Genomic DNA, 71,642 nt, shown 5'->3' with positions numbered 1-71,642 from the left:
ATCAGGCCTTTTGCAAAACATGTTTTGAATGAAGGCTGATTCACTGACAGATAGTGGCCTCTTGTTTTCTTAGAAGCAAATGATAATAAAACAAATCACCAGGGGTGTTGATCTGGTGAGCCAAAAAGGGAACTGTTGAATTTCAACAGGGACATTTTTAGAGTGCCTCTGAGCCTCGGGGAAGCAAGTCTCCAGTTGGTACAAATAATCAGAGCTTCATTTTTCAGCTGGGTTTCGTAGGTGGCTTTACAGAAGCTGGAGGTTGCCCCCAGGGCGATCTAGATGCCTAGTCAGGTTGGTTCACAAACTGTGTAAATGGAGAAAACCTTTAGCTGTGTGGGAGGGAAGCATCACTTCCCTTCATGACTGAATGGCTCACCCTCCTTTTTTTATTCTCAAACCCTAGAGCATCCTTGTGGCATCCTCATTATTATGTGCCTGGAACTTAATCGTGTGTGTATTTTAACTTCCTTGAATGTGATCGGCTTTCTGGACTTGCAAGACTCGTCCCTGTCAAAGCAGAAAGGCTTTCTGTGCCCTGTTAGGGCTAGCAGAGCCCCCTGCATTGGGCCATTTCATTCTCCTCAAATTCATCATTTTATGTTAAGCTTTGCTGGGGTGAATTCCTTGGACAGATTTTGTTTTTCACCTCTGAGCAGTAACAAAACTGGCACACTACCAGGAAGGGCAGTGGCCGGAGTGGGTAGGAAGGAAAGAGTCATATAGGAAATAGTTGTATATGAGGCTTTTGAGTATGAGGAAGCAGAAATGAAGAATCAAGTTTATAACATTTGTGATAAATGCAGAAGTTCAGCTTTAAGTTGTGTGACCAGCAGGACTAGGCCAGTGATCATCCCCCTGTACTCAGCACTGCTGAGGCTGCATCTTCATTACTGTGTTCACTTTTGGGCCCCTCACAGCAAGGAGGACGCTGAGGTGCTGGGCACAAGAGAAAATGCCTGCCAGGGGAGGTTTAGACTGGACATTAGGAACAATTTCTTCCCTGAAAGGGTTGTCAGGCCCTGGAACAGGCCGCCCAGGAAGTGATGGAGTCCTTATCCCTGGGCAGATTTAAAAGCCATGTGGTGCTGAGGGACATGGTTCAGTGTTGACTGTGCGGTGCTGGGTTAATAATGGTTGGACTTGATGATCTTAAACCTCTTTCAACTCCTCTGATTCTGCAAGCAGTGTCTGCATGGGAAATTGTTCTAATTATGTTTACAGGCTTTTATCACCATTTCAATGTGCTTTTATTGCTTTCCCCAAATGTATTAATCTCTACAGGTGAACCTAAACTGGAAAATTAGATGTGAGTAACTCTGAATGCTGGCAAAAATTCAGGCTGCCAGTCCCAACCCAGTATTCATATCCACCTCTGGTGAATGCTGGAGACTGACAGAATCACCTGGACATTGGAACTTTGGTGGAAAATCAGCTGACTGACCAGGAGCTGTGGAGTTGTCATGGGATGGAGATAGAGACACCAGTAATTCTTGCACCACTTAAGTGCTCAGAAGGACCTAGTGATGGAAATAACAAAATGTCCTGACTTCCCAAACATCTAGTGCTCATAACTGTCCACTGGACAGCTATGGGAGCAAGTTACTGACATTTTAACTTTCCTTTGTTTCTATGGCATCTCTGTAGCACAGATGAGGACCAGAGGAAAGCTTTGTTAGTGTGTGATTACCAGTGAAGCCAAGAACTGATTGTTTTAAATGCAATTCTGAAAACATAAAGCAAAATTAGTAGGAACCTTTGAGTTTTTCTTTAGGAGAGAGTTATACAAGCAAATTGCACTTGTTAAGCAGCTTTCTAGCACTCCCTCTGATCAGGTTGATACTTTATGTATTCTTAATTAGAAGCTGCTGGAGTGCTTGAGAATAGTTCTCTGTCCTTGCAAGGTGAGAATGACTAGTAGCTTGGTAATCTTTAGTTTTTAAATTGTGATGTTCTAGATAGTGCCTTCTGAGGTCTGTGAGAGGTCATCATGCAACTGGAGTTAGAAACAGAGCACTACATAAACAAGGCAGAAATGTGCCTTAAGAAGTGGAAGTTATTGTACAGGACACCTACTTGGTTTTGGTCATATGGCATTACACCCTTGCAGAGCCTCTTTTCTAGAGGCTGTCTTTATAGATGTTTTCAGCTGTGGATGTGTGTTTTGTACTCACCTGTGCATACATTCTGGATGCCCTTGAGAAATAAGAAGACTGTGCCTACCCTATCCTGACTGAACTGCTCTTGGTGTTCCCTGTGAAAGACATAACCTTTATACAGACAGCTTGACAGTTGTCTTGGCAGCCTTCTGAGCACATTCTTTTTTGGTGCATAGCTTTCCTACGTGGCATGGAGTAATTTGGGTGCCTTTTTCCAGAGTACTTGTTCTGCTCTTGTGCTTTGTTTGCTTGTTACAATTCAGATAATTCATCCCTGGCTTTAGGCCTTGGCACAGAGGCCTTCATCCCCCTACTTGAAAAGGTGTGTCATGAGGTGCACTGTGATGCTTTGCTATAGAGAAGTGATCTTTGATGATATCAAAGAATTCTTTGTGGTGTTGCTTTGTAAGATCTGTGCTGTTTGTACTGCTATTGACAGGAATATCTGGAATGAAGAAGCACATGAGCTCTTGGGTGCCTCAGATCTGACAGAGAAGCAGCAAACTCCAAGGTTGAAAGCAGGCTGATGTATTAAGCTTGAACCAGTTCCAAAAGTGCAGTCTAGTTGCTTTCTGAATTCTGAGGCCCTGTTGATCTTTCCTTCCTTGGTTCTCAGAAGGACACTCTGAGTTCCATTTCTTCTGTGAAGTCTCATTCTGCATCACACACTTTGATAGAGAATTTTCTGTCACCTTAGCAAGGCTGTTTTGTTTGGTGTCCCATTCCTTCCCATCCTCTCCCACAGCCTGTGGCATTTGGCCAGTCAGGCAACATCAATAATTAATATTGAGTAACAACTAATCACTGCAGTTATTTCATAATCTGTTTGCACAGTCTGGTCACTGAGCAATGACAAATAGGAGAAGTATCTTGGACTGTTGATGCTTAATTTATGGGCAGCAATGAAGTGACTGCTTATCAATTGAGAAGGGTGAGAAAGGCAGTTTCAAGAGATGGGCTTAATCTTCCTAGCTAGTGGCTGATACTATATTCTGGTAGTTATTTGTAGTATACTGTGGAAATACCCATTTACCACCTTCTTACTGTGGGGTTTACTTTATTTGCAATGTAAACACATGCATATTTCATATTTTTTTTTTAACCAGTTACAGATCCTTAGAACTACTTTCTGCTGCTATTTAGGGCTTTGGGGGCAGACTCCCCGAAACTGTTCTGTTTTGTTTTTCAGAAAATAGCCAGAAGTGGCAAAATTTGCCAAATCTTTCCTTTTCCTTGAAAGCACAGATGTCTGAGGGCACGCTGCTTTTGCAAGGATTTTGCAACCTTTGTTTTTGACTCCTCTGGAATGTGACACATTGTTATCGCAGTTGCCTAAGGCGGCTTTGGTTGCAGGTTTATCATATACTCCAGGCTCAGGAACTATTTCCTGGGGACCATGCTGCATTCTTGATTTGCATGGCGTCTCGTGGCCAGCCAGCACCATTCAATTCCTGTCCTCTTGGCATCCTGTCTTAGAAAATGACCTTCTATTCTCCCTCAGTATCTCCGAGTTGCTATTGAAAAGTGCCTGCTGTTCAGGAAGACCCACAGGGGTGTCTGGCGAGAGAAAACAGCACTTAAGTCTAGGAAGTTTCAGTGAAGCATGTACACACACACACACACACAAACACAGTCATCTCAGGAAAAGCAGAGATGTTTGTGTTCCTGTCTTTGAAATGATGAAGAATACAGAAAAATTCCAAGTATGTACAGTATGAAACAGGTGCAGCAGAGCCTAGCGTCACACACAGGGCACGGCGTTAAACTCCAGCTTCCACAACACAGGCTGAGGCTGCATTTTGCAAACTCATCATTTCTTTCCAGCATACAGTTGGGCAGATGCCAGGGGTTAGGGGTTTTTTTTTTTGTGTGTGTGCCTTTTTATTTTTAAGAATTCAGTTTTGAGAGAAAAGAAAAGAAGTAATCCCTTTTTAGGAACTGCTTTTCGAACCATCTTGGAGTTGTAATACTGGAGACATGAAGATATTTGTAGGCTTGGCAGGGTCCCTACAGAAACATTTGTAATCCAATACACAATTATCTTAACTGAGCACACAAAGCTGTTGAGATTTTTAGGAGCAGGTGCTCACTGTCTCCCCTCCAACAGGAGCAGGGAGGTCATTCTGCCCCTGTACACTGCACTGGTTAGGCCACACCTTGAGTCCTGTGTCCAGTTCTGGGCCCCTCAGTTTAGGAAAGATGTTGACTTGCTGGAACGAGTCCAGAGAAGGGCAACAAAGCTGGGGAGGGGTTTGGAACACAAGCCCTATGAGGAGAGACTGAGGGAGCTGGGGTTGCTTAGCCTGGAGAAGAGGAGGCTCAGGGGTGACCTTATTGCTCTCTACAGCTACCTGAAGGGAGGTTGTAGATAGGCAGAGGATGGTCTCTTCTCCCAGGCAACCAGCACCAGAACAAGAGGACGCAGTCCCAGGCTGCACCAGGAGAGGTTTAGGCTGGAGGCTAGGAAGAAGTTTTACACAGAGAGAGTGATTGCCCATTGGAATGGGCTGCCCAGGGAGGTGGTGGAGTCACCATCATTGGAGGTGTTCAGGAGGAGACTTGATAGGGTTCTTGGTGCCATGATTTAGTTGATTAGGTGGTTTGGATAATAGGTTGGACGCGATGATCTTGAAGGTCTCTTCCAGCCTGGTTTATTCTGTTCTCTGCACAGTGGAATGACCCTCTAAAAGTGACATTTTACTGATAGGAGAAACTCTTCTTTGCATAACCAGCTCAGAGAAACTGTCAATTGTAATTTTTGATTTCTTTTTTTTAATCCATGAGAATTTTCATAATGGCACAGCAAAATATTTCATTGCAAACTTCAAGTGTTCCTCGTGGATCAAATGAGTCAATAAGTTCAATTCTGTAGCAGCTCCTTGCGAAGCTTAACAGTTTCCAGTTTAGCAAGGTTGGTAAATGCATATTCATTTGTACATATGATGTTGTCAATGAGTTGAAGGAGGGGTACCTTAAATTCTTTGCTGATATGCATTTACCTTGTGCAGTCTACTCACAATGATGTTTTCAAGAAACACTCTGGCAACATTTTAGGCAAGCATTGCTTGTATGGAAACCCACTCTGTAGGGAGCAGATGCATACATTTCAGTATCTGAAGGGGACCTACAGGAAGGCTGGGGAAGGACTGTTTTGAAGGGCTTGTAGCAATAAGATGAAGGTCAATGGTTTTAAACTAGGGCAGGGTAGACTTAAATTAGACATGAGGAGGAAGTGCTTTACAATGAGAGTGGTGAAATACAGGTTGCCCAGGGATGTGGTTGAGGCCCCATCCCTGGAGACACTGAAGAGCAGACTTCTCATGGTCCTTGGCAGCCTGGTCTAGTTGGAGGTGTCCCTGCTGACTACAGCGGGGGTGGACAAAGATGACCTTTGAGGGTCCCTTCCGACCCAATGCAATCTGTGAATGTGTATGGTGATCTTTAGTATACTTAAACATGAGTGTGCACATGAATTCTCTGCAGCATATAGATCTATGATGACTTTAGAAATAAAAAAGATAGAATGCTTTTTAGGGGGTATAGGCTGGCTAATGTAAAGCATAAGCTTCAGATCACAGATTTGTCAAGGGTCTCTTAGGGAAAAAGCAGGTGGCCAGCAGCAGCCAGCAAGTGGAGGGAGGGGATTCTGCCTCTCCACTCTCTCTCTCTTACCAGAAGTGCTATATCCATCTTTGGAGTCCTCAGCATGTGGATATGAACCTGTTTCAGCAGATCCAGAGAAGGCCACAAAAATGATCTGAGGGCTAGAACACCTCTGCTATGAGAGCAGGCTGAGAGAGTTGGGGTTGTTCAGCCAGGAGAAGAGAAGGCTACAGGGAGGCCTTATTGCAGCCTTTCAGTACTTACAGGGGGCCTGTGAGAAAAATGGGGACAGTAGTGGCCTGTCACAGCAGGCCCTACTGAAAAGAAGTAATGGATTTAAACTAAAAGGGGGGGGGGGGGGGGGGGGGGGGGGGGGGGGGGGGGGGGGGGGGGGGGGGGGGGGGGGGGGGGGGAAAGGAAGAAATATTTGACAGTGAGAGTGGTGAAGCTCTGGCCCAGGTTGCCCAGAGAAGTGTTAGATGCCAAGTGTTAATAGCGACGTCGCTTTTTGATCCTTCGATGCTGGCTCCTCCTATCATTGTGACGCAGAATTTGCCAAGCACTGGATTGTTCACTCCTAGCAGGGAATGTGAGCTGGGTTTACACCATTGCTGTCTACAACTACCTGAAAGGAGGTTGTTGACAGGTGGGGCTTGGTCTCCTCTCTCAGGCAACCAGCACCAGAACAAGAGGACACAGTCTCAAGCTGCGCTGGGGGAAGTTTAGGCTCGAGGTGAGAAGAAAGTTCTTCACAGAGTAACTGGCCAGTGGAATGTGCTGCCCAGGGAGGTGGTGGAGTCACCATCCCTGGAAGTGTTCAAAAAAGGATTGGACGTGGCACTTGAAGTCATAGTTCAGTTGTCAGGAGGTGTTAGGTATTAGGTAATAGGTTGGACTTGATGATCCCTCAGGTCTTTTCCAACCTGGGTGATTCTATGATCCCTGGAAACACTCCAGGTCAGGTTGTTTGGGGCCTGCTCTAGTCAAAGATGTCTCTACTCACTGTGAGAGGGTTGGACTAGATTACCTTCAAAGAATCCTTCCAACCCAAAACATTCTGCAACTCTATGCCATGTCTGCATCCTTTTGCAAAAGTGCATCTTCCCCCCCGGTATGGTTGAGCTTGTTCGAAGAGCGTGGCACTGCAGCTAACAGTGTGTCTTGTTCAAAGGAAAATAACTAAAAATCAACCCTTTTTAAAAGTGTGTTTTATATGTTTGAAAGCCCAGTGAAGGACCAGTGCCCAAGGAAACCTCGGCTCACCTCCCAGGCATTTTTCCCTTGCGACTGGGTTTCAAAAATAGCTCTTGTTGTTAAGGCTAATCTCAAGACAATAACAAAGTGATGATGATGATGATAAAAAACAATCCTCCACCTCCCTCAGAGACTGGGTAAAAGTTCATACCCTGGTCTGTCTTTGAAATGTAGCCTTTCCCCAGCTAAGCTTTTAAGGCAATTTGAATCTTATTAGTCACTAAAAAAAAAGTCATTTGACTGCAGGAGTTTTTTCCTTTATCATTTTAATACAAGAAATTATCCAAACTATAAATTTTGCTCTCTTCAGATATTTATCTCCAGCACTGACAAAGCTGATACCAAGAGCCTGAGGCTTATGTCCCCAGGTATGTGCTTTTTCAGTCTTCACAGTATCACCAAGGTTGGAAGAGACCTCAAAGTTCATCAAGTCCAACCTGTCACCACAGACCTCATGACTAGACCATGGCACCAAGTGCCACATCCAATTCCCTCTTGAACACCTCCAGGGATGGTGACTCCACCACCTCCCTGGACAGCACATTCCAATGGCGAATGACTCTCTCAGTGAAGTTCTCCTCACCTCGAGCCTAAACTTCCCCTGGTGCAGCTTGAGACTGTGTCCTCTTGTTCTGGTGCTGGTTTCTTGAGAGAAGAGACCAACTCCCTCCTGGCTAGTCAGCGTGTTTTAGGACTGAATGCAGCCTTGATGGTGGTGGGCAGGTATTGGGGTGGGAGAAGACCTTAAAAATGTGAAATCTTTCCCTGATTTCATCCTTGGAGGCCATCCTGTTGCTGCTGCATGTCAAGCTGAAGCCAGAGAAGCCTCTTCACCTTTCTCAAGAGCTCCATTCTTGACATTATTCCTAGGTTACTGAAAGCCAGGGACGTAGTAAGGCTCTGGTCTAACATGGTTATATGCTCCTGTGCAGATTTTTATGTTAATCCTTTGATACTTTGTTTAACCATGTAGGTTTGCATTGATTATACACTAAGCTCTTCAGGTAGGAATGCTTGTATCTAATTGCAGTGGGGGTTTAGTTGATTAGGTGGTGTTGGATGATAGGTTGGACGCAATGATCTTGAGGGTCTCTTCCAACCTGGTTTGTTCCATTCTATTCTATTACCACATTATTACATCATAATGTTTGCTCTGACAAGTCCTCAGAACTCACTCTCGAAACAAAGCTGTTGTGCTTTCTTCTTATTAGAAACAAAACAATGGCAATGTCAGTAATGCCTTTTCCCTCTCGGGAAATGTTTAATGGATGTGGTTTGAAGTTTGTTGTTGCTTTTCTAATCTCTCATGACATTTTTATGTGTGTGCCTGCTGAATAGAAGGCTGTAAACAAAACAACCCCCAAAAAACCCCAAGCAAAACAACCCTACATAAAATGTTGCTGAAAACCTTTGGATAACAATTTTGTATCTTAAAAAAAAATTTTCCTTATGATTGGAAAATGAAGCAAAATGGAATTAATTGTTTCCAAAAGCTGCCCCTTTTTTTGTCTTCTCCCCCTCCCTCCCCCCAGCTAAAAACTTTTCAGCAGGCAGCACAGAACTATTTAGAATGCTGCTTGCAAATTGCTTTTTGATTTAGGTGCTATGAGGAGTCGGAGTTGCTAATCTGGTAGTGCTAATAGTTTTTTTTCCCCATTTGCTTATAAAATACTGCTGAATTAATCTGCTAATCTGAACTTCAACAAGATGCTCATTCTGGGAGGTTTGTGGCTAACTGGGATAGAAAGCCTAGTTGAAATTGATCACCTGGGTTACACTGGGAGACTGCTGATGGCTATTTAAAAAAACAAAGAGGAAAAACAAGGACTTGCCCAACTGGACTAATACAGGCTCTGTGTACAATGTATTTTCATTCCTGACTGGTTAGATGATGTTTCCTTGCTGGAGCAATTATACATTCATCTCCCCAGGGGCCTATGTCCTCATGTAAGTGTTAACACACATTCCTCTCTAAAAGTTTCGAAGCATGTCCAGTTAGGTCATGGTAATTAGAGATAGAAAAGACCCTTTGGATCACTGTGTCTTTTCCTTGCCAATGCAATTCTGGTCTTTTAAGAGGTGTATTTACAATTGATTTAACAAAGCTTTGGAAAAGGAACTCAAGATGAGGTAAATGCTCTTTGCTAGGGAGATCGTTCCACATCCAGTAGACTCTTAAGTCCTTTTTTTCCCCCTGATGTTTTCTTGTATCTTCCTTCACAATTATTTCTTTTCATCTGATGGCCACCTGAGAATCCCCAGTGATAATTCAGTTTGGAGCTTATCTGTCATCAGCAACTTCCTAATTCATCAAGTTGTGCTTTTGCTCACCTCCTGAGTAGACATTCAGTTCAGAGCTCAGCACATGATGTGGACTTCCTTAGTTTTTTATTACCCTGTTGTTGAGCCACTTTCTTTCCTGGGAACTCTGAAGCTCTCCTTTGGCTTAAAGTCAAGTTTGCTGCACGTGAACAAAGAGCATGTCAGAGTCAGACCTGCAAGTAAAGAGTTTGGGTTGGGAAGAAATGGTTTTTTTTTTCTGAGTTCTGCTGCTACTTGTTGTTCATAATACTGTCTCAGTTAAACTATAACTACTGGTCAACACTGCCTCTCCAAACACATCTTGCAACCAGATTTATAGGAAGGCAATAGAAGTTGCCATCTGTATTTCCTGGAGTTAACCAGTGTAAGTCAGATATGGGCATTTGCATTCTCACCACGTGCCAGTCTCTTTGCAGAGAGAGGTTTTCTGTTTTCTTGCCTTCTCTTCTGGGTACCAGATGATGGGAAAGCTTGGTGTTCTGTCATCTTTCAATAAACACCCTTGTATTTTAAAAAAGGAAAAAGAAAATTAAGACACCATTGTCCTCAAAAGCATAAGGAGGAGGTTGCTTTCTAGTTGTAAGTGGTGGTTAAGAAGTGGGCCCATGCCAACCTTATGAGGTTCAACAAGACCAAGTGCAAGGCCCTGCATCTGGGTTGGGGCAATCCCAGGCACCAGTATAGGCTGGGCAGTAATTGGCTTGAGAGCAGCCCTGAAGAAAAGGACTTGGGAGTGCTGGTGGATGAGAAGCTCAACAAGAGCTGCCGGTGTACACTTGCAGCCCAGAAAGCCAATCATATCCTGGGGTGCATCAAGAGAAGTGTGGCCAGCAGGTCAAGAGAAGTGAGATTGTTCCCCTCTCATGAGACCCCACCTCAAGTACTGTGTCCAGTTCTGGAGCCCCTATTACAAGAAGGATCTGGAGGTGCTGGAAGGTGCCCAGAGAAGGGCCACAAGGATGAGCAGAGGGCTGGAGCACCTCTCCCATGAGGACAGACTGAAAGAGTTGGGGCTGTTCAGACTGGAGAGAAGGCTCTGAGGAGACCTAATTGTAGCTTTCCAGTATCATAAGGGGGCCTATAAGGAAGCTGGGGAGGGACTTTTTAGGATGTCAGGTAGTGATAGGACTAGGGGGAATGGATCCAAGCCATAGGAGGGCAGATTTAGATTAGACATTAGGAGGTAGTTCTTCACTATGAGGGTGGTGAGACACTGGAACAGGTTGCCCAGGGAGGTGGTAGAAGCCCCATTCAAGGAGGTTTTTAAAGCCAGGCTGGATGTGGCTCTGGGCAACCTGATCTAGTGTGAGGTGCCCCTGCCCATGGCAGGGGAATTTGAACTAAATGATCCTTGGGGTCCCTTCCAGCCCTGACAATTCTGTGAATATATAAACAAAATTAATTGGGAGATTTGCTTTGTAAAACCCCCATGTTCATAGCTGCCTCTGCTTTAGCAGAAGATTGGACTGGATGATCTCCTTATAAAATATTGCTGAATTACACTGTTAATCTGAATTCCTTCCAACCTGATTCTCAACCAGTGATCCTATGAAGCTATTTGAGGTGACAGTGGATAATCTAGATAAATTGCTTGAGGAAATGTCAGTAGAAAATTATGCAGTAGCAGTTCATTGTCTGCTGCTCTCTTGCATAGCTGTGCTTTTACAAAGAGCCACAGGATTTTGGAAATAGCAGATTTCTGATAATTCTCAGAATTTATCTCCATGTTTTCTTTGCTGTTTTCTGATATCAGATGCTGTAAGAGACAATAGTTTGGTCTCTGGCAAGCTAAACCACCTGCCAAGCCCTGCTTTAAAGCCAAACTGTTGCTTTTACAGAGAGAAGATAAAAGGTCCAAAGGAAAAAAACCCTACCACACAGAACCACAGGAACCTTCAAACAGCACACAGACAGCAGGGTGCCTCCTAAGCATCCCTGCCTTACACAGTCCCCTTTGTGACAGCAGCAATTATACTGCATCAGGCACTGTTGCTACTCATGTGCCTGTTGTCACTTATAAAAAGACGACTCTTAGTTATATTGCCTCCCTGTGAGACATTATGAAGTTGCTTGGCTTTTTGAGCAAGAAAGCCCGTTTCCTAAAACATGTACCACTCAAAAGAAATAAAACCCACACAGCCAAGCGACTTGATGCCTCTAAGTGGCACAGGATATTCATGGTGTAAGTGGCATCTCACTTTCTGTTGCAGGCAAGGGCTGTCTCTGTTGCCATTGCCAGAGTACTATGTATGACACACAGGAGATTGTAAGAGAAGAAAGCAAGGGCGCAAGGCAGAGAATAGAAAGTAAGCCTATGTCACTAGTTCTAATGTTAAAATATTTTGGTATCCATTACATAGAATCACAAAGATCCCTTCCAGTCTTTCACTCTGGAGATCATTTATTCCAAACTCCCTGCTAAAGCAGGTTTAGGCTGGATATTAGGAAGAAGTTCTTCACAGAGAGAGTGATTGGCCATTGGAATGGGATGCCCAGGGAGGTGGTGGAGTCGCCATCACTGGGGCGCTTGGGGCCATGGTTTAGTTGATTAGATAGTGTTGGATGATAGGTTGGACTTGATGATCTCAAAGGTCTTTTCCAACCTGGTCCATTCCATTCCATTCCATTCCATTCCATTCCATTCCATTCCATTCCATTCCATTCCATTCCATTCCCTCCCCTCCCCTCTCTTTAACTGCGGAGCCTAGAAGTGGTCACAACGCTCCATCTGTGACCTCACTAGCACAAAGCAGAGGAGAACCCCTCCTTGACCAAACTCTTCTTAATGCATCCCAGGATACCACTGGCCATCTTGGCCATGGGGGCACATTGCTGGCTCACGGTGAACTTGTCCACCAGCACTCCAAGGTCCTTCTCTGTGGAGCTACTTTCTAGCATGTCAACCTCTAAGCTGTACTAGTGCAATTGTGCAGAGTTCCAATTCCTGTCCCTACACCACTGTGGGTGTTTTTAAGAACTTCTTAAAGCTTTTAATACAAAATGCTCTTTTAGGGTCAACAAACATTTTCAGCAAAGGTGGGGGGGAAATGATTGAAAAGCTGACTCAAAGGCTGTGAAGTAACACTGTGCATTCTAGATGCCTCTTTGTCCTCTTTTTTGGTCTCACCTCTTACTCACAGAACTTGGGAACGCCAAGAGAGGTTTAGCAAAAGGATTTGGTTTGCAGGAACTTCCAGGTTTCTCTCAATTATACTTCTTGTCAATGCCCATTGAGAAACAGAAGCCTGAAATGGGAGTATCTGCTGTTCTGGCCTTTCTCAGGAGCTCTCTGTTGTGCAAGCCTCACGTTCAGTAACTTCTTGCATCCGTCAGATTTAATTACGAGCATGTTCAGAGCACTGCAATGAAATAGCTAGCAGAAAGTCTCCAGTGCAAAACTAATCTATGCTACTCATACTTCACTGTGATATGAATTTGACACGGTGACAGACAAATTGTATTAGAGATCGTGCTTGGCGAGTAGGACTCCTTCCTTTCCAGTAGCAGCACCAGTTTTAACAAAGTGCAAACTCTTCTGTGCTCTAAAAGCAATACAAAAGGTTGCCCAGGACAGGCAAGCTAGATGTTTCAGTGTAGTTGTTTGGGTTTCCTGGAGCCAAACCCCCAAGAGAACAGATTTAGGTTGCCCCCCTCTCCCCTTCCCCCTGTGGGGAAAAGTTAGGCCGAAGACAAAGGAGTGGACAACAAAAGACAAGACATGCACTGACTTGGAAGTTAAAAAAGTAATTTTAACAAGAAATAAAAGATATTTAAGGGAAAGGAAGGTTACAGAGAAATGTAAGGAAAGGGGATAGATACAGATATATACAGAACCAGATCACAGATGGCAATGGATTCTCCAGAGACAGGCCTGGCCATGTGGAGTAGGCCTGGACAGCGTGATCAGCAGCAGCAGGGAGGCAAAGGTAAGAGAGAGTGAAGAAAGAAATTGCTCCCCCTTGTACAGAATGGGAGTGGAATAAACATGACCTGAGGACCCCTGTCCACCTTGGGTCCACCTCCCACCCATCTGGGAAGTCTGGTTTCTGTCCACCCCTCTGCAGGCCTTAAACTACATCACTCAAAAGAAATTTGGTTGGTGTTTTCCACTGTAACTTGGTTCTGAATGTACTTTGTGTCTCCTGTCAGCTGCCCGGTTTAGATACCGTTATTGGTATGAAAGTTGGGGAGGGAATTAAGAGTAGGTATAATAAGAGGAGTATCTGCATTGAGTTGTTTTATTAAGAATAAATATTTTTCTTTTCAGTTCTGAACAGTTACCTTCCAGACACAAGTCACCATATGGTTTGATACCTACTCCTCTACTATGATATTGTGCTTATTTGTATTTGAGGAGGGAAAAAAGTCTTCATTAGGGGTGAGTAGTCACAGGAAGACTTGCCTGAAATAACAGCCAGTCAATATTTTGCCCTGGAGAGATTTAAAAGGTGTGTAGATGGTGTGCTGAGGGACATGGTTGAGTGGCAATCTGGCAGTGGTGGGTAAATGGTTGGACGTAATGATGTTAAAGGTCTTTTCCAACCAGAACAACTCTGATTCCAAATCTTCTTTGGCGCTTAAATTCACCAATGGGGATAATTCACCCACTGCTAGCATACCATCCCATGAAACATGCTTTAGGTGTTAAATGGGATGGTATGTTAGCAATTGGTAAATTCCTGCTGCCCCTTGCTTTCCCACAGGAAAATGCTCCTATATGAATCCCAGCTCGAGCATGCTTTGCATTACAAGTCCAGGTCTCAGACATTTTCAGTCTGTCTGGGAGGAAATTATGCTCTGCTGATTGCTCCTCAAAGCGCATAAGGCAATACACAAGATACAGTGTATGGGTTTTGTCAGTTTGTTATTGAAGTTCAGTACAATGGCTTCATTTTTATTTCTTCAGCTACTGTTTTTTCCTGCTTTGTTGAAACTTCCTATCAGTTAAAGTAGGTGTGCAAATGGACTGAATCCAAGGCACAAGACTGCATCTGGAGTTTGCTAAAGCACTGTAAGTGCTGCAGCCTGGGAGATGTTTCTCTGTCTGGCTCTGACCCCGAGACAAGGAGGGAGGAGGGACTGGAGGACTAGCCCAAGTTAGAAAAGAGCATAAGCACATTTTTTCACTTGTAGCGTGCCACACAGTGCTCTGATTGCCTGATAGCAACTGCATGGGAAAATTCCACCTTATCAATGTGTTAAAAATGCCTTTCTCACCAGAGAATAGGAGACAGCACTCAGAGGCACAGGCAGGGAACGTAGGAGGACTTTCTGAGTGAACTGGGAAACTCCAAACCCCTGTGATGAAGCAAAACAAACCAGAAACTCCTAAGAGGCACCACAGCCTCTGGAAGGAAGTGCATTTTTCTGTCAGCTTAATGACCAGATCAGCCTCATTTCCCTCGGGACTGGTTTGCTTGGTGGTTGTTGTGTGTTTTCCCAGCTGGTGACAACAGCGCACTCATGGAATGACGTCCTGCACTGCTTCCTTTCCTTCAGCTCTTGGAGGGAGCTTGCACTGTGTGGACTCAAGTGGTCATACATATCCCCATGTGCTTATTTCTCTAGTTGTTTAGATGAGGGCTTCCCTGAGGAGAAAGTCACTGCAGCTGTATGTTCAGTGGAACATAGTTTTACAGTGAGTACACAGACACATCACTAGGGGGTGCAGCTGAACGGCGCTGGCGTCGTCACTACACATCACTGTATGAGCATTGGGTCATTTTTTTTCTCCCTTATAAGGGATGGTCATATGTAAAGCAAGCATAACTGAGTCTTTCCCACAGTCTGGCCTCGCTGGCCACTTGAGGTTTGGGGGTTTTGGTTTCTTTCCCCTTCGCCCAGTGTTTCTCTGCTATTCTAACACTGCAGATCGTTTATCAGATAGCCAGTAATGGCCTAACAGAGGCCCATTTTAGCAGACATTTGCCACATTTTGTTAGCAACAAATATGCTGTGGATAGTAAATAGGTTATAACTGGTTAGCATTACACAGAAATACCAGCTCCAGTAGTGGCCAGACTGTACTTTAACATAAGGTTTATTAAAAACTAGCTGGGTGTCAGGTAATGACAGGGCTAGGGGGAATGGAACAAAACTAGAAATGGGTACATTCAGATTGGATGTTGGGAAGAAGTTCTTCACCATGAGGGTGGTGAGACACTGGCACAGGTTGCCCAGGGAGGTGGTAAAAGCCTTATCCCTGGAGATTTTTAAGGCCAGGCTGGATGTGGCTCTAAGCTGCATGATCTAGTGTGAGGTGTCCCTGCGCATGGCAGGGGGGTTAGAACTAGATGATCCTTGAGGTCCCTTCCAACCCTAACAATTCTATGATTCTTTCTGAAATAGTTGGGCTAATTTTTCTCAGCTGGCCTTGGGTTGGGTTATTTTTTCCCTACACCTTTGATTTGACACTTTAGGTCATAGTTCAGCTTTAAATTTGTGTCAGTGTTAGAGCTGTCGCTTAGGATAACTAAATAGATGTAGAAGCAGAAATGTGAAAGAAAATTTGGAAGTCAAACTTCAACACAATGTATAACGAGCTGTGCATTTGTCTTTTCTTTTGTAGAATCACAGAATGGCAGAGATTGGAAGGAACATCTGAGGATCATCCCAGAGCACCAGCCACCCAGAGCAGGTTGCCCACGACTGCATCCAGGCAGGTTTGGAATCCCTCTAGAGAGGGAGACTCCACAACCTCTTTGAGCAGCCTGTTTCAGTGCTCTGTCATCCTTACAAGAACAAAGTTCTCTCCTTAGAACATTTTTTGTTCTAGTTTATGCCCATTGCCCCTTGTCCTGTTACTAGGCACTGCTGAAAAGAGCCTGGCCCTATATCCTCTTGGTCTCTGCCCTTTAGATATTGATAAGCATTGAGTAGATCCCTTCTCAGTCTTCTCCAGGCTGAACAGGACCAGGTCTCTCAGCATTTGGTTGTAAATGAGACACTCCAATTCAGTCATCATCTATGTAGTTCTCCACTGGACTCTCCAGTAGCTGGCTGTCTCTTCTGAAGTGGGGATCCCAGAACTGGACACAATACTCCAGATGTGGCCTGACTAGGACAGAATAGGAGGAGTTGAAGAACATCCCTTGACCTGCTGGGCACACTCCTCTTAGTGCACCCCAGGGTATGACTGGCTTTTTGGGTTCATGGTTAATTTGCCCACCAGGACTCCCAGGTCCTTGACCACAGAGCAGGTACAGGGATTGTTCCTCCCTAGGTGTAAGGTCCTGCACTAGCCCTTGTTGAACTTCATCAGCCTGCCCTTTGCCAGCTTGTCCATGGCTTGCTTTGTGATCAGATATATGCATTACTGATGGAAAACGAATGTTCTTTCTATCAGGAGCTGTACAGCACATACAACAATATAAAGTTCCACTGGTTGACAAAGATGCCTCTGTTGTCACCTGGGCTATTGAGAGCAGAAAAGCTAAGCTGATCCTTCAATAGTATGTTTTGAACTACAGGTAAGAAATAAATCCAGTTATTTAGGAGGCACTTTGAAATAACTCCCATTTGTCATTTTCCATTCTGCCCTTCCCCCTCCCCAATATACTTTTCTGCAGAGTTTTGAGTTTATTGCAGACCACCCATAACCTCCAGGCTCTGTTTCTAGCTGTGTCTGTGTTCCCTGTGATTTCCAGCTATTTCATCTTGAAATCATTTCTTTCCCCAGACAGGAGGAGGAGCCATTTTATGTTCCTTCACAAACAGTCATTCACTCAAACTGATGTTTGTGTCTTGAGAACCTACACTGGAAAGGTTGTAGTAGAAGTGGAAGAAAGGGAAGGGGGAAAATGCTGAAAGAGAAAAATGCAGATGTATGACATAGATTCTTCCCTCTTTGCAACTCATAATCTTTCTAAAATCAGAGCTGAATAAAAGCACCTTTTGAGGTGCAATGACACAACCACCTGTTCATCAGTGTGCAAGATGTGGTTGATATGAGCACATGGACAGAGTACTAATATGTTTGGGTTTTTTTCATGTACACAACATAAAACCAGCTGCTTAACTTAAGCATTCCACTATCTTGTAATATAACTCTTCCTCTTAAGTTGCTGGGTTCCATCCCTCCCCCCCCCCCCCCATCTCTTACCACTTTCTTGTGCTGGGAATGGGTAGAATAGGACTTTCTATATGCTTGTCAAGGTGTTCTGCTCCTTTAGGGCTGTTTATTTGAGCTGTGCCCCATCCATACAGTCATCCCTGGAACTTCTAAGTGCTTTTGCAAAGACAACAGCAGGAAGGCAGTTGCACATCATATTATTTTTGGCTAGATCCTACAGAAACAATGGCTATTGTTTTGGCAGCTAGGGACAAGGAGGCTGCTTTAGGGATGTAATGCTTTAGAGCCTGGGGTTGTTCCTCAGAAGGTTGAAGTATGTGTGATTCAAGGTCAAAACTATTTGGCAACATCTGTTTTAAAGGAAAGAAAAAAAAAATAGAGAATAGCCTCAAAACTGAAACTATGGATAAAAACAATGGGCTTTGACTTTTGTTTCTTTCCTTTACACATCTCCCTGTGATTTTGACTTAACAAAATGATGTTGATTGGCTGTGAGGTGACATAGCAGGACAAAGTGTGGGTTTTCCTTTGGGCTGGTCTGGATTCACAGATGGGTGAGTGAAAATTATTTCACTTTGTGTCCAAAGTCTCCACTGATGCTTGAGGAGTAAACACTAGTGCGGCTGTGGCAAAGGAAGGAAATACTAATTAACGCTGTTCATAATGTTGCAGCGACCCCCAGTTGCAGCACCACACCTGAAATAATAACAGTGAAATAATAACAACAGTGAAATAAGCCCCAGCAGCAGCTTTGCCCCGGCTCTATATAACGCTGCAACGAGCTGCAAAGATGGGGAGAAGGGGCAGCTTCCTGGACTGAGACACAGCCCCCCTCTGCGCTTAAGGGCGGCCGAGGAGCCCCCGGCGTTTGCCCCGGAGGTTCCGCGCCCGCGCGGGCGGGAGGCAGCAGCGGGGCCGTTCCCCCACGGCGCGCCGCCAGGTGGCGCTGTGGAGCCTCGGGAGCGCCAGGGCAGCCCAAACCCTGCCCCCCCCCCCCCCCCCCCCCCCCCCCTCACCGCCCTCTGGTAATTAACCAGTTGGTATAATCAAAACGTCAGAACCTTCGGCGCACCGAAAGTGCTGAGGTTTAGCCCGTTTTTTTCCTGGGGTATTAGAGACCGGCAGCAGCAGGAGTCCCTCCCTAAAGTGTATTTCTTCCCTTTCAAAGGCGGACTTCCTAAATTCACTGCATCAGAGAATGGCTTTGGTTGCAAGGGACTTTGAAGGTCATCTAGTCCAACCCCGCTGCCCTGAGCAGGGACATCAGCTAGATCGTATTGCTCAGAGCCCCAGACAACCCGACCTGGAACGCTTCCAGGAATGGGGCTTCTACCGCCTCTGTGGAAAACTTGGGCTAGTGTCTCACCACCCTCAGTGCAGAAAATGTCTTCCCTGTATCTAAGGCTGAAGCTTCCCATATTTAGTTTAAAACCACTACCCCTTGTCCTGTTGCAACAGGCCTTGCTGAAATACCTATCCCCATCTTTCTTTTAGGCCCCTTTAAATATAGAACAGTTGTAATAAGGTCTTCCTGGAGCCTTTTCTTCTCCAGGCCGAACAACCACGACTCTCTCAAGCCTGCCCTCATAGCAGGCTTGCTCTAGCCTTTGGATCATTTTAGTGGCCTCCTCTAGATCCTCTCCAAGAGGTTCATGTCCTTCGTGTGCTGCAGACTCCAGAGCTGGCCACAGTGCTGCAGGTGGAGTCTCATCAGGGCGGAACAGAGAGGCAAAATTCCCTCCATTGACCTGCTGGCCATGCTGCTCTGGGCACAGCCCAGGATATAGTTGGCTTATGGCTGTGAGTGTGCATTGCTGGCTCGTGTCCACTTTTGCATCTACCAGTACTCTGAAGCCTGTCTCCTCAGGACTGCCCTCAATCCCACCATCCCCTAGACTGTATTGATTCCAGGCATTTGTCTTGACCCAAGTGCCAGGAACTTGCCTTTGGCATTGCTGAACCTCCTGACTTTCACATAAGCCCACTTCTCAAGCTTGTCTAAGTTTCTCCATATGGATGCCTTCCTGCAGGTGTGTCAACAGCACCACTAAGCTTAGTGTCATCAGCAGACTTGCTGAGAGTGGACTTGAGCCAACAAAACAGAATTGTTCTGTCAGAGTCTGGAAAAGCCTGGCAGAAATAAATCACAGAATTAACCAGGTTTGAAATTACCTTCAAGGTCATCAAGTCCCATCTATCACCCAACACCATCCAATCAACTAAACCATGGCACTAAGTGCCTCATCCAGTCTTTTTTTTTTTTACCAGGGACAGCGACTCCACCACCTTCCTGGGCAGCCCATTCCAATGGGCAATCATTCTTTCTGTGAAGAATTTCTTCCCTAACATCCAGCCCAAACTTCCCCTGGCACAGCTTGAGACTGTGTCCTATTGTTCTGTCACAGGTTGCCTGGGAGAAGAGACCAACCCCCATCTTAAGTGAGGAGCTCCTCTTCTTATCTCTGTGTCCTCATTTCCTGCTTTGGTGCTGATGCTTTGGTTGGCACACTAACCACCCATCACATCCTTGCAAGGGTGCAAGCTCCTTTGGCAAGGCAAGGACATGAGCTGCCTGCTCTGTTGCCTCTGCCATGGAAATGGTGACCTGGGGACAGTCGCCTGTCTCCGCAACGCTCTCTTTATAGGCTGGGGGTCTGAACTCTGCACAGATGGACCCTTTACTGTGTGCTGGGTCAGAGCCAGGGGATGCTACTACCAGAGGTTTTGATCCTAATCATAGGATGGTAGGCATTGGAAGGGACCTCTGGAGATCATAGAGTCAAACCCCCTAGATCAGGTTGCAAAGGAATGCTTCCAAGCAGGTTTTGAAAGTCTCCAGAGGAGAGACTGCAACTTCTCCAGGCAGCCTGTTCCAGTGCTGCTCCACCCCAAAAGAAGTTTCTCCTTAAGTTCAAGCGAAACCTTCTGTATTCTAGTTTGTACCCTTTGCCCCTTGTCCTATCACTGTCTGCCACTGAAACCAGCCCCATTCTCATTAACTCCACCTTTTAGATATTTTTATGCATTTATAAGATTCCCTCTCAACCTTCTATTTTCTAGGCTAAAAAGCCCCAGACAGCAGCAGAAGGAAAGCTGGGCTGTTTCCAAAGACAGAAGTCATGATTTTTTTGTCACAGGGGAACTCTAAGTGGCAAAGATGCCTTTCACCTGACAGTTGGTGATGGAATGATTGCTAGGTGGTTCCTTGAGACAAACCTGAGCAAACACAACAAAATGAAAAGCAGTTATGTGTAGGGTTTTGCCTCTCCTCCTTGAGGAACAGAGTCTTCATCAACAGTGAAACTCAAATGTCCTCCTTAGAGGAGGTAGCTGGGTTTGTCTCAGGTGTAGGAAAAGATTTTCTTACACGTGTGCTGCTCTCTGCTTAGTGAAGGAAATTACCCTCTGAAGGTGAAAGGAACTTAAAGGTTTGCTTAAATGTTTTGAGAGCATTTGGTAGAAGGTGGCATTTGAAACACCAGGCATTGTTGTTGCATTCCATAGCTCAGAACTATTATTGGGCCATATCCTCCAGGTTTTTACTAAAACCCATGCTTTTACACACCGGGGTCTGGAAGTTAAACTGAAGTGTGTCAACACCAAACGCCCTCAGGTTTGCTTTCCAGAAGCATTGGATTCCTCGCAGGGTAGGGTCTCTGGAGACTTTGAGAAGGCCACTTGTTACAATGTCTGGCCTGTTGTCATTGTATTGGGGCTTTCACCTGCTGTATTTCCAAACGATTCATTCAATCACAAACAGTTCTTAGCTGTAGCCTTGGTTCAAGAGCTGAACTTGACACTGGGGTTATTCATGTGAATCCACACAGCCAATAACCTCTTCCTCTGAGGTAGCCAGATAATCAGGAAGGATAAATACTAACAAAAATTATTATGAACCCATAAATGAACACAATGGTGGTTGTTTTTTCCCCCCAGTGTTTACTGAGTGTAACGTGCCTGGGAAGTGGGTCTTAGTTTGGCTCTCATGGTTGATTCTAAGCCTTCTCTCACAAATACTCCCGAGACTCTCTGGATGAGTCTGTGGCACAAACCATCTAAATTTTGTGCTCTGCCAAGTGAATTCGAGGTCTCAAATTGAATTTCAGCCTTCATGGGCAACTGTTTTAGACACTTTGGTAAAATGTAAATGCATATTTTCTGTGTGCCAGATCCTGACCCCATATCCATCAAAATAAATCTTCAGTAGTTCTACTGAAGGCTTGGAACAATCTTAAATTATGATATTGAGGTCAAATGGTGACCCTGAAGGTCTGGCAGAGAGACAAACCAAGAAATTTGTGTGGGAATTTGAGGAGGAAATGAAGGAGCACTTGCCTGTGTTTTTCATGGGAGTAAACTGTGACAAAGGTGTGAGCGAAGATGAAAGCTCCTGGAAGTGATGGATATTGTTTTCCAGCTGTTTCTGCTGGAAATAGCTCTCTCTGTGTGTATGGGATGAATCCTTATTTTCTGATGATATTCTATCTCTAATAACAACCAATTTTTCTGTTACTTCCCCTGACTGTCTCCACCCCCTTTGCTCCCTCCAAAGAAAATGGCTTAATCTCATGAAAACAAAGTGCAGGAATAGGATCTAGTTTGGGTAGGGTTTTGGGTTGGGGTTTTTCTTGTTTTCTTTTTTTTTTCTTCTCTGGTGAATTTAAACCTTCATTTTATCTCTCTCTCTGCCAAACACAAGTGGCAGGTCTAAATAGTATTAGGTAATTGTGGTTGTCATACTCCACTGCTGTGTGGAAAAAATGAATTGCTGTTTTTTCACCCGAGGGCTGAAGCAGCAGTCCCTTGGTCTGACTGGAAGCATGTTGTTTTCCTCCAGATTGAGACTGCGTACGGGCAGGCAGCATGAAAGGATTCCTGTGCAGCTGCACTGGGTGAGTGGGCGGTCATCTCATTCAGTAATAACATCTAATTTATACAGCCATGAAAATCTACAGCTATAAATAAACAGTTCTGACTGACTTGGTATACTTACTCGAAATAAAACGAGTGAGAGAAATGGGCTGGAAAGAGAAATCGGATGTAAACGTTGTAAAGGCCAGATCCTCGCTCAGGATACCTCAGTAAGGCCGCCCTGAAATCACCGGCAGCATGTTGGTTTGTAAGTGGTGGTGCATGCTTCCCTCCTCACAGGTCTTCCTGGGCATCAGAGAAAGGAGCTAAGCAAACCCAGCGGCCCAGCAGTTGTGTTTTAGGGGCAGGGGCTCCTCATTGCTTTCCCACTGCATGTGTCTGGGAGGCAGCCTCTCCATGTAGGACATGGCAAAGAGCAGTGCCTCTTCTGAGCGCCTTTCGAAGAGAGAAACAACCCCTGCCACGGTTCTGCTCAGACCCCTGGAGCCTAGCAGCACAGCCACCATGCCAGATCCTGAAGGTAATGCTGGAGCTGTTGGCAGGATCCAAAGGCAAGACATGGCATTCCGCTCCTCTGGTTGGATGTGGAAAGAACTGTACCTCAGGCTTTCTTTGGAGTTTCTGACACCTAAACCATTTGCACTGGGAGGAAAATACCCAACAACCTGTCTCCTGAATGTTCTCTTCCCTACTTCGCTTCCTTTTTGTCCTTCTATCTGCCTTTCTGAAAAATTTCCTTTGACCAGTATTTTTCAGCTAAATTCTTCCCATGCTCTCCTTTAGCTTCAAGAGAGAAGGGAGGGTGGGGGTGGTGTGGCTGCTTCCATTGCCCTTATGACGTTAGCTGGAGTGCGTTATGTAGGTAAACCAGGAGTTATTGAATACGCGCACGTCTTTCGTTGAGTTAACTTAGTTTGTAGCCTAGCCCTAGTGTGTTAACTTTCCAGACTAGAATTTTATCAGGTGCTTAACATGTGAGAACAACCACCTCATGTATACACTTTTAATTTCCTATTGCCCCCAGGCAGCTTACAATGTGTTTCGCTTTCACTAAGCTCCAGCGGCATTCGAAAGATGAAAATAACAGCGCAGCGAACTGCCTGCACAGCAGCTCTAAGCCAGGGGTTTTGGCAACGAAGACATTTAAGTACTGCAACTAGTTTCAAATCCTCATTTAAATGCAAGGCTAATAACAGAGATCTTTCTTTTTCACACTGACCATTAAGGAACACTTAGGCTGTTGTTGGTTTTGCCTGTTTATTGCAGTTTGGAAAGCAGATCTCCGGTGTTTTAGATGTTAACGAGATGTTGAGGCTAATAACAGAAATCAGCTATATTGAGCAAGATTAGTAAACATGTGAATGGAGTGTAATTATATGGCAGGCAGCTTTATGTTAAACAGTGCTTTAAATTAACATGCTTTCTGTCAAAGCAATCATACAGTCAGTATAATTAGGTTACTTTTGCTGCAAGATTAACTGAAACCAAGAAAAAGGAAGAAAGCATTGCATTTACATTTCCTGTTAGAATGGAGGGGAGATATGATGCATATTAATATTGTAGCATGTTTCTCGTTAGAAGCACTTGGCTTCATGGTGAACTCTCTGAGCAGACACTCCTAATTACAATCCTTGTTAGCCCAATTTGTTATCTAGCTAGCTTAGAAGTCACAGCGCTGTTAAAATTCCCCCTCCTCTTAATATTTTCCAGACTTGGCGAAGGGCAATCCAAACATGAGCTGGCTTCCACTCACCAGTCTTCTACAAAGTGGTGCCAAGCTCATGGGGGAGTTCATTTACCAGTGGCGAGTTTTAACCATGGGCATATCCTCACGTAGCTTGTGCAGGAGATGAGAAGTCTGTGTAAACAGATGAAGACAGTTTTCTTATTTATAGTGGTTGCTGAGTTATCATGTAGGAGGCGAGCATTTCATATCTTCCATCAGTTTTCCATATGTCTCATGACATAATGGCTTCACCAGAAGCTGCAATGCATTGGAGGAAGGTTTTATCACAGCCGCATTTATTTTCCTCTCCTTCATGGCTTCAGCATCCACGGAGAGCTTCTTTGGCTTGAAGAAGATTCACTTGCCCTTCTGCCTGTAGTCCAGCACTACTATCGAATCGCCTGTTTGGAGGCAAAGGAGGAAGGAGTATTGGATAAAAGGGCACAACAGAGAAATCCTCTCACAGACCAAGCACGCTGTTGGGAAGAAGGTATGAAGTTGGCTCCTGCCTCCTGATTTCCCTGAGGAACCAAACCCATCTGGGAGTGGGAGTAAGCTCTGAGTGCATGGTTTGGGCCATCTGCTAGTGCTGAAGCACTGCAGAAACCGAATGAGTCTGGGATGTCCCAAGCAAGCGAAAGTTTACATGACTGCTAAGGGATGATTTGAAATCTACCATGGGCCACATCCTTTGAGAGTAATGGGACTTTGCTAGTGGGAAGAAGTGTCCAGGCATTCTTGGTGTAAGAATGTGTGAAGAGCTTTTATCTAAAGCTTGTTTGGAAGGGAAGCAGATGATTAACCCTCACTGCTAAGATATTTGGAGCATCACATGGCTGGCCAGCACAGCACAGAATCTACTGAAGACCCACAGCAAGTGTGGCAGTAACTGAATAGATTTGGGTAGCTTGTCTCAGCCTCTCTTTTTCTCTGCTGCTGATGGTTTGCTCACAGAGAACCCAAGGTGCCTTCCTTTTCCACAGACCTCAGAAGCCCTGAAACACTAATTGCTGTATTTTATTTTTCTCCAGCTTGCAATTGACCTAATATGGAACAAAAGTCTCTCATTTCTCCCTTCCCCAAAGGTCCTGTAAATATTCTGTACTGATCAAACAGATATTTTAATGATGAGGGTGGAAGAACTGCACCAAAACCCCGCTAACCTATTAGGCCAGAGACAGCATATTACGAAACACCTGTTGTGCATGGCCTCCAGTGACGAGATCGTAAGCCCCGGGTTGCCAGAGCTTCCGATCCGGCCTGTCTCCAATGGATCATCAGATAAACTTGTCAGCAAGAGCAGGGCATGTGACAGATGGTCTGGGTTTCCTTTAAATAGCTGAACTCCTCTACTCAAGGGGTAAACTGCACCTTGGGGGAGGGACAAGTATGAAGGATATAAATATGCCATCGCAGGTTTGTGGCACAACTAGGATGAATGGATGAGATAAAAGTAAATACCCTATTTAGTTTGCAAACTAGGTTGTAAATCCCCTTAGATTTGAGCCCCATTCATCAGTGGCAACATAGTGAAATTGTAGATCTATTTTTTGTCCACTGAAAGAAATAGACAGGCCCTGGACTCTTCGTCTTTGTTTTTGAAGGCAGGATAGCCTCAGGTTGCACCAGGGGAGGTTTAGATTGGGTTTTAGAAGAATTTATTTTTTCTGCTGAAAGGGTTCTGAAACACTGGAACAGCCTCCCCAGGGAGGTTGTTGAATCAGCATCCCTGGAGGGCTTTAAGAAATGCAGAGATGCAGTGCTGAGTGACACGGTTTAGCACCAGACTTGGTAGAGTTAGACAGTGGTTTGGCTCAGTGATCTTAGGAGTCTTTTACAACCTAAACAATTCTGTGATTTTGAAATGAAGAATATCTTCTGGAATGGAGGCTCTGTTTAAAAGCCCCTCCTGGATGCAGTAATAACAAAGGGTGAAACCTGTGTGTGGATTAATAGTTACCTGCAGAACAAGCATTTTATCACTCATAAACCTGTACCAGTTCAATGGTAGAATGACTTGATACCCCACACAGTTGCCCTCTGCATCCCTTTATTTGCCACTCGGGTTTCTGCACTCTCAAACAGCTGCTCAGAAGAATGAGAGCACTGAGAATTTGATCATATTCTAGGGTGGTTTTTATCACACAGATTCTTATGCTGTCACGCAGGCTGGGTTTCCCAGTAGCTGACTTCAAGGTATTAAGGGAGCTTGCTTGGTTTCACAAGTGTGTAAAGACAAAACCGGAACCCAGGGAAAACCATGGTTCTGAAACACACTTCTGGAAAACATGTTTAATGCAAAAGTACTTGATAAAGAGGAGAAATATTAAAGATTGCTGCCTAACTTCAGCTCAGCCTTAGGTGAATACATTTCAGCAATGTCTTCAAAAGATATCCAAGAACTCATGGAGGAATACATCCATCTGTGCATGAGGAGGTTCCTCCACCGTAAGTATGACATTCTTCCTGAGTGCAACAGCTCTTACTCTTCTTGTACTGCCTAACCCCTTGCTTTAGAGTACTTCTAATTCTGGATTTAATTCCCTGGTATTCCTCAGCTGGCTGCTGACCAAAGCTTTCCCTTCTGGAGGACAGCAAGCATCCAGGCATGGATCTGTTGGATCCAGCCAGCCTTGCTTTCTGCCCCATTTCTTTCCCAAAGGACAGTTCCATCAGCTGATAATGAACACTTCTCTGGACTCAGCAGAGGCCTTGTGACTGCAAAATCTCGCAAGTGGTTTGCCTGTTAGGACTCATCAGGATTTTCAGTCACTGGTGCAACAGGTAGCTGTTGCTAGCTATAGTTCCTATCCACCTGCATTTCAAAGTTTTGAAATTAAGCAGCTGATAAATGTTTTTGGTTTGGGTTTTTTTCAGGTGTCTTAGATGGAAGGCCAATCAATCTGCTCCATCCAGCTTCAAATACTGATGCCAGAGAAGAGACATCACCTGGAATGTCTGATGTGGAGAACTTTGACTTGGATTTGTTCTGAGGATTTGAATGTCTCACCAGGAGCAAAACCTGAGGGAAATGTGCTTTTGAGCATTCTGTTTTTGTTGGTCAAAGTAACAGGAGATCAGATCAGTTGCCTCCATGATGTTTGCTACCCATTGGCAATGGCTTCATTTTCGGCACTCGGACGCTGCAGCCACATTCACGGCTGAGGTAAATTTATGGAAGTGAAAGAATCAGCCCATTGTTTCCAATTATCCTCTTTGGAGTTTTGGTATTGCTCAACATTGTCTAGTACTCCAGAAACTCTGGGATTTGGAAGGAAAAAAAAAAACACCAAAAAAAAAAAAGCCATTACTGGTACTATTTTCTGTGCCTCTGTGGCTGTGCAGCTGGGTTGCCTTAGTTACCACCAATCCAACTGTGCAAGGCAAAGGAGAGACACAGGAGAGATAATACATTTTTAAAGGCTCCAATACTGTATGAAACAGTTTGTCTGTAAATAATAAAACAAATTTAGGGGCTGGCATCTTTTTGGTTGCTCTGAAAAGGGAAAACAAGGTTGTATTATTTGACAACCTGGATTTTCCAGCTCTCAGAAATGATCCTGCATCTTTTTGGTCTCTGACATTCAGATGTTTCAGAAGGTGTTGGAACTGAGTATACCTGTAAGGGTGAAAAGAAGTATATGTTTGTCCATCTCTGGACTCCTCAGCATAGGAAAAACGTGAACCTGTTGGAGTGGGTCCAGAGAAGGGCCACAAAAATTATCAGAAGGCTGGAACACCTCTGCTGTGAAGAAAGGCTGGGAGAAGAGACAGCTTCAGAGAGAACTTATTGCAGTCTATATAGGGGGCCTATATGAATGACAGACTTTCTAGCAGAGCCTGTTGCAACAGGACGAGGGGCAACTCTTTCAAACTAAGAGTGGATATTAGATTAGAGAGGAATTTTTTACAGTAAGGGTAATGGAACATTAGCACAGGTTGACCAGAGAGATGGTGAGTGCCCCATTCCTGGGAACATTTACCGTCAGGATGGCTGGGGCTCTGAGCATCTAGTTGAAGATGTCCCTGCTGACTGCAGAGGAGTTGGACTAGGTGATCTCTAAAGGTCCTTTCCATCCCAAAACGTGCTATGATTCTGTGATTTATGTGGCTGGTTTTAGGAACAGTGAAGCTGTAAGAGGACATGGAAGAAAGCTCCTATGAAGCAAGGTATGCTGTAGGACAAGCTTCATTTGCAGTTTAGAGTCTGCAGGCTGTAAGAGCAGAAAGAAACCAGCCTTGCTTCCCACGTGGAGCTGTTTGTTGATCACTTCTTGTGCCTTCAAATAAACAACAACTTCTCTGGGCACAAACTCAGCAAGTGGAAAAAGTTCCGCTGGAGCCTTTCCCTTCAGGGTGCAGCAGCCCAGGCAGGGCTGCCTTGGCAGAGGCCACCAGCATCAGAACCATCAGGTCTAATTGTTCGGTTGCTAGAGGTGTTATTGTAGGAGTTTCTAGATGCACCTATAGGAACTCAGTGGACAACTGCATTACTCTGAAACTCAAGCTATGCCTTTAGGGCACTGAGCAGGAAACAAGAGTGAGGGCAGAATTATCCTTCCATGTTCATTCTCTTTTGGGGGAAGAAGGAAATGGGCAGAGTGGAAGACACAGAGCAATGAAGAGGTCTGTCCTCTTTCACCACAGATTGTTTCGCTTTGTGTGTAGTTTTGGTGGTGGTGGTGTTTGGTTTTGTTTGGTTGGTGATGGGTTTCTTTACTGCAGGGTTATTTTAACTGCATCTTCTTCCTGATTGTAATGTGAAAGTGAGACAAGAAAGAGTAGGATGACAAAGAGTATGCGGAGGCATTTTTGCTGCATGAACAAAGGTAAGTTGGAATTGAGTCTTCATTCAGTTTGCAGCTCATTTTACTCTGGCAATTCTTAGCCAAAGATTTGTCTCAGTCAGGAACACATTAAGATTCTGATATGCTGTAATTTGGAATAGCTTCCTTTTGGCAGTGTTCCAATGCTTACTGGGACCTTGTTATCAATATCAGCTTAAGGAAGTCTCATCCCTCTCTTGGGTGTAGTAGGAAGGAGTGAGGGGTGGTGGGCAAGAGCTTATTGAGAAGTTGTTGCTGCCAAAGCCCCCATATTATCAAATTGGAACCTCAGATACCACAGAAGTGCAGCTATTCGAGTGCAGCTTGCAGCTTCTTTTATCAGTGTTCAGGGAATGCTGCCAGCCCTGGGGGTGATGAACTGAGGATGTACATGAAGTAGCAAGAGTTTGCACAAATACAAGGACCTGTAACACGTGTCCCCTGCACGTGGATGAAACCACCATGCAATTATGGCCAGGATTTTATGGCCCCTTTGCAAAATATCAAGGGCATGGAGAGGCAGGCTCACCACATGTAGGAGGCATTCATGGATTGCAAAAGAACACCAGATAGCAATGGAGGATATTCTTTATGCTGTGTTTATAGTTATTCTCTGTGGTTAACATCATAAGAAGGACATAGAACTGTTGGAGTGAGTCCAAATGAGGGCCACAAGGATGATGGAAGGGCTGGAACACCTCTGCTATGCAGATAGGCTGAGGGAGCTGGAGTCAGCTGGAGTTCAGCCTGGAGAAGACTCTGGGAGGGTATTAGAGCTGCCTTCCAATACCCAAAGAGAGCCTACAGGAAGCCTGGGGAGGGACTTTTCCTAAGGGTGACTAGTGACAGAACTAGGGAAAATGGTTTTAAGCTGAGGGAGAGTAAATTTAGACTGGATGTTAGCATCTCTTCTTCAGTACAAGCATGGAATAGGTTGCCCAGTGTGGTTGTCAATGTCCCCTCCCTGGAGGTATTTAAGGCCAGGCTGGATGAAGCCTTGGGCAACCAAGTCTAGTTGAGAGGTGTCCCTGTCCATGGCAGGGGAGTTGGAGTAGATGATCTCTGAGGTGCCTTCCAACCTATGCCATTCTATGATTCATGCTATCACAGCTGGGGGTGATTGTCAGCCTTTCTGTGTGCACAGAAAACAAAGTTGGGTGCTTGCATCAGTGTCTTAGAAATCTTTTCTACTCACTTAAGACGTTAATTTATGTAGTGCCTATAGCTGTTCAAAACACAAACCTTTTGCTGTTAATTTGATCTCTGCTTGGCATGACCTTTTGTCCCATTAATTATCACCTTGGAAATCAAATTACTTTAATTCTGATTATCTCCAATTATGCATCAGGCGTACTCTAAGCCTGAAATGACTAATTGTGTAATCAGTGATGGAAAAATCTGATTCCTAGGTGTATCAGAAATCAGATCTCTTGTAACAACCTCTACTGCCTTATAGTGATGTGGCCTTTGATTAGTAATAGTTATTAATGGTAACCACTATTTATATTTACATTTATATAATGCCTCTTAAACCAGAGCTCCTGCAGCAAGGCTGCAGATCTGTTTTCATTTAGCAGCAATCCTCAACTCATATCATGTTTATGCAAGAAGAGAGTTCATCCAACATTTCCAAACATGGAGATGTAGTGCAAGCATCTTATTTGCAAAAGCATCAAGCGGTGAAGTTGGTTATTCAGCACATTTGAAAGTCAATCTTTTGCTTTTAGGTAGCTGAACACTGATGGTGAGAGACTAGCTACAGACACCCTACTCTGGCTTGACAGGCATGTGAGACTTCACAAAAAGGATCAGGCATGGAATGTTCGCTGAGAGCAGAGGGAGGTTATCTCCTTTCTTTCAGAGGGGTTTTTGCAGAGTTTAGTCTTTCATCAAAAAGCTAGTGCAAGAAACTGCAAATGTTCCTGTATTTGTCCTAAATAATTATACATGTTTTCCTGACAGAAACACTTTCATCCTCAAAAACTTGAGTGGAAAAGAGAGGGAATCACAAGGTGAAAGGAGGATGATGATGATAATACTATCCCTTGCCAAACCCCCAAAGGTCCTCCATCAGTTTTCTCTTTCTTCTACCTGTGGACTGTGTCCTCCTAAATGCCTTTTTGTTTTGTTTTGTGTTTCTGACTACCCATTTGTGTAAGAAAACTGCCTTTCATTTTCTTTCAACCACTACTGATTCTACTGCTACCAAAGCAGAAGGGAGATGTTCTGAAAGTATCACAGAATGGTGGAGGTTAGAAGAGCCCTCTGGAGATGATCCAGTCCAACCCCGCTACTAAAGTGGGGTCACCCCGAGCGGGTTTTCCAGATGATTGTGTCTGGGTGGGTTTGGAATCCCTCCAGAGTCGGTGAGTCCATAAACTCCCTGGGCAGCTTCTTTCAGTGCTTCATCACTCTCAAAGTAATGACATTTTACATTATGTTAAGGTGAAACTTCCTGTGTTCCAGTTTGTGCCCTTTTGATATTGGTAAGATCCCCTCTCAGTCTGCTCCAGACTAAACATCCCCACCTCTACTCCTGAGAGCTGCTCCAGTCCTCTAATCATCTTTGTAGCCTCCACTGAACTCTTTCTCTTAAACTGGGGAGCCCAGAGCCAGACAGAATACTCAAGTCATGGCCTCACTAGGGCAGAGTAGAGAGGGAGGTGAACCTCCCTCTACCTCCTGGTCACGCTCTTCTTAATGCACTCCAGGATACTACTGGCCTGCTTGGACACAAGGGCACATTGCTGACTGGTGAATTTGTCCACCAGGACTCCCAGGTCCTTGTCCTCGAAGCTGCTTTACAGGAGGTCAGCCCCTAACCAGTACTGGTGCAGGGAATTATTCCTCCCCAGGTTTAGGACTCTAGACTTGCCCTTGCTGAACTTTGTTAGGTTCCTCTTGCCCAACATTCCAGCTTGACCAGTTCCTTCTGAATGGCAGCACAGCCTTATGGTGTGCTAGCCACCTCTCCCCATTTTGTATCATCACCAAGCTTGCTGAGGGTCCACTCCATCCAGGTGCACTTCTCAGTGGTTTGTAGGATTTCCTGAAGTGCTGTTTGACTCACAGAGCTGCCGTGATGCTTTCACCCAAATATCCTAATGTCTTCCTATGCATTGTCAGTAAACAATTCTCTGACAAACACCACAATGCAGGAGTAAGAATTTTACCTAGAGAGATTGGCTTTTCTGGACCCTTGTTTGAGCATGATTGTTCTGTTAAGAGGTGCATCTTGAACCATATTAGAGAAACCTGGCCCAGACATTTATCAGGTAGGATTGGAATTCTTGCTCCAATTCATTCTGTTTAGTAAACTGGTTAGGACCTGGCAGTCTCCATCAGACACTCAAATGCCACCCTGCAGTGTCCGAGGGCTTGTTTTGTCTCCCCACCTGCCCAGGTGATTACAGGAATAAATTTCAAATTGTTTTTCAAAATGAAATGAAATGAAATGAAAAACCACAGCTTGGACTGACCCCAGATCATCCGGTTGAGGAACTCCCCGAAGTTGTAGAAAGAGACGATGACGGCAAGGCTACCGGCGAAAAAGGCTGCTAGCCCGGCTGGGTTGAAGAGAGCAAAGAGAGGATATACCCACTCTCCTGTTACAGAATAAATCCACAGCACCCTGGGCAAGGGGAAGAAATGACCTTTGGTTAGGACTATTCAGTTAGAAGAACCACTTCACGATTTCTAACTCGTTCAGGGCCACGTTATCAAAATAATCTTGCTACAGAGAAAATTAGTTCAGCTGTTGGATACAGCTCCTCAGCATTTGGGCTATTTGCTGTGAAGCACACTTAAGCCACTGCTAAATTAGCTGGGTTTCGGTGCAGGTTGAAATGCACACAATGTTCTGCTCTCACCCCGGTGGCACTGGCTATTAACAGCAGTATAATCGCAGCAAAATAGCAAAATGCTCGGAAATAAGGATGTGCACTTGGCTCTCCTAAGCAAAGCTTAGTCAAATGAGCTCTCACATATATGTTTGCTCTTCAGTTAAAACACCTTTTCGGCCCCTATCCAGATATTGAGAGACTGTGGAGACTAAGTGCTCTTTCTCACTATCTTTATTCTGCAACTGTTGACTGCTGTTTTGGAGAGCAGAAAGAAGTGTTCAGGAAGCAAGAGGGCAAGGGAATTTTCCAGTACAGATCTAAAAGAGATGAGGGGAAGAGGTATGTGGCAAACAGATGTAGCTGCTTTGCTCCTTTGTGCCAGAACCATTTGAAAAACATTATTTGGAAAAGAGAAGGAAAAGGAAGACTATGAACATGGCTTCTTTTTTGACACTTAAGTCCTGTCTTTCTGCCTTTTCTTCTCTCAAAAACCAGCTTCATCTTAAAAAGCACTGGCACAGGTTGAGAGGTGGTAGCTGCTCCATCCCTGAAAACATTCCAGGTCAAGTTGAACACGGCTCTGTGCAACCTGATCTAGTTGAAAATGTCCCTGCTCAGTGCATGGGGGTTGGACTAAATAACCTTGAAAGGTCCCTTCCAACCCAAAACATTCTATGATTCCACAGTTTTATAGTGGCTATCAGCTCTCTAACAGCATTTGCATTTACAGCTTACAAGAGTAGCTGGTAGCAAATGCCTGGACTGAAGAAGATAAAAATATATGAAGTATAGGGAAAATGACATTGTAATGGATTTTATATGTGTGTGTGTGCATGTGTATATATACATATGTATGTATGTACTGGATGTATAAAAAGAAGGGAATATGTCTCTAGCAGTTGTTATGAGGTCATGCCATTCTACCTGTGGGCAGCACTTGCTTAAAAAGAGACTTTGGGTCCAAAGAGTCCCAAAAGAATAGTTAAATTCTTGGTTAAATTCCAGCCCACGTGAGGAGCATGCCAACTGCTAACATGGGAATGCAGTCCCAGTCTCTCTGATGGCAACCAGCCTGCCACTGAGCATCACACGTCAAAGAGAAGGGGCAAACAGGCTGCAACTGTGTTATGCAACTGAGGAATGGAGAGTGAGAAGGGATCTGAGCTTCATGTGCTTTGCTATGCTCACTGCTATGCTTTGCAGTTTTGTAGTGTATGAATTGCTTTTCCCTTTAAACTTTCCATTTCTTTCCAATCCATTTGTGTGAGCATTACTCTTTTGCCCCTTTTGGAGCAATCTGTCCTGCTCTAAGCTAGGACAAATCTCCAGGCTGCAGCACCACCAGTAAACTCAGTACACTTGTCAAGATTTCAGTGCATAGGCTATAAAATTTTTCAGTTAGTTGAAAGGTGTCAGCTGTGGTTGCAAGGAACCATGACATGAAGGCAAACAGAAAGCAAACAGGAGGTGCCTTGCTACCTCAGGAAGAGAGAAAGCAACAGTACTGAAATCCTAGTATCTTTTATCCCATTATCAGGGTCCTAGGAGACAGTGCATAAGCGCTTTAAGGGACCATCTTCTGCTCAGGACCATGTAACATCAGAGAAGATACTGGGAGAGTTTGAATTTGTTGATGCTTGTGTTGATCCTCATCCTTTGGTGAAGATTGAGGTCCTGGCATGAGCTGTGTCTCCTGTAGGGTGAAATTGCTCAGCTGATAGGGGCTTAAGGCAAAAGCATGGAACACATGACTGCAACAGTTGCCTCAGAGCCGTCTGGTCTCAAAGACAGCAAAACCCAAATGCTGTCAAAAGACAAGCAGAACAAAGCTGGCATTAAGCAACTGGGTGAACCAGAACATAGAAAAGGAATTTAGGAAGTCGTGGTTGTAATCCTCTTAGACTCTGGGCTGGATTAGTATAAATGGCTCCTAACTTGGTTACCTAATGTAGCAGTGAAGTCCACTGCTTCCACAGCTACTCTAAGGGGCTTTAACTCACAAAAAGCATTTAATCTGTGCAGTTTATTTTTCCTCCCAGATTTTTATTTGGTGGGCTAAAAGTAGTCTTTAGCTGGGAGTGAGAGCTGGAAGGATGGGTTCCTGCATAGTCCCCATGGCTTTTCAGAATCTTTGCATGGGGATAAGTGACCTCTCTGCTGACTACTTGTTCTACATCCTTCACCCTAGGGCCAGGGTGTTTCCTAAGCTCTGGAAAGTGGTATCACAGCATGCCCTGAAACTGTATGGACCCATTCCTGAGCAGAGTCTCAATGTAAGGCATCCTCAGAGTGGTTTGAAGTGTTGGCTGCTGCCCATAGGTGGATGGAGCAGGCTATGCCTTCAGATCCTTGCACTGCAGCCAAGATGCAATGAGCAGGAGCAGATGCAAACCCAGCTCCAGGAGTGCATGACACATGCCCAGAAGGTGGGTGGATGGCTATGGTCTGGTGTGGGCTGGTTAGATAGAGTTTATTCTCTCAGGATCACCCTCCAACAGGTGGTACATTGCTGGAAGCGTAGGCAGTGTCCACCGGTAGAGTGGGAGGTGGCACTGGGGCAGATGCCTCTCTGCTACCCATGAGTTTGCACCTGGCTCTGAGTATCATTTTCTAGCTCAAGCTTCTAAACCCAGCCATGTGTCCCTGCCAAATACCAAACTGAGTTTTACCCCTCTTCTGTCTCATGACCCCCAGACCTTTGAGATTTAGTGGGTTTGAAGTGAGCAAGACAGCAAGTGGAGAGAAATTTGGTGGTATTGATAAAAATAAAACCTCCAGCCTGTCAGAAATAACTTAAAATACCCTGAAAATGATGGCAATTTAGTTGCTTTTCTATAAGTGGCCTTAAACGAGCAGGAGATAGTATGCATGGTCTCAGGACTTGCATTGTGTTTGAAGAAACATGCTCTGCCTGTGACTGGAAATAGTTTTCATGGGTCACAGCTGAAATTCAAATGACTTCTCCATAGAACAGAGTGCTGCCTCCCATGTACCTGGGTAGGAAGTTAAATCTAAGCACAGTCTTTTGGCCTTGTTTTAGTAGAACCCTTGAAAAAAACCTGTTTTAAAGCATGCAATTCTTACCAACTGATATATAGGAAAGCGACAAATCCTAATAGGATCAATCCCTTCTTCTTTGCTGGGTAGCGGTGAGGTATAGCAAGGATTTCCAGGACAGCAAATGGCAATACAGCTGTGTGCTGAGGACAAAAAGAGAATCCATCACTGACAGGTCACAGTGCCTCACCATTGGTCACTGAATATCATAGAATCATAGAATTGTTAGGGTTGGAATGGAGCTCAAGGATCATCTAGTTCAAATCCCCCTGCCATGGGCAGGGACACCTCACACTAGATCAGCTTGCTCAGAGCCACAGCCAGCCTGGCCTTAAAACCCTCCAGGGATGGGGCTTCCACCACCTCCCTGGGCAACCTGTTTCAGTGTCTCATCCCCCTCATGGTGAAGTTCTTCCCAACATCCAATCTGAATCTACCCATTTCTAATTTTGTTCCATTCCCCCTAGTCCTATCACTCCCTGACACCCTAAAATGTCCCTCCCCAGCTTTCTTGTAGGCCCCCTTAAGATACTGGAAAGCCACAATAAGGTCTCCTTGGAGCCTTCTCTTCTCCAGACTGAATAGCCCCAACCCCCTCAGTCTATCCTCACAGGAGAGGTGCTCCAGCCCTCTGATCATCCTCATGGTCCTTCTCTGGATATGTTCCAGCATGTCCAGATCCTTCCTGTAATAGGGGTTCCAGAACTGGATGCAGTACTCCAGGTGGTGTCTCACCAGAGCAGAGGGGGAGAATCACCTCCCTCCACTCCTGGCTATGCTTCTCTTGACGCAGCCCAGGATGTGATTTGCTTTCTGGGCTGCAAGTGCACACTGGTGGCTCACGTTGAGCTTCTCATCTACCAGCACCCCCAGCTCGGGAGCCTGCCCACGAGGAAAGCAGGATGTATCAATACTGAATCTAATTGTATACAAATGAGCATCTTTCATCTTGTTATTTTTTTTTTTGATAGTGAGGAAGTACCCCTGCAGTAACAATCATGGAAATGTTCCTGTTATGCTGTAAAAAGCATTGTAATGAGATCTGCCTGCAGAATGATCCACATTACCTCAGAGCAGGTGAGCTTTCCTTTTACATTTTATAATGCAGGGTTATTATATATTATTTATTTAATTTTTTTTGGGTAATTCCCACCAGAGTACAAAAGATATTGAAGTCTATTGTTATGCATGCTTGAAGATGTCAGAAAGTCTCCTCCTTCAACTCATTAGGCAATTGCTGGGTTGCTTTCATGTTCTTTTCAAGTTGCAATTGTGTTGTCATTTATTATTTACAATTGCGGCGTGCGGTGCTTCTCTTTGTAAGATGAAAACCACGGGAGTAAATGCACAGAGGACTTAAGTTAGCTGTGATTCAAGATGATGAAAGAACTTCCAACAAGCTTAATGAAGAGGCAGCAAAGAGACTGCTGGAGAAGCTTTTCTTCTTCTTTTTTGCTTTTTTGTTTGTTTGTTTGGTTGGGGTTTTTTGGTCAGAGAGTTCCAATCGCTTTAAGTAGGTTCAGTTTCAAGGCCTTTCATGATGGTAATATTTGAGCATGGAGGATTTTCAGCAAACAGCTTGGTGGCACTGACTACTTTGCAGTGGGGGTCTGCCTCCAAGAGGGATGCTCCTCACTGCGTGCAGGTGGGGAACACAGCGGGAGTCCTTCGGGGCTCAGATGTTAAACAGACAATCTGGGGCTCTTGAGATGGTAAAATCTCAACCAGGTGTCTGATTTGTAGCAACTTCAGAAAATAATTTGTTGGGGTGAAATTTCCCCACTAGAAGTTTTATGATATTCCCTGTTGGAAGCAAATCATAGTTTTAAGTTGCAGTTCCTAGGAAAGAAGACCTAGACCACAGCCAAAACAGTGAGGTACAACAGGACAAAACTATAGCAACAACTGCAGCTGGCTATTTGGTTGAATTCCTATTCATTAAGCAAATAGTTTTCATGAGAGGAAAGAAGAGGAAGGCAGCTGAGAAGGATAGATACACTTTTAAACAAAAACACCACCAAACTAATGATTTGGGTGGGTTGTGGGTTTTTGTTGGGTCGGTTGGTTGTTGGTTGTTTTTTTCTTCCTTGAAGGCATAAGCTGCTGGGTGTATGGTGCAAAGTATTCTCTTGATGCAAGGAAGTGGTTCTACTGCCTTCAGTCACAGAATCAATTATTTGTTTTGGTTGGAAGAGACCATCAAGGTCATCAAGTCCAACCGTTAATACAGCAAAACCATGTCCCTAAGCACCACATCTACATGGGTTTTAAATTGTCCAGGCTGACAGAGCTGGGGTTGTTCCGCCTGGAGAAGAGAGACCTAATAATAACCTTCCACCACCCGAAGGGGGCCCACAAGATGGGTGGAGGGAAGCTGTTTACAAAGGCCTGTAGTGATAGGACAAGGAGCAATGGCTTCAAACTACAGAAGAGTAGATATAGATTGGATGTTAGGAGTAAGTTCTTTACCATGAGGGTAGTGGAACACTGGAAGAGTTTGTCCAGGGAGGCAGTTGAGGCCCTGTCCCTGGAGATACTCAAGGTGAGGCTTGACAGGGCTCTGGACAACCTGATCTAGTTGAGGATGCTTCTGCTTACTGCAGAGGGGGTTGGCCTAGATGACCTTTGGAGATCACTTATAACCCAGATCATTTTATGATTCTATGATAGTGACTGCATCACCTTCTTGGGCAGCCTGTTCCAGGGCTTGACAACTGTTTTGGTGCAGAATTTCCCTTAAATTTCCAACCAAAACCTCCCTTGGTGCAAACTGAGGCCATTTCTTCCTGCGTTGTCACAGCCAGAAGGCGTGCTGTTTATCTGATAAGTACAGTGACAAAGTTTTATTACTGTATATTCATAGTGAAAGCTGGCACAAACACACATGAAACTCTTTAAACACGTGCTGAGCCACATACAGTATGCATGAAAACATTACTTACCTATTTGTTTGAGAGGCAGACATCCATTTTTGTCATCTGCTGCTACAAGACAGCTCAATAGAAGCTGAAGGTCCTCCCTCAGGCCCCCCCAGGAATTCATACCTGGCTGTGCTACTGCCAAAAAAAACCCCCTTCCACCTCAGTTATCATTTTCCAGAGAAAAGAGACACATTTATTTGATGTTCCTGTTCCTCTCACTCATTGGCACTGAGATTTTCCTCTGTTCTGCTTCACAAAGATATTCTTCGGCTCTACAGCCCACTTGGTTGATAGCAGTGGGGTCATTGTATCACTACAAGTGATTCTGGGATTCATTCTAATAGAAAAATGTCTTTGGTGCACACATTTTCACATATAATCCATGTAACTGTCTTGTAGTCAGAAGTCTCTGGGTTAAGCCGCTTTTAGAATGATTAAAAGTGTTTATTTTCCATAGCTGGTGAATAGTCTGTCTTTGAACAAAACCAAAATGCTTTATGCAAAGCAGCAATGATGGGAAACTTGCCCTTTGTCCTCACTTTCAGGCTTCAGCCTTTCACAGTGGATTTGTCCATTGTGTGAAGTAGATGTAAGTCACGATTATCATCTGACATCCAGTGGGCTACAGAATTCCTTTGGGCTACATGAAATGTTCTTTCTAGTCTTTTAATTAATTTAAACACTTTTAACCACTATAAGCTGGTTGTTCCAGCTGTGTTACTGCTGGCCTAAGAGGGATTTAGTAGGAGTGACCTGGTGAAATAATCCTGTGTTGCAGTAAACAGTTTTTAGGTGGGGTTTATTTTATACATACTTATTTCCTTAGCTTGGGGCTCTTTGTTCTCAGAGTGAGTGTAAAATAAGTACAAGTCAGCAGTGTGATGCTGCTTTAATAGGAAAAAAAAAAGGCCACAAGGTTGATCAGAGGCTTAGAGCACCTCTCCTATGAAAGTAGATTGAGTTGTGATTGTTCAGCCTGGAGAAGGCTCCAAGGAGACCTTATTGTGGCCTTCCAGTATCTTAAGGGGCCTACCAGAAAGCTGGGGGGGGACTTTTTAGGATGTCAGGGAGTGATAGGACTAGGGGGAATGGAACAAAACTAGAAATGGGTAGATTCAGATTGGATGTTGGGAGGAAGTTCTTCACCATGAGGGTGATGAGACACTGGCACAGGTTGCCCAGGGAGGTGGTGGAAGCCCCATCCCTGGAGGGTTTTAAGGCCAGGCTGGCTGTGGCTCTGAGCAAGCTCATCTAGTGTGAGGTGTCCCTGCCCATGGCAGCGGGGTTGGGGCTAGATGATCTTTGAGGTCCCTTCCAAACCCAACAATTCTATGATTCTATGACGTTCTGGGATGGTATTAACAGGAATATTGTGTGTAAGAAAGACCTGGGAAGGATCTATGCTGCTTCACTTGAATCAATGTTTTGGCTGCCTCTGATTTAGGGCACCCCATTCTGACAGGTGCACGATAACTTGGAGCATGTCCAGAAAAGGACAGTACAAACAGCAAGAAAGGATGACAGGAAAGCAGCCCACATGCAGGTGTAGAAATCAGGACTGAATGAGTTGTTTCATCTGGAGAGAAAAGGACAAAGAGATTTCAAGGGCCTAAGAGGGTGATTCAGCAATGACTGCAATGTCCAAGCTCTCTGTGTCCATTGCAGGTAGAACCAAAGGCAATTGCCTTAGTTTTCCTACTGGGAAATGTAGCTGGGAAATACTTAGCAAGGACAAGCAGAGAAATGACCACTGAGGGGATAGATACCATTGGCCACCTCAGACACAAGGACACATTACTGGCTCATGGTGAACTTGTTATCTACCAGGACTCTCGGGTCCTTCTCCACAAAGCTGCTTTCCAGCATGTCAACATCTAACATAGGCTTATTCCTTCCTAGGTGCAGGACTCCATACTTGCCATTGTTGAATTCATGTAATTCCTTGTCAGCGACTCCCCTCAATAGTTTTGTATCCTCAGCAAACTTGCTGAGGGTACACTCTGTCCCTTCGTCCAGGTCATCCAGTTTGTCCATTAACTGTAAAATCCTGGTGGAATTTCCACTGAATACGTCAAAACATTTAGGAGAGCAGATGCATACTGATTCAGCAGACACCAGCCAGTTTGAAGGCGGCAGAGCATTGAACAGGCTGCCCAGTGAGGTTGTGGAGTCTCTGTCTTTGGAGGCGTTCAAACCCTGCCTGGACATTTTCTTTGGTTAATTACTCGAGGGAAATCCTGAGGGTTGCTCTAGATGAGCTCCAGAGGTCCCTTCCAACCCCTACAATCCTGTGACTGTGTGGGTGGCTACAGGGTGCAAAGCCTGCCCTTAGCCCACGACACACAGTTGGCTTTCCAAACAATTTCCTTCTCACAGCCGACAGACGTTGACTTTGGCAGCATTGTTAATGATAGACCATGTATCATGGTTAATCATATCTGCTGAAAGGCTTTAAAGACTTCTCATATCCTCCCAAAAAAAAAAAAAAAAGGAAAGTATTTTCTCATTGAAGTTATTTTAACCATAGGTCTCTAGAGCATAGTCATTAAATAGACTTTCAACCCTATTTAGCTGTTCCTTATACCCTTAAAGTGACATTCATCTGAAGAGCGTGGTATTTGTATAGGGCCAAATGCAAACATTGAGTTTTGCCTCTCGCCTTAAAGGAAGCTTAATAATTAAGTTCAGATTGACACAGATCAAAACATTGGCAAAAATTGCTGGAAACAGTGACTCATTTTTGTATTTCAATTAACAGTTTCTCGGTTTCACATATAAACAGTGAAACTGTCAAAAATAATTATCACAGAAGGAGGAAGAAAACCAACCTATTTCACTCCAAGGTAAGGAAAAACAGCTGAAACAATAGTTGTGTTTTTACTGGTCAGGCTATCAGCGAACCCAGCTGACCCAAAGAACTTTTATCTTCTCTTGGCAGGAATCCTCTCCGTACTTATTCTTATGTTCTTTGACATATTAATATATTTACTTGTCTAATAACCTCTGCTTGCTGAGGAAAGCTTTCATTCAGCCCACAGGCTTTTGCAAGGACAGGAGTCTTTAAATGGCTTTTGTTTATTTGTTTGTGCAATGGAAACATAAAAGTTGTGAGGCTTTCAAGATTATCCTAGATATTTTGTTAACTAATCCCACTTACACTCTGAATTCTGTTTCTAAGCATGTGATTTTAAAATCCTCTGTAGCTCTTCTTGGCACTTAAGAGTGATTTTTTTTACCTTGGGACTGGTTTCTTTCATATTTTTTTCCCCCTGAGAAATTCAGGTGAACCTGAACTAGTTATATATATATAATTGCAACATTCTTTGCGTTGCTTATGAACTCTGGCATGTGAATAGGGGAGGGGAAAAGTTTCAGATAAAGTTCAGCCCATGTTTAAGAAATACTGGCATGTTAACTCATCTCCTGCTGAGATAACATTGTAACATTCCTCTACGTCTTTATTTTCTTGTTCCTTACCCCATGTTGTATATTTCCCAGGACACATTTCAGGTTCTTGAGTTTTAAACTGAGGTAAATAGTCTTCTCTGCGTATTATTTCCTCTGTTTGCTGACACCACAGAGCATTTCTACTTCTCATACATGTTATTCTGAGTAACTCATTTGTTTGTTCAATATTGTATCCTCATTTTGCTGTGTTTAAGTATATAGAGCAATTTAAGTAAAATCTAGCATGCAGAATATAAGTTAAAACAAATTTCCTAGGGCTGGACGATGGGGTTGGGTAGAGTTTGTGCTCAGCTGCAGGCTCCAGCCTAGTCTGAGTTTTAAACCCATGAATAATCTCCCAAGAGCTGCTGAGATCACTTGTATGTGTTGCAGTTTGACTCAGTTTGACCCCATTTGACTCCAGAGTGAAGGAAATGATGCCTCAGTTGACCATAGCTGTTGTTTCTGATTTGTCTTTACCCTCCGAGTCTGCTTTCCATTAACATCTTAGACGTTAGCAGGAGATTTTTTTCACAGTTACCACTGGCCAAACTAAACTCCACTGGGCACGCTTGGACACCATCAAGTATTTTTGAACCACTGCCTGTGTTTCTCCTTTCAGACAAATTCCCTGCAGAGCTTGTGTGCTGACGATCACTCATGGCTGACACCCAAGCTTGCATCTTCTTCACCAGTATGTTACTGCAAAGAAAAGTAAACACCAGTTTTGGTGCTGTCTTCGGAAGCGCATGAAACCAGCGTTCAGTGGTTGACCCTTGAGGTGTTTACTGTTATTCAGCTCTTTGTTGGGAAACATCCTCTTGTCTATGGAAATTTCCTTGGGTTGGGTGCTTTCAAAAACATTTTCAGCCTGTGTTATCTGAGCATAATAAAACCAGGCAGTTTCCTGTCGCCATAACCTCTGTTCAGTTTTTATGCTTCTCATGATTTTCTGAACTTTTGCATGCTCTCTTCTTTCTTGGCTTCATTTTGGAACAAATCTCTTCTGATTTTGCTGTTGTTTGGTTTTGCTATGACAGTGCCTTCATTCAAATGCCTCCTTTAATATTTTCTTTGTAGTCTGTCCTTATGCATTTTTCCTCTTCTCTTAACCTCTCTTTATTTTTCAGGATGGGAAGGGCCTAAGCATTATTGTTCATTTTATTTCTTTAACTATATTGCCGTATTTGCTTAGAGAAATAACTCTCTCTTAGAGTTACCAGCTGTCTTTTACAATCTTGGCTATCAGTGCATTTGCAGGGAACCACAGATTTATTTCATGGATGGCGCAAGGTATCATAGAATGACAGAATGGTTTGGCTTAGAAGGGACCTTTAAAGATCATCTAGTTCCAAGCTCCCTGCACTGAACAGGGACTCCTTCAACTACAGCAGGTTGCTCAGAGCCCTGTCTAGCCTGACATGGAACCTGATGATACAAGGAAGGGTCATCTCCCACCTCTCTGGTGAGACGTGCCAGCATCTGACCATCTTCAGCGTAAAAAATTTCTTCCTTATATCTTGTTTGAATCTCCCTTCATGCAGCTTAAGACCATCACCCCCTGGCCTGTCACTTTTACTGAGCAGGTCAGGAAGCTGTTGCTCAGTTGAACACCAGCATCCTGTTCTCCAAACTGTCACCTACTATCTGTTCCTGCACTTTCCAGGTTGGTCCATGCTCATCTAAAAGCAATGATCTTTCCCCCACACTTTTTCTAAGGCATGTAGGATAGTTCAGGAACATTATGGTGAAAAAATAGATGCAAACATCAGACCTTTTATGATCAAAAGTAAAACAGCTTCAAAGATGGGATTTCCTGCATGCACACACAGGTTTTTGGAAGCAAGGCCCTGGTTGTGTATCCCATTGCTCACTAGCACATGTTTTGTCTCTGTGTCGATGCCAGAATTTTAATTGCCTTTCTCCCTGACACTGGATACATGGTCTAAGAAACCAATGTTGTGCTGCAGCTGGAAGCTGACATGAGCCTGAAGTGACACATCCTTCGCTGTGGAATATTTGTCTCCAGCTGTTCCTTTGTGGGGTGGGTTATGGAGCTTGCACCTGTGCACGCCAGGGTAGCAGCAGCCAGGGAGGATCCCCTGCCATAACATTTGTCTGTGAAACACATACTTTCTCCCTGAGGAAATGGGCTTATGTCAACAAAAGTGGAAACTTAAAAAACCCCACCATATGTAATGCTGGGAAAAGCAAAGCATCCTTGCTCTTAAATGTGTAGGGTGATTAATTTCATGTGCCGTATCCCTCATGCACACATTCTCCTTCTTGGCCAAAAGCTGAATGTAATTGGAAGCCTATGAATGTCCATAGTTGCCAGACAGCTTAAAATTGAGATACTGTGAAATGCAAACAAATGGAAATGTTTCTTTCTTGTGTAAGCATGCATGAATTATTAAGCATTAATTCTCAGTTTCAAGGAAAATCATGTAAGATGGTCAAAGATGAACCTGAGGCGGTTCTTATGTACACATCTGGAGAAGGAGGCCAATTAGGGTGGCTTGGCTAAGTGGGTTCTGTTCCACACACACATTTTTGTTGGTTAGTGTTGCAGCAGCATGCTAAAATAGATGTAGGAATATATAATCCTTCATACAGATGCCCTCATATAGTAGTAATGGCAATGTGTTTTCATGTAACTTATTTGCTCTTCCAGATGGAGGTAAATCGTACTGATCCAAAACGACATTTTTTTTCCCCCAGATTCACAGCAGGGTAGGAGTTGGAAGGAACCTCTGGAGATCATCTAGTCCAAGCTCCTTGCTAAAGCAGGGTCACCTAGAGCAGGCTATCCAGAATCATGTCCAGGTGGGTTTTGAGTCTCCAGAACAAGACTCTACAGCCTCTCTGGGCAGCCTGTCTCAGTGCTCTGGCACCCTCATTTTCTCACCTGCATTCTTGTTTTATATTCAGATACTGATTAGCTACCTAGAGGCAAATCCATAAATGCTGGAAAGGCTCAGGCCACGTGGGGTCTGTTGTCATCTTTGCTGAAGTCTGCCAGGTAAGTAATTTTACTTCTGTGCTTCCATTTACCATTCCTCTTTCATTGTTAGTTCTTGAGCTTACAAGGTCTTCAGAACATGTCGAGTTCATAACTATGTGTCAGTAAATGACCCAAGACACTAAAATGCTGATTTTTGTCAAGATGAGATGCCAGCATGGCTACAGAATAAATTAGGAAAGGAGATGGCTAAACTAAACATAGCTGCAGGTTGAAAACAAAGAAAATTGTGCTCTTCACAAGAAATGTGTTTTATAAGCCTTGCTGACTGCAAATATTAACCCCCTTTACAAAAAGGCAGTAGTAGCATTACTGGTTTTGTGGTCAGTGTCGATGTGCATCTTTGCTTTGGTTGTAGATTAAATGTTTGAGTGATCTCTTCTGACCCACCATCACCCCTCTTCGTTTCAGCATTCAATTCTGTCACCCCCTTCAAAGTGTTGTGTTGCCCTGTCCTGCCATTAATTTGAATAAAACATGCATGTGATCTAATCCAAGCTGCCTCCAGTTGTTAGTCACCTTCTGAGAACAGAATACATAGAATACACCAGGTTGGAAGAGTATTCAGGTGTTGTTTGAAAAGAGATGGCTGGGAAAGAACTAAAAAATGTGACTTGTCAAATTGGCCAGTACATCTTTTGTCTTGGATGTCTTCCACTTCAAAAATCTTGTTTAGGTAAGATAATTGTGATTGAGATGTAAGAGTTCCAGGGTTTTCTTGTCCACAAAGCTGAAAGCTTTGTCTAAGGCTCAACAAAGCCAAGTGCCAGGTTCTAAACTTTGGTCGTGACATCTTCATGCAGTGCTAAAGAGTCTGGAGAGCTCCCCAGCAGAAAAGGACCTGGGGTCAACAGTTGGCTAAATAAAAGGCAGCAGTGTGCCCAGGTGGCCAAGACTGCCACAGCATCCTGGTTTGTACAAGAAACAGTGTGGCTAGCAGGACTAGGGCAGTGATCATCCCTCTTTGTTTTGCACTGGTGGGGCCACACCCCAAATACTGGGCCCCTCACCACAAGGAGGATAGTGAGGTGCTGGAGCATGTACAGAGAAGGGCAATAAAGCTGCTGAAGTCTTTAGAGAACAAGCCTAATGTGGAGTGGCTGAGCAAACTGGGGTTGTTTAGTCTGAAGAAAGAGGGACTGAGGGAAGAACTTCTTGCTCTCTACAACTACCTCGAAAAGAGGTGGTAGCAAGACAAGGTCAACCCTCTTCACTCTAACAAACAATAGGATAAGTGGAAACAGGATCAAGTTGCACCAGGGAGGTTTTGGTTGAATATTAAGAAAAATTTATTTCCCAGAAAGGTTGTTAAATCCTGGAACAGGCTGCCCAAGGTAATGATGGAGTCACCATCCTCAGAGGGATTTAAAAGCCACGTAGATGAGGTGCTGAGGGTCATGGTTTAGTGGTAACCTGGAAGTGCTGGGTTAACAATTGGACTTGATCTTAAAGGTCTTTTCTAACCAAAATGATTCTATGAGGATAGTAGAGCATAATTATCCCAGGCAAACAAGTGGAAGAGGAGGTGCAGCCCTTGAGTTAAACTCAGTAGAAAGGCAAGGAAATAAATCCAAGTAGTCTGAAGTATTTAGCATCCTTCAAATATTAGCAAGATTCCTTTCTGCATTAGACATCCTTTCTGTAAAACAGAAATGTTTCTGCTGAATGCAAAAACATGCCTAAAATGTAATGCTCTCTGTATGACTCTGGGCTACCAGGTGGGCAATGACACTTCCCCACTGTAAGAGCAGTAAATGCGAGAAAAATAAATGGCTAACTCATTCTTGCAACGAAGGTGCTGCACACTCAAGGGGCTTGGTATTCCTAAACTGTTTATGCATGATTATGTTTTAGGTTCAGTCTTCAATTGCATAACAACATATGCTTTCCCTATTTACAACATTAAAATAGACTAAGATAAAAAAAAAATATACACTCCCACTGTGAATGATATGGCACTGACGTCTACCACTGATACACCAAAGTCTTTCTTCACCAAAGCCAGATAGATGCTGCCTCAATCTGCCGTCAAATGTCTGTAATCTCAGAGCCATAAAGTATACCAATGTGCAAGGAAATGATCCCCAAGAAAGAGCATCTGCTTGGCAATCACCACTTGGAGGCTGTCCCTTAAAGTGTCAGTAGCTCCCTGGATCTTCCTAGTGTTCTCAGCAGATATTTTGACTTGGAAGGATGAAATGCCTCAGCTGAGCCTGAAGGCACCTGTTGGAAGGTGTCCCAAAACATGAGGATTGTCATTAGGGAGCAGCAGGCTGCGCGGCTGGCGGATGTTTTACGCTCAATAGTGACTGTAACACAAATTTCCCACCCAGGAACTGTCAAGCAGAAGATGTCTGCAGTGTATAAAGAGCTTTAGAAATAAAATACTAGGTTGTGATAGCGGTTTGCTTTATGTGAATTTTCTCTCTCGTCAAAATGATTTTGAGGAAGAATTGTTTTCCTTTTTTTAACACCTGTTTTTGACATTTCCGAAATGGAAAAGCTTTTTGTTGTTGTCAGAATGACTCTGCTATGAAATGTAGATGTAGGCAGGGTAAGAAAGTTATAACTAATACATTTGAGGGATTCCTGCAAAGAGTTCTTGCACGTGAGATAAAAATGTGTGTTCTAGTACCACTCAACCTTCTCACGTCATAAACAAATGTGAAAATGCAAAGGGCAAATCCTCAGCTGTGCGCTGGGATTGAAGGCAGCAGTGAAGCCCATCTCTTCTCAGCTCCTCCCTGTGATCCCCTTCCCCAGCACCTCCACCACTGTGACAATCTTGAGCTCCCATCAGTTGTCCATACCAAATATCACACCTGAAACCAGCATGGTGCTGAGGGCACAAGGTATCTTTCTCTTTAGTGGACAATTATTTTGAGAAAGGGTGGTGGCCTTTTGCATCTGTGCAAAGGTTTGGATATGGTGGAGATGGATTGGTGGGCAGAGAGCAGGTGTTGAGGTTAAAAGTGCAGGATGGCAGCAGTTTATCACTCCAGGTATCATTAATGCTGACATTCATCTGTGTGTTTGGATTCCAGGCACACACATCTGAGTACTCCTCTCTAAAGCAAGTGGCTGCTCCAAACCTTCAGTGAGGGTTCTCAGCCAGCAACCCCAAGTCCTCCCGTGTTTGCCTTCAACACACATCAGGAACTGCTGCAGTGGGTTGCAAAGCATTGTACTTAAGAAGTGAAGCCTGGAGAGAAATGAGTCTTCTGTGCAATTATTTCATACTTTTTGGCTTCTCTGATTCAGTCCAGCACTGAACCTCTCCCTTCTCTCCCCCTTCCCATTACTCTCACGAGGCCTCCTTGACCTTACAATCCGCCCACGGTTTCCATGTTACTGTCAGCCTCTTTACACTTGACTGATGAGAAATATGTGATTATTCCACATGTCATAAAAACAGCCAGAGCAAATGAAGGAGAAATCTGGAAAGTATTTATAGAAAATCTGTAAACAATCATTGCAATTCAGCTATTCAAAGCTGCACAGACATTAGCTTATTAGCTGTAGAGCTGTCAGATGTTCTTTGCTTCTCCTACCCCTTTTAAAACGTTAAGAAATGCTTTGTTATACCCCCAGCCATTTTGTGTTTCATAGGCTTCTGTTTGCAGAAACAATTTATTTTTTGAGCTACAATAACTGAGTTGTTTTGTTTTTTCCCCCTTACAACTACAGACCATTTCATTGACTTCAGAGGTTTGACAAGCACTGATTCACTGTGCTAAAAGGCTTCTTGAGATGTGCTGCTTCAAGCACATGCATCTGTTTGCTGCTTACAGCTCAACATCAGATTCAGATAGGTAGGAAGGAGGAGGTAAGGAAGAAAAAACTCTTCTGGCAGGGACACGATGCAACAGTGGAACATCTGTTGCAATATCTCTTTTCTCTGCAAGAGACAGAGGTGTTTCTTACTCACCATAGCGTGATTTAACCAGAGTGGGATGACCCCATCAAGGCTTTTGGGGTAAACCAGCTCTCGGTTGTAGGTATACAGTGTCCAAAAGGATATACACACAAACTGGAACCAAAACACAAAACAAAAGACATTTCAAAATCAAAGATATCTCAAAACTGAAGACAAACATACCGGACAGACTTTGGCTAGTGCTTTCATTTCTGAGAAGGCAAAACATCTCTTACATGAAAAATGATGACAGTGCCAGATAAACTCACGGATCTCACATATCACAACATAAAGGAATCTGCTCTGAGGTTCAGTGTTCTGTGTTGACACTGCAAGTGAAAACTCCTTTATAACCTGCCAACACTGATATTTTCTGAGGAACACTAGGCTTAAATTACAACTTCTTTTTTTTGAGTACTTTGGTTTGTTTTTTGCCTTTCAGATGAGCTCTCTCCATCGTCCAGGAGATTTCCTCAACGGACTGTCTGTAAAGACACAGCACTCGTTCTGCTCAGTAAGACAATTCGTATACAACTTACCCTTCTCTTCACAATTCCTAAGATAAGTCCTAAACTACAGGTGTAAGCTGCACTGTGGGCATCCTTTTTTTACACTTGGAGAACTTAACTGGAGGAAATGTTTGGTATCAGTTATCTACAAACTGATTAGCATTTTTTGGCCTAGCTTTATATTTGAGCACACTTTATGCTCAGCACTGGAAATCAGGAGTGTGAGATGCTGGAAGAATGACACTACCTATGCCTCTGTCCTGCGGGCACAATGAGGATGCCTGAGGGGGATATGACAGCAGCGTCATGAACACTGCTGTGCAGAGAAGGTGAATTAGCCAGTCTCTCTGTCTCAGTCCCTGGCAGGACTTTTTTAGTGAGCCATCTGGCTGAGCTGCTTGTGGACCAGATTTAAACAACCCTTTTAGATTCAGAGGTGGCTGCAGGCTTCACTCACACAAAGTGGTTCCTACATGTGTAAGTAACCCATTGGATCCTGTCCAACCCACACCACCAGATAAACAGCATTTTGATAAACAGCATTGTCTGTGAGGGAGTAGGTGAGCCATGGTGAATCTGATTTGGGTATGACCCCAATTATTGTTCTGTGAATCTGTTTCTCTCTAGTGCTTACTTAAAGACATGCTGGAGTCAGAGGAGATCATAGAATCCTAGAATGGGTTGGGTTGGAAGGGACCTTTAAAGGTTATCTAGTCCAACCACCTTACACTGAGCAGGGACATCAACAAGACTAGGTTGCTCAGAGCCCTCCCTGCCCAACCTGACCTGGAATGTTTTCAGGGATGGAGCATCTAATACCTCTCTGGGCAACCTGTGCTACTATTTCACCACCCTCAGCATAAAAAAAAATAACCTTCCTTCTAAATAGTCTAAACTCATCACCCCTTGTCCTCTCAAAACAGGCCCTGCTAAAACGTCTGTCCCCATCTTCCTTATAGGCCCATTTAAGTACTGAAATGTTGTAGTAAGGTCTCCCTTGAAGCCTTCTCTTCCCTAGGCTGAACAACATCAAGAGTCTTTTCTTCCTCTTAGGTACCCTCTCATGTCCTCCTGGCCCGTGTTGCCCTTTAGAGAAATACATTAAGTCGATAAATCCATGGCTATTTGGACCCTGAGATTAATAGAGAGGTTACACTTCAAGCACCCTCTGGGGTCAATCTGTGATTGCTTGGGGACAGCGAGCCTAAAGTTTGTGCAAGAGTCTTTGCTTACAGCACTGTTTCTTCTTCTACACAGTCCAAACCCATTTTCCAATGGTAGAAGAAAGCTTTCAATTCATATCTATGTACACCTAATCACTTATGCAAACATTATTTTTAGGTACAGAGATTACTTACTGTGGACACTGGGAAAGCCAGGACACTGAAAAGAAGGTCTCTGCTGGAAATTACGCACTTAGCACATCGCAGCTTCTTAATTAGTCTCAACACATCAGCCAGGAAGGACACCCCATAGAAGACAGCCTGCAAAACCTAAAGTAATTACACCTAATGAGGGAAACTCATCCAGCTTTAATTAGCATGTTCCTCAGTGAACTCTGTTCTTGCTCTTCAGGGAGCTGGTTTGTTCAAGAGCTGCAAGCCTGCATGAGGGGAAATAGCTTTTGGCTAAATCTTTTTTACTAACTGAAACTGATTAAATAATGTTGTTGGGGAGATACCTTTAACAGTATCTCATTTAACAGACTAAACAAAGATGTGTGATGTGATTCAGATGGGGGAGGTGGAAGGACATTTTGAGAGCTAGCTCCTTCACACTCCCTATATTAATGGTTATGTTCAACGTAGCTGAGCAGAAGCAGGACAGAACAAGATATACCAGGGAAAGTTTCCTGTAAAGTAGTTGCTAGGGAGTTCTCCCACCATTTAGCCAAGACAAGGCCTGCTTTCCAGGGAATCACTGATCTCAGTGTGAAGCAGCTCAAAATGTTCTACTGTGAGAAAAAGGTGCAAAAATTATCAAACCCAAAACCTCTTTTGCTGAACTCAGAGGGATTCAGGAAAGGATATCAAGTGCTTAGTAGAGATCCAGACTTCCCTAAGTTCAACTAAGTAAATTAAACCATTTACAACTAAGGAATTTTGGAGTTGGGGGAGGGTGTGTGGTTTGGTTTGGTTTTTTTCTTTCTTTAAATCCTTTACAAATAATGAGGGTGAGGCTGTTTGGAGAGGGTGCTAGGAGGATTTGGTAAAGAATTAGGTAAGTGCACAGTAACATAACAGAAATCCACAAATTGTGCATCCAACTGTCCAATATTGTGGTTTAAGCCAGCATCTCTTCTCTGATTACTTTATTTTCTCCCTAATGCTACACAGCAGATGAAGCTGAACTGGATTTGTCAGACACATAAAGGCAAAGCCTTGCAGAAAAGTACTGCTCCCTTGCATTCAACACTGAGTCTAGTTCTGTTCTGTTAACTCACAGGGTGGCCTCTTCTTTTCAAGGCTAGGTCATCCCAGAGTGGTACAATATGGAAAATGCAGCCCAGTGCAAACTAGTGATGCTTAAGTGGAAAAAGGCTGTTACAGCTTTCAGGATGAGATCTCTTTTGCCATGATCTTACTCTGAATCAGATATTTATTTGGAGCAAATAATCATAATCTGAAGTGGTGGCCAGTTACTTCATCAGTTTCTGAAGGAGCTGAGAAGGGTGGTGCTTGGGAGGGGACAGAATTAGTGCAATGCTTTTCCATCAGAAATTCTTTTATTATCAAAATATCTGAGGGACGAAGGGAGCTATGATTTCACCAAGCCAGAGTTTCTGCAAGCTTTAGTTTGCAGAGACTGAGTCTCCCTAGGATGCAAAATTACCATCATCTGCACAGACATTGTCCTTGCAGTTATCTGCATCCACCCTCATCCATTCTCTGGCTTCCCAGCAAAGGGAAAAGGGACCTCCTTCCATACGTATTCTTCCTGGAGCTTGCCACAGTAGACAGCAGCCAGGTGTCTCTGGTGGAGTGTCCCTGCTCCCTGCACACAGCCAGTTGTGGAGCCAGAGAGGTACTAATGGTGATGGGCCTAGGGTCACCCAGGATGAGGTTTGTGGCAGTCATACACCAAGCAGTTCAGCTACAAAGCCCCACGTTTCCTCTCAAGAGCATAGGGTGAAGAACCACATTTTTACATGAAACAACTCAAACAGTTTCATCAGAACCCACATATGGTCTGGTTCAGTTCTGAGGCACTCAAACCAACTCTTTTAACTGTAACTTGCTTGCTCTCTCCCCATAATCACAATTAGCCTCTCTTACTGCAGGGATAATTTCAGTCAGTTGGGATTCAGCCTTCCAAGTCATGGTTCTAGCTCAGAAACGTCTATACTGGGGCACAGTGTACTTAGACTCAAGCCCATGTTCCACCCAAACGTCTGCCCAAGTCCTCGGCTCCACCAGGACACCAAAATTCAGCCCCTGAAAAGCCAAGAAAAGCCCAGTAATAAACAGAAGCTCTTGTTACACCCTGTAAAGCCAGCAGTATCTTTCTGCAAAAGCATGAAAAATGAACATGAGGGTGGTGACAGTCTAGTGACACATGGTGACTAATTGCCAATAAAGCAATTAGGGAGAGGCCTGGTTCCCAGAGGATGGGGCTATTATTATCTTGTTCGTGGTCAGCCTTACATTAATCATGGGACAGGGATAGGCTGCTTCTTCCCCCTCTTCAAAATTAACTAAAACAAACATTTCTGAAAAGAAACAGTCCCAAAACAGCCACATTCTCAGCCTGGTAAATATTCTGTCATGTGCAGGGGAAACAGATGTTATCTTCTGTGTGGAAAATGCTTATCTGAATGTGTAACCTGACCCCTTTCCCTGTCTGAACATGGAGAGGGAAAACTCCTGAAGCAGTCTGAGAAGCTTGGTTTTGCATTGCTCGTGGCTCTACCCTTGTTCCTCACTGTGGTTTCAAAGGGGTTTCAGTTAGTTTGTGATTACCCTCTATCTCCAGGAGCAGTGGAAGAACACTCAAGTAATTTTCAAGCCAGAAAAGTGAACCTGGCTAGAGCCATTCCAAGTAATGCTCGGTCTGGGCTGGGTGCACCTCCAGTAGACTCAAATCGAAGGTCTAAATCTGTGTTCTTCTAGGCTTAATCCTCTAAGAGGTGCATCCAGATCTCACAGTCCCTCACTATTGGGAAAACACTGACACACAAAAAACCCCAAACAAACCAAAATGAAACAATTGCCATGAAAACTGCAAATTATTCCAGATGTCCTGTGTATTTCCCAAACATCGGTGCTGGCGCTTACAAATCCATGGCAGCGGAACATAAATCCACCGGCTGTAAATAAAGAGGATCCCCCAAAGCATTCCCGCAGGAACAGAAAGAAGACTGGAAGCATTCAGAAAGCTAACGATTAGCCTGAAAAGGCGAATGTGGATATGATTATCCCTGTTGGAGAGATGCTGCTTTCCTCTCTGTAGAGCCCACAGAGCTCTGTGGCTCTCTCTGGGCGCTGCAGAAATGCTGCATTGGGCCAGATCGATTTCCAGACTGAGCGTCACAGTGAGCAAGACAAACCTGAAGTTTTATCTGCTGCGGTGATTAAAGAGGTGTTTGTGTTTAACTAACCTGACATGATTTACTTTCACGTAGTGGACCTAGCCTTATGTGTAGACTGAAATTTCCAACTAGTACAAATAAATCAGACTGTAAGCTCTGCTCTTGGGGGGGGCAAGGAGGATAAATCCAATATTTTGAGCAGGTTATTAGACATAACAATCAACATTTAGCATAGACACATGACAGTGAGTGGAAAATACATATGCTAAATACTGTGGCTATTTTGCAATAAATACAAAATAGCTTTCAGGAGAACTGAGAGGTATCTCAGTACTGAGACAAAAGCATAAGGAATACAATGGGGTGCAAATGGAATAAAACAGGGCAGGAATGGAATAAAATGAGACAGGAATGCAATTACTAGTTTTTTAAGGTGCAGTGTGCTCATGGTGCAATGACTTACTAATAGACTGACAGCAGGGAGTAGATTCTTATGAGCTCGGGTATTTCAGGCAATGAATGATTCAGCTTGTGCTGTTTTGTGTCACAGACAGATGAATATCAAACTGTTTTATCTGCCATTTCTCTGCTTGTTCAATAATTGGTCAATGAACTCCTCTGATACAAACTCCACTTATCTTTTTTTTTTCCCTTACAAAAATATTTCCTTTCTGAATTTTGATTGCTGTGACCATTAACTAGATAAATGAATCTGAAGTAAGGTCGGAGCTGTAGCTCTCTGGGGAGAGCCACGAGGGTCATATCTAGAAGAAATTCTTCCAGCATCCCTCTAGCAGAGCTCAGAGTCAAGCTGCATTTCCATCCCCAGATAATGTCATGCTTCCCTGTATTTCCATTTCAGATCAGAGTGAGCTGGCCACAGCAGCTTTCCACAGGAGACCCCATTTAAATGCAATTCTGAAGAGGAATTTTTGGGGGGAAATTTTCCAAGCATTTCAGCCATCCAGTGCCAGAAGCCAGGCAACTGTAGTCCAGCAGGAGACAGGCAGAAGAGCTTAACAAGCCCTCTTCATATTCGGCTCTGGGGAAGCCTCCACTGCACAACCCAGCCCTGCCCACCACAGCAGCGCCACTGAACAAGCACAACCCAGTGGGAAGCTTCTGATTGCTCTCCTACCCCAGCATTCCAATGCAATTCATAGGATCACAGAATGGTAGGAATTGGAAGGGACCTCTGGAGATCATCTAGTCCAATCTCCCTACCAAAGCAGGTACGCCTAGATCAGGTTGCACAGGACCACATCCAACCAGTGTTTTTTAAAGTCTGCAGAGAAAGAGACTCCACAACATCTCTCCCCAGCCAGGTCCAGTGCTCTGGCACCTTCACAGGTAAGAATTTTTTCCTCATGTTCAGGTGGATCCTCCCATGTCCCAGTTTTGCCCATTGCCCCTGGTCCTGTTGCTGAGCACCACAAGTACAAACAGGTATGTTTTTCCTTTAGATAGATGAAAGGAAGGCTTTGAGTGGGTGTTAGCTACCTTGGTTTGGATTTATTTTCTGTTTGAGTAAGTCAATATGCCAGCCTGAGGGGAGAGCCACGAACAGTTCCTTTTGTGCTTACACGTGCTCTTGTCTTGTGCAGCCTTTCTCCAATTACCCACTGCTGGTCACTAGGGGAAGATGAGTGATGATTTCAGTGAGGATTTCTGCATCTCAAAATACTGGAAGATGAGTTATTTGCCTTCTCCTCTTGATGTCATGCTTTAGAGACATGTCATGTACTGGGTGTTAGATCTCATTATAATGGTGCCAAGGGATGGGAGAAGAGATGTTGTTTTGCATCTAAGCATGGATGATATTTTAATGGGTCCAGCTTTCCCAAATGATACAAAGGAGAAGAGCTGGACAAACAGTCCCTTGCCAGGGACTTGGCTGGTGGTGTTTTAGTCTACTCACACATCCAAGCAGGACAAATTGAATATCCTTCAGAAACTTGAATCCTGACTAGTTGATTGCTCACATTTCAGAAAAATCTTTTTTTTTTTTAAGCATCACAAAAAGCCTAGATGTACTGATACAAAGACAACATAACAACAAACCATACCTAAGCCAGCCTGACTTCAGCCATATGTGTGCCTTCATCCTTCCACAGCCAGCTTGGCCACTGAGAAGGACGCTGTGGCTCCCTGAAGCCTGGGCTGTTGTTAGCTGCCTCACATGACATTCAATCACCTCTTGGTTGCAAATGTTTAACAGTCAAGGTTGGAAGGAATCCAGATTTTCCAACCTCTGGGGTGTCATCAAAAGCCCCACTTGGAGCTGGGGAGGCACACTGGGAGCTACCTTCACTATGAGATGTCTCCTTCTGAAGAGTAAAAGTCAAGACAAAAATACAGGCTGGGCCAGACCACGCATTGATATTTAACTCTGATGATCACACAGAATGGATGAAAGGCCACGGGAGATCCCTGTGGTCATCCTTCAGATTAGCAAATGACCCTGAAATTTGTCCCTTGTAGCAACCCTCTCCACACATCCACTCTTTCCACCCCACTGCCACAAGTCACAGATGAAGCTCTTGGACTGTGTACAAACATTCTGCTCCAGGATATCTCACATGCTTCCAGTTTGATTTCTAGCTTGTAAAACATTAGCATATTAGGAGAACCAGAACACTTCACAGTCTGTGTTCTTCTCTGTACTTTTAGGAACTGCAGTTGGTAGCTCTGTTAAGACACATGATAAATTCACAAGCACTTCTCTCAGAGGCTGGAATTCCTTTCCCTCATGCTCTCAACTGATTATCAAACTAAACATGTATTCTGAATGGCCAAATTAGCAAGATGCTATGTTTTGCTTTACATTTTCTGTAATTCACAGGACATAAAAACCTATTAAAAACATCAAAGTAAATCTCCAAGCAGCGTTATAACATGTGTTGAGCTCAGGAGATAGATGACATGAAACAAACCTGCACGTGTCTGGCTGGACATACCCCACCTTTCTGTTCCTCTCCTCACTGACAGCTTGTCTCTTTTAGAAGGAGGCAGCTAGCTTCAGCAGACTTTCTGAAAGCCAAGCAGCTCACCAGTGTTCTTCCTGCACAAAACCTGTCGATACATTTCACGGCACAAGCATGGATCCCTGCTTAGTTTCCTTTGGGGTATAAATCGTTAAAGGAAGCAGTTTAACAGCAGCAAATACACCAGCTGCATATGTCTTGAGGCACAGATGGCAGACAAACAAATAGACATATTGGTATCACTGTACAACACGATTTGCTTACCAGATTGAGGACTGTCAAATATTTCCACTGCCCACCATAAAGGAACACTTCAGATGGCCGCTCTTCTGTGCTCACATGTGTGATTGAATAGGCAACAAAAAAATACCAGACAAAGGCAAGGCAATGGTACATTGCAACAGTAGAGATTCCCATCCTTTAGCTCAGAGTAAGAGATAATCGATCCAAAAGCTTCTTTTCCCTTAAGGTCCTCAGTGACTGTGCATGGGAAATGGCAGCGCAGGAGGGTTTGCTCTGGAGCAGGCTCAGGACCCGCTGCCGCTTCGCTCTCATTGAAAGGAATAGTCACAAGGCTGTGAACTTTCTATTTGTTTCTCTTCTTGCTGTACAGAAAGGCTGGGCGTTGAGCAAGAATAGGCTTATTCCTCAGATTTAAATGCCTTGCTCAAGATTAGTGAAGATTATGGAAGATTAGCTGCAGAGTTACGTAAGTTTTGGGGGTGTTTGTTTGTTTGTTTTTCAAAAGTGGGGGGAGCGTTGCTGCTGGTTTTGTGTAACAGGCTGTCACATGAGTGAAGACAAGCATCATCTTCCTCACTCACAGCTGGGGGGTGCAGCCATGTCTTTAGCTCATCTCGGGAAGCCTCGGTGACTGTTTTTCCCTCATGCCAGAGGAACAAGTGGGAAAGAGAACGGCCTGTGAAAGAACAAAAATAACAAACAAAAGAGCTGATTTGTAGATAGGCTACGGAGGGGGTGAGGAAGCTGGGGGGATTCATAGGCAAAGGTCCTTGGGGTTGAAAATCACTCTGAGCATTGCCACAACCACACACAGCAGGTTGGACAAACCTAGTGTCTTTGAAACCCTGGCAGGGATGGCCTTGGCCTTGCTGCTATTCACCTTCAGACAGTCCCTCCCTCTTCCCCAGTGCAACATCACACCATCAGGGCTGGGGTACAGAACAACCAATACTCAGGCAATGACCATAAAAATGAAGCAATCAAATAGGTTCCCATGAATACACTCCTCTTCATTCCCTTCTGCCTCACCAAGCACTGGTAAACACACACAGCATTTCCTATTTAGGCCAGAGTCTCTGTAATCACAGCATTTCATGGGGGACCTTGCTAAGGAGCAAGTACCATGCCCCAGCATGTGCCCCAACCATCCCCATGCAGGATAGGGACAGGGTGGCTCTTCTCACCCTGTGGATGCTGTCCCTGTGGGCAGCACTGCACTTCAGTCAAGCAGATTGCACTAAGGGATCTCTGGGGTTTTTGCCCTTCCAATGATGGCCTATAGACAGCATTGAGCAATCTGCTGGTTTGGTTTCTTTGGGTTCTTGGGGTTTTTTTGGTTTGTTTGTTTTACCCCGATACTGGATGTAAGGCTCCCCATAGGATGATTTCCTGTGAACTCAGACAGCAACGTTGCACTGAGGAACTTCAGTATCCTCCTGCATTTCATTAACTTCTCCCCTAATTCAGATTATTCACATCCAGATGTCCTGGGCGCTCCAACCATCACAATCCCAATGAAATCTCTCTGCCTCACTCAGGAACAATGAGCGTGGAGATCCTGTGGTGGCTGGTTGATGTCGGAGGAGAAAAAAATCTCTTGCCAGAAAAAGAAAAAAAATAATATATGAGTATGGTTTTTTGCTGCTGTGTCACCAGTCTCTTCCTAGAAGAAAAGAGCTTTCAGCTGCCTTGAGACTTTCTAGGGAGGGGGCAGTGCTGTTCTGAGCTCCTTCCTCTACTCCTCCTCCTTAAGACTGATCCCCCTGACAAAAGGCAGGAACAGGACTGTGGCAAGGAAAGGCCCTTTTTATCAGTCATCTGTATATCAAAGGCACAAAGCAGTCAGCACTTAACCAGTTATCTTCACACCAATGTTTTTCAGGTTTTGCTGTAGTGCAACTTTAAAAATGGGAAGGCATGTGCTTCTCTTCAGTAGGTGCCCAAATGTATGCAAATGAATGTAAATGTATGCAAAATGGCAAGGTATGTTTTTTGCTTTTCTGGAAGATCTTGGCCAGTATGGCTGGGAAGGTGTCAAGTACAGTGACAGTTTTCTGATGTGGACACCTGTCCCACAGACTGAGACCATCTGCTTTGTTTCCCATGTACCAGAAGTAAGATACATATCCTTCAGTGGAGATAAGGGATAAAGTTTGGATGTAGAAAAATAGCAGAGAAAGGATGAGCGCCAGATAGGATCTGAAGTCTAACACCCCACAGTTCCTGGAGTCTTTGCAATTTCACTGCAGCAAGCAAATACCCATGAAAGGTCATATCTGTGCCTTCACAGAAACGTAGAATGAGACATCTTCAACTCAATCAGGTTGCTCAGAGCCATATTCAACCTGACCTGGAATGTTTCCAGAGATGGGACATCTACCACCTCTCTGGCCAACCTGGGCCAGCATTTTACCACCCTCCACATAAAACAATGTCTTCACTATACCTAGTCTAAAGCGCCCTTCAGTTTAAAACCATCACCCCTTGTGCTACTGAACAAACCCTGCTAAAAACACTGTTCCCATCTTTCTTACACACCTCCTTTAAGTACTGAAAGGCTGCAATAAGGTTTCCCCTTTTCTTCCCCATCCTGAACAACCCCAACACTCTGAGCCTGTCCTCACAGCAGAGGTGTTCCAGCCCTCTGATAATTTTTTCTGATGGTTTTCTCTGGAACCACTCCACCACATCCATGTCTTTCCTGTGCTGAAGGCTCCTGAGCTGGACACAACATTGCAGGTGGGATTTCACCAGAGGGGCAGAATACCCTCCCTCAACCTGCTGGACCTCTCTCCATCCATATAAACATCTACTCAAGGTTCAGTGAAACAGGAAATTCAACCACAAAGTTTTTGCAGAAAGTGGAGAGAAGGAAGAAAGAAGGAACACACTGAGGCCCAGGCAGATGTGCTGCTGCACACCTACTGGGATAGTTTAGGGAAACACTGTTTTCCACCTGCTTGGTACCACATCCCAGCTCACTTCTGCTCCTACCCTGGCGCTGAGCCACATCCATTCACTCTGCCAATGCTCCCAATCTGTTTCAGGGGGAACTTGATCATCTGATGTGAGTAGGGACAGCTAATTTTGTGCTAAAGCAAACTGGGAGCTCCCAGAGTGGGAGCAGGAAATTACTGGCAGGTGACAGTAGTTAAGGCCAGGCAGGAGGGAAAAATTCAAAGCGAAGCAAAGCCCAAGGCAAGGTCTGGGGGCTGTGAAAAGTGAAGCTGGATGTTTGTGCCTTGCTCTCTTTTCTAAATACAGTCTAAGAACAAGGGACTGATACTCAGCTGGGAGGTGCCTCTATCAGAGGGACTTTGTAGTGGTGAAGAAGACACAAGGATCTAAGTAAGTACATTTTTTACCTTTCTGACATTTGTTTCTACCCTCAGTGCAGTTCTGTTATCTCATGTGGATTTCACAATTTATCTGCTTTGAATTAACTGCTGTTGTAAGCTGTCTTGCGTTAAGGTTGGCATTCCTTGAAAGCAGGGCTCGGGGTTGTTCTCATACAACATCCTCTGTATGTTATGTGTGTTCAGAGTCAACAGACTCTATTTCTGCTAAGTACTGGTTTGGTGGTGAATTATACAGGCATCTGTGTGCAAGCATTTTCTTATAGGCATTAGCTAAGAGAGCTTTTTAGCATGTAGCATTAGGCTGCCTGAGCTCTGTGTCCCTGAGGACACCTGTAGTAATGATTCACTCTGTGACAATCCTGATATATGAAATGAAACATAATTGACATAATTGTGAGCTGGGCATAGTCTGCTTCAGGCATTCTCAAATCCTGAGGCAAATTCCCCCAAACCATGTGGTTAGTGTAATTCACAAGATTTATTTTCTCCCTGGCTTCAGTAAATTTTAGTAGTCTGAATTTTCCAACTCTTCCTCACAGCTGTGTGAGCAACGAGTGTAAAGCTGTTTTAATTGCTAATAAAAGCTGAGGGCCTTGCCCAGCAATACATCAGTGACTGTGGTAACTAATTAATAGTGATGAAAATATCTTGAGATATTTTACTACAAATCTGAAAATGAGCAATGTTGCAATATCTACCTGCTGCATATGGCAAGAAGGAAAGCTACACAGTTGAAAGAGATCTTATGAAGCTTCCTGCATGGGCCTCTCTCTTTATATCTTGGGTACGAGAATTTTTTTTGTTAAAGGAGAAGACAGGAAGTGGCTTATCTGATTTTGGAATATTTGCTTTGATTTTTAGTTTCAATTGCTCTAAAATGCCAAAATTCCAAAGGTATTTTGCAGTCCCAAAGTGCTGACGTGTGTACAGGCAGAACCCGCTTTCAGTATTGGAAGCACTTGCTCAGATTTCAGAGTGTTTTTTCCCCCTACATTGTGTTGCATTGGCTTTTAAACTAGATGTTTATTCAGGCTGCTAAACGAAGTGTCAGTCTGATCCAGAAACAAAACTTCCTGTGTAACAATAATTTGACATTTCTGACTCTTTTAAATGAAAATTCTGACATTAATCAAAACAAAGCCTTTTCAGCTAGCAACTTGGGTTCTAAAAGTAGGTATGTTGAAACTGGAAACAACTGATTAGAGAAATGCTTGCCTAAGTCATTACCTCTAACTCCTAGTGGAAATGAGCAGTTGTTTGCCTTATCACCAAACCCCTATAGTGTCTTTTCTTGGCAAGGTGGATTTTGCTTAGAAATAAAAGCCATGGTTTTCACTGATTCGCAACAGCTTCCAAGAACTTACATACTTTTTGAGAAGATATGTAGTGTTGCTTCTCAATTTTACCTTTTCCTTTCTCTGTTTAGATGCAAAATTGATATTTGACTATTTGCATAAGAGGTTTCACATATACATAAGGAAAGGCTTTTTCACTGTGTGGGTGACAGAACACTAGTGCAGGCTGCCCAGAGATGTTGTGCAGTCTCCTTCACTGGAGACATTCAAAACCCACCTAGATGCAATCCTGCGTGACTCACTCTAGGTGATCCTGCTCTGGCAGGGGGGTTGGACCAGATGATCTTTCGAGGTCCTTCCAACTCCTTAACATACTGTGATTCTGCTTTAGCAACGTCATAGCATGGCTTAGGTTGGAAGGGACCCTAGAGATCATCTACTCCAACCATGCACTAAGCAAACTGGAATTTGGAGCAAAACAAACATTTATATCACAGTGCACTGGGGAAGAAGTACCAGGGAATTTGTTAGCTTTTGGACACGCAAGGTACGACTGGCTCTCATTAGATTCCTTTCTACCAGACAATTGTGGTGGGTGAGCCAAGAAATGAATTTTTTTCTCTTTGCCCTTTCTAGAGGGGGCCAAGAATATGCCAACCTATCTTGCAGATAGATGTGTTTCATAACATACTATACATTAAATGTGTTTTGTGGGGGGTTTCTTCATCTGCAACTCAGCTAATTCTAGGCCAGGATACAATAACTCTTTAACAGAAGAGTTTCATAAAGATTTATGATGTAGAGAGCACCTTGCTGGACTGATGGGATAGAAATTTCCTACTCTGGTGTCAGAGTAGGATGATCAGGGAAGTCACTCTTCTTTCATGACTCTAAGACTCTAAAACAACTATCTGCATGGAGGTTGTAGCAAGGTAGGCATTGGTCTCTACTCCCAAGTAACAAGCAATAGCACAAGAGGAATTTGCCTTAGGTTGCACCAGGTAAAGTTTAGATTAGATATCAGCAAAGAATTCTTAACTGAAAGGATTGTCAAACCCTAGAACAGGCTCCCCGGGAAAGCAGTGGAATTCCCATTCCTAGAGGGGGATTTAAAAGCTGTGTAGATGTGGTGCTGAGGCACATGGTTTAGTGGCAGTGCTGGGTTACTGGTTGGACTCAATCTTAAAGCTGTCTTTGAACCAACATAACTCCATGATCCTAAGAGTTCATCACTTGCAGCTGTTTTCCACTTGCTGTTCAGAAGATCAGCAGATCTAGCATATGTTACTCTTGCCTTTTGTGGTCTATGTATAATCATAAATAATTATTCCAGAACCAGAGCAACACTGACCACACCAGTCAGCCTTGCAGATATTGTTACACATGGGTAATAGCTAATGCAATAAAGGCCCATCTCTAGCCTGTATTAGTGTAGTACCTACATCTATAGTCACAACCTTTAGCGTTTCGATTGCAACAAATGGTGGGCAGAGGAAGGATCTGCTTATCCCAAACCTATGCATGGAGAAGTGCAACCCAAAGGAGTGAAATACATCAAAGTCAAACTGGAAGTCTCTGTTGAAATGCAAATTAATGACAGTTCTCCTGAAGTCCTGATAAAAATTAAAGCACGTTGAAGGAAAGGAGGTAATTCTGCAAGAGATGTTGAAGAGAAGGTGGTTTGCTCCCCACCACTGCTATCATTTTGACAGGTGACTCAGGTTATAACACATGCCACAAGAGCCTCCCAAATCCTGCTAGATCCTGGGGACCTTGGAAGTTGCAGTGACAAACAGAAGGATGCTAGCATTTTTTGCACACCAAACCCCTGTTCAGATCCTTCTTATTTCCAGACGCAGAAGGACAAAGGTTTCAGTCTGTTAAAGGCAAGAGTGAAAGAAAGATTGTAATGTTGACATCCTTCTGTTAGTATCATTCAAACAACATAAAAGTCCAGACCAATGGGTTCATTGGACTGTCTGTCTAGCAGTGGGGACCAAAAGTGGGTTTCCTACCTAATACTGTGTTAACGGTGTAAATGCACTTTACATAAGGATATCAGCAGGGTCTGACCCAGCTCGTGGCTCTGGACCCTAATGTGTAACGAACAGGTAGTAGTCAGTGGTTCCTGACTGTAAAAAGAGATTACTGGGAGGGGGATGCAGTCTCAGATGCAGTCCTCATAGCCACATCCCTCAGGGTAGGGTATTGCCTGGGCAATCAGGCTTTAATGGGGCACTGTCAGCAGGTGAGTGTCCAGTTTACCAACTGAATGTCACTCTTCCTCTCCTCAAACAAAAAGCTAAATCCTACAGCAGGAGCTGTGGGGGTTATCTATGGTAGCTCAGTGTCTTAGTAGCAGTGTCCAAGTACTCCTGCTACCATGAAGAGCTGGCAAAGTGCTCCCTCTATTACCCAGCACCTTCACCCTGGAAGGATCTCTGAATTTCTTGCTTCTTTGTCGAATGGTGTACTCCAATGTCTCTGAAGGGGTCAGTCCACTTCTCCCAGCTTTTTCTTAGCCTTCACACGTGTGCCTGCTCACTGCAGTTCTCTACTTGGACAGATCTTTCCATCTGGGTGGCTTCTCCTACTTCCCCAAAGTGCTATGGTAAAGCATTTATTGCCCCAAATGGATGTGCTACATAGTACCCAGTTCTGACAGATGGCACCTACCTGAAATTCGTGTGTGCTGTAGCAGGCCCATAGGCTATGGACATGACACTGAGCGAACTCTCTCTGCTTCTCCACCCTGAAGATGGCATTAAGAGACCTTTCCATCTACTCCTCAGCTTTGCTTTCTGTGCAGGCTGTCCTCAGGACAGACTTCAGCTCACTGCCTTTGAGATGCTAGGGGAAGCCTTGCGCTTCCTGCAGCATCATCTGCACCCAGAGCCTCTCTATGAACTGGATTGATTTAGTGGTGGCTTCTCACAAAGCATTTTGCCATGCTGTGTACAAGATAGGCTGGCTCCTGTAACAAAGTTTATCCCTCAAATATTATCCCATTTAGAAGTGAAGTGCAGAGAGGGGGGAATCCAAAGCAAAGCCACAAATCCTCAATGTTTTTTTCATCCTTCTTGAAAAAAATCCACCTTTACTTTCCTTCTGCCCCTGTCAGTTCCATTACACGATGTGCACTGGCATGTTTCCCCTCCTTACAGCTATTTTCAGTGCCAAGGAGAAGTGCCTCTAGCTTTTGCAATGCTTTTTTGGCTATTGGTCAGATATCCAGAGGTATCTGTGAAGAATTTGAGTTTGGAACAAGGCCATCTGCTACAGACTCTAGCGTTGACCCCTTCCTTCTCGCTGCCCTCTGAAAGCAAGTTGTGTCACATTAATACTAAATGTGTTTGAAAGCTCAGAACTTTCTTGGTCATGTGCTTTAGCTGCTTAGTGAAAACATAGGTGGTTTGTGTGCCTTTATGTTTCTGGGATCAGCTGGTGGGAGAGGTGGTGCTTGCTGTTAGTTTCCCATCTCAAAGGCCTGGAGTTTTCTTGCTTCCTAAAAGTGAGGGTGGAAAAAAACCCTGTGCTTGCCAAATTCAAGCTGCTGCTTATCAGCTAATTCTACTGTTTACTGCTCACACAGCTAAACAACTGCTTGTGTTTGGCAGAGAGCTGGGGTTCATCTGTAGCATGCAGGACAGAGCTGCCTGCTTGTTTTCAGCAGCAGCTTTCTGCTTTTTAATTGTAATGCTCAGCATGATCTGCAGTGCTGCTTTCTACTGTGTGTCAAGATACTTTAAAAAGAGAGAGTATCATTGCTTTTTCTTTAATGTACCAGAACTAGTATTTTTTTAGATAGTACTTGGTGAAAAGGCACTTTAGGAGTTCAAAGAGTCCCATTTCTTCTCAGACTTTGTTCCACAATAATGGTATTGCCCATGCTGACACACAGTGATGCTGAGAGGTGCTGTTGCAGGTGGCTGCAAGCAGAAGTTTGACTTGTGACTCTGTGGTGCTTGTGATCAAGGCAGGAAAATAGAGGATGGGGGAGTGGAAAAACAATCAAAAGGACCCTGGACCTGGATGAGGCTTTTCCTTGGTACCAGCAGCACCAGCCTCATGCAAGCAAAGCTAGAGTTACATTGGTATGCCAAGCCTGAAGCTTTTCTTGCAGTGGAGGTTCTGGGTAGTGCTGCCCTCCAGCAGTGCCACTCTGGCATAGTGAGGATGCTGGTGCCACCTAATGAGGTGCTAGTGCCACTTCTCTCTGCACTCTGGGCTGCCAAAAGGAAATATCATCTTCTGCGTCATTAGCGAAAGCTTCATGTTGTTGAACGAGTCTTTGATCCCTTCCTCCTCTGCAAAACTTTACACAGTGGGTGGTAAATTAATCCCTGGAGTCCAGCCCAGCATGTACACGGAAAGCACAGGGGAAAAAGTAGGTGATCCCATGCTGATACTAAGAGCCCAGATCTTGCCTGTGCCCTTGGTGTTACTCCACTGGTAGGAGTTCTCCCTGGCACAGACATACGTAACCACAGCCCATGTTTCTTTCCTGAAGTCTGCTGATGGGCTCATGCAGCAAGTGTGAATCCAGATGCCACAAGTAGACCTGTGTGAACTTCATGTGGTTCAACACGGCCAAGTGCAAGGTCCTGCACCTGGCTTGGGTCAATCCTCATTATCAGTACAGGCTGGGGAATGATGGGATTGAGAGTAGCCCTGCAAAGAAGGACTTGGGGGTACTCTTGAATGAGAAGCTGGACATGAGACAGCAACGTGTGCTCACTGCATCCTGGGCTGTATCAAAAGCAGTATGGCCAGCAGGTCAAGGTGGGGACTCTGCCCCTCTGCTCTGGTGAAACTCCCACCTGGAGTCCTCGGCACAGGAGGACATGAATCTGTCACAGCAAGTCCAGAAGGCCAAAGAATGATCAGAGGGCTGGAACACCTCTGCTAAGAGGACAGGCTGAGACAGTTGGGGCTGTTCAGCCTGGAGAAGAGCTGGATCCCAGGAGACCTTATTGCAACCATTCAGTGCTTCAGGGGGCCTGTAAGAAAGATGGGGGCAGTCTTTGTAGCAGGGCCTGTTGTGATGGGACAAGGGGTGATGGTTTTAAACTAAAAGAGGGGGGACTTAGACTGCCACATCAAAAGGAAGATTGTTCCCAGTTTGCTTTCTTGCGCTTTTCTCTCTCTCTCTCCTTTCCACTGGCATATAAATTTCCAAGCTGAAAAACTAACATAACTTTAAAACAGCTAATGGGGGAAGAAGCTTTGGTTTGTATGTGACAGAAAATACATAATTTTACTTTTTAAAAAGGCTGGAAGTTTTGTAGTTGTACTTAAGCTGATGCTTTGGTAGGAGAAAGGCTCTGCCAAGAATTCCAGTGATCAGATCAATCTCCTGTCTGCTCAGAACGTCTGGTTCAGTCCTCCCAGCTGTAGCTTGGATGTGGCACGTGTCTGTAGCACTTTTTTCCCCCCAAAACTATTACATGTGAATATTGCTGACTGCATAGCACCATGAACATCTGTCCTGAATGTGGTTGGGCCTCTGGGGTTCTTTGCAGGTACTTTTGTAACAACCTCAAGCCAGAGCATCTTTGCTTTTCACAACAATTCTAGCTCAGCAAACACACATTCCTCCCAAAGAACAATCCCTATATCCTGGCAGCTACTTTCCAGTAGAGCCATATTTCACTTGTTAAAGCATAAATGTAGACTCTATACATCTTCAGAGAGCCTTGTTCAGGGCAGAGCTATGCTACAGACGGCATCATAGTATAATGACTTCCAGACTGTCCAAAGCTGCATTCCTTCAAGCTTCTCCATTACTGCAGTAATAAAGACTTTGAGAGCCACCTGGACTGCATCTGGACTGTGTGGGAGGTAGAACCTCACAGCCTTGCTCTCCTAGATATCCAGCTGAGGTTTGCTGTTGAACTCCCCTCCTGCCACATGCCTGAGTCTCCTCCAGGAAACGCAGGGTAGTGGTGTTTGGCCACGGACAAAACAGAGCATGATGGTGGCAAAACACTAGCACATGTTTCTCAGAGAAATGGTAGATGCTCATCCCTGGAAACATTCAAGGCCAGGTTAAACAGGGCTCTAAGCAGCCTGATCCAGTTGAAGCTATCCTTGCTCACTGTAAGGAGGTTGAACTACATGACCTATAATGGTTCCTTCCAACTCAAACAATTCTATCATCCTGTGACTTGTGGAAGTAGCAAAGGCTGGATCATGAAGGGCATGGTTTCCATCAGCACAGCAGAAGTCAGCTGGGAGAGATCCTGCAAAGGAGCAGAAGGGCTCCTGCCTAGGACAGCTAGCAGATCCGAGTCCTGAAGCTGGATGAAGGATTTATTAGCTCAGTTTTGTATTGCTTTGCTGGAAGTCTATTGCAGAGGAGATCTTCTTGAGCAGAGTGAAATTAATATGTAAAATACTGAGCAGATCTGACCTGCACCAAAGATAACTTGCACCTTCATGAGATAGGACCTTGTTTCCCAACAACAGAAAAGTCAAGGCATTGCTATAGATTATTGAAAACACTGTGGGGAGTAATCAGTTAATGAAAGGAAAAACAAAGAAACAACACAAGAAAACATACTCCCCAGTGCACCCCCAAAACAGCTAAACTGCAGGCCCTTATAGTCCCAAATTTGCTTCTTCCACAAAAAAAGGTTTTGTGACACCCCAGGATTCATGGCTATGATGCACTTGCTGCTGTGGGCTCTGCACTCAGACCAAGCAGTGCTGCGTTAATGATTGGACTTGATCATTCTCAAGGCCTATTCATTCCATGAGGATTTTCTGATTCAGTGATGTTGTCAGACTGAAATTCATGAGAGGAGCATTGCTGGGGTATGGAGTTCACTGCCTGCTCCACATGGCTGTGCAGCCAGCAAAGGCAATGACTGTTGCTGCCACATTAGGAAAGAGATCTTTAAAATGGAGAGGGCTAGGCAGGGCTTCTCCTTCCATTTTCCCTTTTTCTTTTAGAAAGAAATATGAAGTTTTGAGAGTTTGTAGCTGCCTGGAGTCTCTCCAAGCCACAATTTCTCAGGAGTTACCACTTTTTATTCTGGAAATGATTGTTGCTGTTTTGATCTTGCTTCTTGCCCCTCCCAACCTCTTTGGCTTTTTGGGCACTGCTACAGCCCCTCCCCACCGTCTTCTCTTTACCCCTTTCAGACAAACTGCAGTTCAGCATGCCTTGCTTAAGAAAAATCAGGCTAGGCAGGACTGGGTAAGGCCCCTGACTAGTCACAGAAAGGGCAACAGGGAAGCAACGTGGCCACAGCTGAGTCTATTTTGGAGACGGCCCACTCACGCCCTGCCCTTTGCCCAGACCCCGTCGCAGGATCCAGCTGTGCTGGGGAGACCGGCAGTGTTGAGAGGCTGGTCCTGCAGGAGGAAGGAAGAGGCTGGAAATCCCCAGTGTCAAACAGCAAATGCATTGTTTTATTTCAATCTAGGAAATGCAAGCTATGTGCCTTTTTTTTTTGCCTTTTTTTTTTGTTCTCCTTTTTTGTTATTTTTAGAGCAGAAGAGAATCTCCAGACCCAAGTGAAAAAGCCCAAACATTTGCATTCTTTTCATTTTCACACATCATGATTTGGATCTTCCTGCTATTCTAGAACCCTGGGTTTGAATGTGCACTAGCTGAGGAAAGCCAGTAACTGCAATAGTTGGGTGGGAAGACTGAGTTTCCCGGAGCTGTGTCCTACTCAGGACTTTGCTTTTCCCTTGGTCCAACCCTTGGTGCTGTGAAGAGGCTGATGCCTCCAAAGGCTAGTGTTCTTGTGTGGCAACTACAATACATCTCATAATTCCATCCTCAGGACAGGGCAGAGAGAACTGTGTGGCTTGGTTTTGTTTTGCTTTCCCCAACTGTTGTGCAGGCTGTGGTCTGCTGGCTGAGGTGCCAAGACCTTGTGGCTTGTGACTCAGGGTGCTGGTAATGCTCCAGGGCAGGAGGAGGAGAACTGGGGGTGACTCAGGATGCTGGTGATGCTCCAGAGCAGGAGAAGGGCTGCCCACAGTCCAGTCTGGCTGGGGAACTGCATTCCTACAGGCATCCTGCTCAAGGTTGGGGATGTTGCTCCTACTGTAGAAGATCCCCATCACCACTGATTGCAGTTAGGCACAACGCATATGTATTTACAGAAGTCTTGGGGAATACAGCTGAAAAACAAACTGCCTTGCCTTTTTTTCCCCCCTTCCTCCTGCAGTGCTTAAGAGTCCCTGGGTGTTTCATCCTCCCTCATAACACTCCCACAGCTCCTCTGCCAGCATCTCCCTTTAAACCACAGCTGAGCAATTACTGCTGCTGCTCCCAGGATACTGGCTCCCGGAGGACAGTCCCAGCAAGGGATCCCAAGGAAACCTCCCTGCTTGCCTGCTAGTTAGGTTTAGCTCAGTGCTACACCAAGGAAATCCCACATGGCTCTTCTGCGGGGGTAAACCATCCAGATGTTCCCTCAGCCTTTGGCTGAAAGGTGCTATATACACTGCATGTGTGTCTGTGCATGTACAGAAAACACTTAGTGCAGAAAGCCCTCATTAACAGCAATGGGATTTGTGTGGCTTACAGCCCCTAGGAAGCTATTTGATAGCTTATTCCTAATTTGCAAATGTTTGAAGCCAATTGCCATACCTGATGATTAAGTGTTTGGGGTTTTTTTGTGTTTGTGGGGGTTTTTTTGGATGTTTGTTGTTGTTAGTTTGGGTTTTGTTAGTCTGTTTTTGCAATAGTCAGGTGCAAACAGAGGCCTCTCAATGCTTTACATTAAAAGGCTGTGGAGTGAGCCCTGTGATTCAGGGGCCAGAAATAATGTTCTCTGTTTAAACAACATTAGCTCTGTGCTACAAACTGACAAAAGCCAGTGAAATTTAAAGGGACCCTGTCAAAGCAACTCTAAAAATAACTCCAGCCAGCTGCATTTTGGTGAGCACATGCTCGTGTGGAACATTCCCTCTTGCTCTGTCAGTTTTGTCTTGGGTTGTGTTTCTTTTCTGATACAGGCTAGCACAAATTCTGAGCTTTGCCACCTGGTCACTGGGTGTATGAAATGACCCCATCTTGGAGGAGAGAGTCTGTCAGGCTGGGATTTGCAAATTGATAGTTCAGGATTTATCATCTGCTGCTGGGCATCATCCATTAGCACAGTATGACCATGTCTGATATAACACACTCATAGGTAAGCTTAGAAGTGCGGGTTAGGTGGGTGGACACTGAAGTGGATTGAGTACTGGCTGAATGACAGAGGCTGGTGGCCAGCAGTGCAGAGTCTGGTTGGAGGCCTGTAGCTAGTGGTATGCCCAGAGATCAGTACTAGGTTCAGTCTTGCTCAACATCTTCATTAATAACCTGAATAAAGGGACAGAGTGGACCCTCAGCAAGCTGGCTGATGATACAGCCAAAACTGACACACCAGAAGGAAATAAATCTAGGCTTTTTATCTCTGTAAACTGAATCATTCACCCTGTCCTGCTGGGTACACCCAAAGATGCGTATAAAGTATCTGTGATGCAGCTGGTTTGAAGAGCAGAACTTGGCTTCAGTTAGTTTCCTCATTTGACACAGAAATGGGAGATGGACAGCTGGGTATTTCTCAGTGCCATTTACCCATGTGCTGTATTTCCCAAAGTCTTTGTGGCTTTGTTGGGGTTTTTTGGTTTTGGTTTTTCCACTCAGAAATGGCAATAAATAGCTGCTGGGGAATGCCCTC

The 71,642-nt window shown here is 44.4% G+C and overlaps 1 protein-coding gene across 1 annotated transcript; it reads right to left on the bottom strand.

The window, feature by feature from the left end:
- Nucleotides 1-27,089: 27,089 nt before the first annotated feature.
- ADTRP (androgen dependent TFPI regulating protein) lies at nt 27,090-57,561 on the bottom strand. Its single transcript, XM_054164022.1, has 6 exons — nt 57,324-57,561; nt 50,906-51,040; nt 49,051-49,152; nt 35,760-35,875; nt 32,297-32,464; nt 27,090-27,168 (listed from the first exon to the last, which is right to left on the bottom strand). The coding sequence occupies exons 1-6, from the start codon at nt 57,474-57,476 to the stop codon at nt 27,090-27,092; spliced, it is 753 nt and encodes a 250-aa protein (XP_054019997.1). The 5' UTR covers nt 57,477-57,561.
- Nucleotides 57,562-71,642: the final 14,081 nt, after the last annotated feature.

This window comes from Dryobates pubescens, chromosome 9, assembly GCF_014839835.1.
Source record: "Dryobates pubescens isolate bDryPub1 chromosome 9, bDryPub1.pri, whole genome shotgun sequence".
NCBI classification, from domain to species: domain Eukaryota; kingdom Metazoa; phylum Chordata; class Aves; order Piciformes; family Picidae; genus Dryobates; species Dryobates pubescens.
This window is presented reverse-complemented; position numbering and strand designations above follow the sequence as displayed.

Excerpts from the sequence above, each read along its gene's own strand:
- ADTRP (XM_054164022.1), bottom strand. The coding sequence starts at position 57,476 with ATGGGAATCTCTACTGTTGCAATGTACCATTGCCTTGCCTTTGTCTGG. Across the intron at positions 49,153-50,905 it reads TGGCTTTCCCAGTGTCCACA|TTTGTGTGTATATCCTTTTG; the intron begins GTAAGTAATCTC and ends TTTTGGTTCCAG. Across the intron at positions 35,876-49,050 it reads TCTGGTTAAATCACGCTATG|CACACAGCTGTATTGCCATT; the intron begins GTGAGTAAGAAA and ends TTTTGTCCTCAG.